The 72,089-nt window shown below is 43.5% G+C and overlaps 1 long non-coding RNA gene across 1 annotated transcript; it reads left to right on the forward strand.

Moving 5' to 3' along the window:
* The first annotated feature begins 27,825 nt into the window (after window positions 1–27,825).
* Window positions 27,826–43,721, forward strand: LOC115088834. Its single transcript, XR_003855922.1, has 3 exons — window positions 27,826–28,011; window positions 36,508–36,544; window positions 43,535–43,721. It is a non-coding gene; the product is annotated as an uncharacterized LOC115088834 (long non-coding RNA).
* The last annotated feature ends 28,368 nt before the right edge of the window (window positions 43,722–72,089 follow it).

Here is a 72,089-nt window from a genome sequence, read left to right on the forward strand (position 1 = left end):
ATGGAGAGGGAACAAGTGTCCGAGGACACATCAGGGTCAGGACAGGCAGCAGACTGGAGATACCAGGGGCAGGCCAGGAATCAAGGTGGGTGGTAAGCAAGCATAGTCAGGCAAGTATCAGGTCCAGGTGGCAGGTAAACGTGGTCAGGTCCAAGATGAAGGTCAGTCCCAGGAGAACAGGCCAAGGACCGGCAGAGAGACACTAGTCAAGACTAGCAAGATAAGGCTGGACAAGGCAAGGCTGGACAAGACAGACTGAAGAAGGCCCGGCTGAATGAGACAAGCTGTGTAAGGCAAGGCTGGATGAATCAGACCTGGACAAGAGAACGCAGGAATGCAAAAACTCAGGAACGCAGGGACGACATGTTGTGCACAAGGCAAGAGACCTGCTCCTGAGGCAGTGTTAGGTAGTCCAGATCACACTTAAATACTGAAGGCTTTTCTTGCCACTGTCCTTTTAAATACAGACCTATGGAGACCCCAGGAAAGAGCAGGATGATGACGGCATGCAGGTTGTATCAGAGTTGCGTCGGATGCTGGGGCCTGTTGGATTATGGTGGTGTCCCTGCTGCATTGAGAGGGTGCAGGAGGTGCTGGAGTGAGTTGGAGAAAGTGGATGGTTGGGATCTACCCACTGCCTCCCTGCCTTTCCCCCATCCACCCACAACAAAGCATCATGGCACCTGCTCCCTCCCTCCCTGCCCCTCCTAGTGATTCCAGAGCAATGCTGGAAAAACTGGGAGCAAGGCAGGGGGGGGGGTCCCTCACTCCCAGAATAGATAAAAAAAGGTATTGGCTGGGATGGGGAGGGAAAAGGGAGGGACAGGCGCCATGATTCTTCATTGTGGGTGGTGGAGGAGAAGGCAGGAAGGCAGCCAGAGTGTTTAACAATCACGCCTGGGGACCGGGGGCACTTTTTCAAGATTTAAAAAGGATTGGGGAATGGAGGTAGGAGACTATGGCCTGGAAAGACTGTATTATCACACTTTGGGTGGGGGGGGGGGAGAAGAGGTAGGAGATTGGCCACCTTCTAGTCTTATTTTGTAGGATCTTACTTATAAAGATATCCGGTTAAGTAGTGTGTAGCTTCTGAGTAGGTCTAACGTTTTTTGGTTAACCTAGCTGGATACACCCGATATCTGGCTGGGTTAGCTGGATATCTGAGCCCTCCCTGGAACACCCCCAAAATGTCCCTTTTTATCCAGCTAAATTATACTACTTGCCCAGCTATAAGTTAGATGGATGATTGGCTGAATATGACACATTTGCTATTTAGATGGATAACTTTTGAGTTATCTATCCATATGGCTTTTGAAAATTGACCTCTATATTTCTATGTTGGTATGCATTATGAGTTGTCTCTCCTGCTGAAACCCTGAGATCTGGTAGTCAGTAACCCAAGACAGACGACTGAGGCTTGTGAAACTGTTGTTGCTCCTCTTCTTTCCTTTGCTTTCTTCCTATTGCTTGCAATATTTTTCTGGTCACCATTTCTACTCCCTTGCGGTCAATTTGTTGCCACTTTTCTTTGACCTTTTTTTCTTTTGTGATGTTCTCTCTGTTGGTTCATGGGTTTTACCGCTTGAGCATGTCCTCACTGCAATCATCTTTTTTCGGTTCCCTTTTAAAGAATGGAAGAAAAGTCTCCGTGCAGTGCAATTTTTTTGTGTTCCTGCACCTCTGCTGCTTTCTTCTGTAGTCTTGACCATGCCTCTCCTTTTTTGTGAAGTCTGTAATTGATCTTCTTTTTTGGCAACTGGGATCTTTTGGCTCCTACATGCTGCCATTGTTCAGTTTCTTTCATGACAGCAATCTTGTATTTTAGCTCAGTGAAGATGTAGCACCAGCTCAACTGACCTGGGCTGCTGAAAACCTTTTGTTAGTGTTGGACTTGCCGTTTTTATTAGGAGAAGCAGGTACTCACAATGTCTGGGTATCTGATGCTCCTCTACCTCAGTCGTCACTAATGAGGGAGTCAGTGGTGTTGCAGATTGGATTTGAGAAACTGAAGACCTATATTCTCTGTCCTATGCTGCCAACGATACTGGGATCCGGCCACAGGAAAATTGTGTGCACTGTCTGATGCTGTCAATGATACCAGGTCACTGCTCCCCCATGTATTTATTTTTTTATTTATAACCCATTTACACAAGAGGCCCTAAGCAGCGTACAAAAAGCACACATACAATTTAGAAGCAACAATAAAAATACAACATGATAACCAAAACCATACATTCATATCAAGCCTGAATGAAAAAGAGCAATAGCTCACCAGCTCAGTAAATTTCAGTAGTCATGAGGAGCTAAAACACTTGTTGGAACAAGAATGTTTTTAATCTACTTTTGAATGATTTAGTACATTCTGCCAACCACAGTTCAGTCAGCAAAGAGTTCCAAAGCAATGATGCTATCACTGAGAACAGTCGCTCTCTGGCATTTACAAGCTGTGCATGCCAAATGGAGGGAATATCTAGAAAGCACCTTGGAGAAGACAAGAGAGACCTGGTAGGCTTATAAACATGAATTAATACATTGATCTAATTAATTGGATCAATGTATTAATTCATCCAATTAATACATTGATTGTTATCTAGGGATAACATCTTGTGGACCGAGAATGCAGTTTTATTTTTAATCCTTGACTGTGCGGGGAGCCATTGATGCTCAGCAAGGACAGGGATGATATCTTCTTTCATGTTTCGGTCAGAAATCAGGCGAGCTGCAGCATTCTGCGGCAAAAGAAGAGAATTCGTAGTGGAAACTGGGAGCCCCAAATATACTAAATTGCAGTAATCCAGCATTGAGAATATCATTGCCTGGACTATGGTATGAAAATCCACAGGATGTAATGAAGTTTTAAGATTACGTAATCTATAGCTTAGAAAATCCAGCTTTCACTACGGATTTAACTTGTAGGTACGCTGAACCACTGCTAATGAGTTGATTGATCCCCTGCTAAACACCAGCTTAGTGTTTGCCATCACCAGCAGCACGGTGGAAAGGAGCTGATACCTGGTGCATAGCAGCTGCACACTGCTAGTTCTGTTTTCATAGCTCTCTCATAGCTGGTTCTGTTTGCTTTGCCATGGGGAGGTGGGATTGATGGGCAACCAATGGTAGCAGCAGGAATCTTGCTTGGATGAGACTGATCTTGATGGTGACTGTGCAATTCCATAATCACAGGACCTGCTAGAAAAGGCTCTCGTTCTTCAATGTTAAATTCTAATGCTGCTACTGCTTGTTTTCCATGCTAGGAAATGTCTGCAATCTCTCTTATTTATTTATTTGATTAATATTCTTACAGAATTTTATTGGGCAGTCTTTGTTTATATGCCCTATCTACTTCCTCCTCCTCCTATTGTTCTCCTGCCAGACCTGGCAGAGAGCTCAAGCTTAAACTCCTAGCACACCTTCAGCTGTTGTTCAGATTCTAACAGCTGCCCAGCTATAAGGAAACCATCCTTTCTCATCTGTCCCCCATCCCTGCTGGAACGGTGGTCATCTTATGCAGCCTCAGTTCTTATTTAGGACAAGCCAAATTAATATGTGTTCCAATCATTGTCAACCAATGCGTTTTTCTGATGTGCACAGTGATTACAATTCTGTTTAAATGCAAGGGGCAATATAAGAAAACAAATTATGAGGATTATTAAGTGGTGTTTGTTTACATTAGCCAGTTTGCAAGTCAGGAGTCACTGGTTGCCTCCAAGTTCTGAAGGCAGGGCCATTAGAAATATGGTGATTGAGCAGATGTGGCGATTGCTTACACAACTGTTTCCGAGAGCTCTAACCATATTTTTATTGTTTGGTTTGCAGAGTGAAAGCAAGGCAAAGTACATGGCAGACCCCAGGTCAGTTCATTGTATGTCATTTGGTGGTCTCTTAGTTGTTGATTGCTTTCTCCATCACAAGGTCTTTGATTTTAATCGGATCATTGTGTGCACATATGGATATTCCTGGTGGCCTAACCAGTGAACATAATTAAAAGAAATGATTGGCTTTCACTTTAAGCAAACATCTGTTTTTACTTGAAACAAGATGACTTAGCTGGTTCAGAAAAATTCTTGTAACCCTGGATTCACATTTTCTTTTTAAAATATATATTTTCTCTGTTCGAGCAGCATGTTAATGTAAACACTATATATAACTGACAACCCAATTTTTAGAAGAATTTGGTGTTCTGAGCACAAGGGAAAACCACAGGAATTATTACATTTTTGATTTGATCCCTGTAAATCTGTTGCAGCAGTCACTCTGATTTAAACAATTATTCTGATTTATTTTCCAAATGGTATAATTTGCAGAAAATGCAACCATGTGAAAACATTTTTTGTATAGTGTATCTTGGCAGCCTTGTTTTGTTGTGATGTCATTCCTTTAGATTTCATGGAAACACTGAGGGAATAGAAGGAAAAAATAAGGAACTGACTTTGATGTGTGCTCAGAGACCAACAAAGGAGATTCAAATGTCCTTTTCCACAGTGAGCGCAAGCTTTATTTAAGTGACTTACTTTAATGAAACGGAATTATTTAATTTTGGAAGCTCGATCTACCAATTTTGTGCTGTGTGTTTGGATATCTAACAATAGTAGTGTCACAAGTTAACTTGAAACTTCTGTGTAAAATACTATGATAGATATGTATCACAATTTATGTTTATATATATAATATGTATGTATTATACAAAGCTGAACAAAGCTTTGGTTTGCTCCATCACAACTCACAATTAATATTTGCATTGCTGTATACTCATTTTCTACATTTTAGAGAACAAGATCAAGAATACATTTTTATTTCAGACTTGGCCTGTAGTAACCCATGACGATTTTGGTTGAAGGTATGAGGCTCCCTATACACCAATCTCTGAAAGGAGGAAAGCCTGTTGCAGTCAAGAAGGGTAATTTTCAAATGGACTTCTGGGGGTAAAGTAGTGAAGAAATGGCTCTTTAGAAAGTGCATGACCAATACTAATACTGTATGGGGCCGATTTTAAATTTTAAGTGCGGGGAGTACATTTGTGCGCACTAACCGGCGGGCACAAATGTACACCCGATTTTATAACATGCGCGCGCTGCCGCGTGCATGTTATAAAATCCAGAGTCAGCACGCAAGCGGGGCTGCTGGCGACGCGCGCAAAGTTACGCCTGCTTTCAGCAGGCGTAACTTTGCCGACAAAGGTAAGGGGGGGTCTAGATAGGGCCGGGGGGGTGGGTTAGGTAGGGGAAGGGAGGGGAAGGTGGGGGAGGGCGGAACATGCAGCTCGCGCTGGGCTCGGCGCGCGCAGGTTGCACAAATGTGCACCCCCTTGCGCACGCCGACCCCGGATTTTATAAGATACACGCGGCTACGCGCGTATCTTATAAAATCCAGCGTACTTTTGTTCGCGCCTGGTGCGCGAACAAAAGTACACGCTCGCGTATTTTTTTAAAATCTGCCCCTATGTTATACAAGTGAAAAGTACATGCATATTTTCACTTTCACATGCACAAAAACATACGTAGAAGAGGGGCGGTTTAAGGGCATTCTGGGTTGGGGTAAACACTTACATGTATAAGTTTCTATTTTAAAGGAAACTTGCATGAGTACATTTTCCAATGTATTTGTATATTTTTACAGTTGCTAATTATCTGGCATAAATAACATTAAACGTGTTTATTGTGTAGTACTGACTGGGTAGGAATCTATGTGAACTGGGTGAGTTCAGGCTAAAGAACCAGGAGGGTCTCGATGGTTCTTTATCATATACTCGCATATTTTTTTTAAATTGCCTAATTTATGTGCATAAATCAGGACTTATGCATATACATGCTACTTTACTTATGCACATAAAATCCAGGTGTAAATATTGTATATAAAACTTGGAAAACTACTTGTGTTCAATGCATTGATATGCATGGTTTGGGGGTCTAGCTGCCACTTAGCCTTGCTGCTCTACCCCTTATGCTACATCTTGGGGATCTTTCTGCCAGTAGGTCTGGCTGCCATACCCCAGACTTTATACACTGGGGATCTTACTCCAGATTCTACACCTTGTGATGTTCTTCTTATGGTGGATGGCTGCTTTACACCATTCCTAGTTTCATATGATCTTTATGCCACATTTTTAGCTTCTTTGTCTCTCTATCAGTGCCTGGGGTTTTTATGCCATCTTTGCCACTTCATTTCCTCTTCATGGTGCCTTAGGATGTTTATGTCACTCTTGGTTCCAATTTGTCATTCTCGAGCTGCATTTGAGGGTTCATGCCACTGTTATTAGTGCCCTCTTTTGTAGCCTTAAGGTGTTCTTGCTATTCTTGCTGCTGCTTTGCTCTTCTCAAAAGTGGATACTCATGCCACTTTTGGTGCCACTTTGCCATAGTCATGTTGCCTTGAAGTTCTGTTACTTCTTCTGCTGTTGTCTACCCACAAGTGTCATTAGAATTAATTCAAGCTCAAACTAGGATGCATTGCTTCCTCCATTGTCTTTAATGGGAAATGAAAAATCAAGTGGAACAAATAAACAATTTTTTTCTTTGAAATGAACCAGATGAATAGGGATGACCTACAAAAAAAAATAAATGAGTTGTTGCGTGCCCCGTCCGCGCTTGGCCCGAGCACGGGCCTGCTCACCTGCCCATCTCCTCTACAGGTCCCAAGTCGGCCTCTCCCGCGGCTGCAGCTAGCTCATTGAGGCCTCAGCGTCCTGCGGCGGCGGTTGCCGGGCCTTCCTCAGCACACCAGGCCTCACAGTGGGGCTCGGCATCCTCCGTGGCATAGTCCACGCCCCTAGGTGCGCACGCGTGGACCGCCTGGCCCCTTAAAGGGCCAGGGGCAGGTCCAAGCTCCACGGCGTGCCCTGATTTAGCACAGTATATCAGGAAGTTCCTGCCTGCACTTCCTTGCCTTGGCAATTGGGTCGACACCATGTGTACTAGTTTGCCTCAGTGTCTCATCGCTTGTTCCAGTCTTGTTCCAGTCTTGTTCCAGCATCCTCCTGTTCCAGCATCCTTCTGTTCCAGCGTCTGTGTGTTCCTGCATTCCCTCAGGTAGTACCTCTTGGACTGACTCTCTGGTACTGACCTCTGCCTGTTCTTGACTAAACTGATCGCTGCCCGGATACTGACCTCTGCCTGCTCTTGACTATGTTGATCGCTGCCCGGATTCTGACCTTTGCCTGCCTCCTTGACCACATCTGATCTCTGGAACCTGACTCCTGCTTTGGCTGACTACTCTCAGACTGTCCTTTGGAACTTGACCCCTCCTATCACTGACCACGCCTCCTTGAGCTTGACTCTGCTCCTAGTCTTGTCATCACAGACACTGTTCTGGCCTTCCTTGATTCCCCAAGCCTCCAGTCTTGATATCGACCACGCATCCTTGATCCTGGTGGGCACACCTCTATACTTCCTTTCTGGGAGACCCTGTGAGGCCCATCTAAGTCCAAGCGGCCCGGGTCCCCAAGGTCTCCACCCGGGGGGGACCTCGGGCTTCCAGTGGTGAAGCTCCAGCTAGCCTCTGTCTCTTCCTGTGCTCCGCCTCCTGGTGGCAGGTGCTTCCTGGGCCCGACCAGGGAGCTGCTTCTCACTGCCTCAGGACAAGGGTTCACCTCCAGATGCCACATGAGTTAAATACAATTTTTGCCTCTGCATGCCACTAGTAGTAGTTTTAAAGTGTGGAGTTTGTATTAAAAGTCAAAACAAAACTATATCAGATTACTGCCCGGGAAAAGGTACCAGAAAGATTTGTGCCTTCATTTTTCCAGCTGAAACAATGCACATAGTTTTAAAAATGCAAATCTACACATGCTGTTGCCTCCCCTCATTTGATGCAGCCCATTTTTATTTTTATTTATTGATTTATTTTTAAATTTGCAGTCTGCATATATCCTATGTTCTTAGCAGATAATAGGAGTAGCCTACTGGTTAGAGCAGTAGGCTTCGGACCAGGGTTCAAGTCCCACTGTTGCTCCTTGTACAAACTTAGGGGTAGATTTAAAAAAAATACGTGTGCATGTTCATGTGCATGCGCTACCCGGTGCGCACACATGGACATGCGCATATTATAAAATTCCGGGTCGGCACGCGCGAGGGGGGGTATAATTTAGCAAATTAACATGGCGACGCATCGGGGCTTTCCCCAGTTCCCTCCCAGTCCGCTCCAATTAAGGAGCGGACTGGGAGGGAACTTCCCAACCCCCTACCCTAACCTCCTTTCCCCTTCCTCTATCTTATCTTCCCCTTTATCCCTATCCTAGCCCCCCCATTTTTTTAACTCACCTTTTGCTCCTGTAAAGGAGCAGGAGCAAGTTGCGTGCGCCAGCACAGCAGCAAATTGCCACTGTACCAGGCCCCTCTAGCCCCGCCCTCTCCCCTGGACCGCTCCGCCCCCCCCAGACCACTCCCTTTTAAGGCCCCAGCACTTACACGTGCCCCGGGCTTTATGCGCGTGGCTGGGCCCGTTTGAAAATTGGCCCGGTGCTCGTAAGGCCTGGTCACACATGCCGGGGTTTTAAAATCCGGCCTTTAGGTTGTAAGCCCTCTGGGGATAGGGAAATGCCTACAGTAGCTGAATGTAATCCACTTTGAAGCACTGCAAAAAGCAGAATATAAAAATCTAAATAAAAACATAATTCAAGCACAATAAAAACTGTTACATTGACATATCAACAAAGTGAGACATTGCAGCTTGTTGTAAAATATGAGCAGTAGTTGTAAAACAATGCTATTGGAAGCAAAAATGTACCCACATGAGCTTTTGAGAAGAAATTGAACTTCTGCTGTCTTCAGAATTGATTTTTATAAGGGATCAAGTGAGGATGGTCTGGGAAGGAGTTGCAAAATAGAGGTGCAGCACTCGAAAAAGCCCTGTCTCTGCTCTTGCCAAGTTGTGCTTGACACACAGAGGGAAATTCCAATAGTTCCTTATTAGCAGATTGCAACAATTTTCCTGAATGGTAAATTCTTAACATGGGCGTTCAGCACCATGACATCAGATGTGTTCAGCATTTTATGAATAAGAGTTGCAACTTTGAATTTTATTCTCCACTGGATGGGAGTGACTTCAAAACTAGAGATGTGCTTCGTTTTTTTCTACCGGGTCGTTTTTCGGTTCGAATACTTCGTGGTATAATTCGGGTCTTCTCGTTTCGTTTTCGGTTCGTTTGCCCGAAAACGAAACGAGAAACCCGAAACCGGACCGAAAAACGAATCGGTAACGAAGCGAAAAAAAAAACCACCCCAAGCATTTAAAAACAATTTTAAGCATTTTCGTACATATATAACAACCACCCCCCCATCCCGATCCCTCCCCAAGACTTACAAAGATCCCTGGTGGTCCAGCGGAGTCCCGGCTTCCATTTGCCATGCCCTCCGTGCCCTAGTTCGTGCCAGTGCAAGCCGCGCGCCAAAATGGTGCCGAATAGCCCGAACGACCATGTCACAGGGGCTTTCGGCGCTATTGGTCAGCCCCTGTCACATGGCCATCGGCGCCATCTTGTGCTCCTATCATGTGACAGGAGCTGACCAATGGCGCCGAAAGCCTCTGTGACATAGTATGGGCAAAGGCTATCGGCGCCATTTTGGTTACTGGCAGCCGAAAACGAAATCGCTTTCGGACCCTTGCTGGACCCCCAGGGATTATTGGCAAGCCTTGGGGGGGTCAGGAGGGGGCTCCTGACCCCCCCAAGGCTTGCCAATAATCCCTGGGGGTCCAGCAAGGGTCCGAAAGTGATTTCGTTTTCGGCTGCCAGTAACCAAAATGGCGCCGATAGCCTTTGCCCATACTATGTCACAGAGGCTTTCGGCGCCATTGGTCAGCTCCTGTCACATGATAGGAGCACAAGATGGCGCCGATGGCCATGTGACAGGGGCTGACCAATAGCGCCGAAAGCCCCTGTGACATGGTCGTTCGGGCTATTCGGCACCATTTTGGCGCGCGGCTTGCACTGGCACGAACTAGGGCACGGAGGGCATGGCAAATGGAAGCCGGGACTCCGCTGGACCACCAGGGATCTTCTTAAGTCTTGGGGAGGGATCGGGGGGTGGTGTATTATAATTAATTTAAATTTGGGGTGGTTTTTAATAAAAAAAATAATAATTTTTGCCCCTCTCCCCAGGCAAACCCGAAAACGAATTTTCCCCCGAATTGCGGGGAAAATTTCGTTTCCGGTTTCGGGGGCTCCGAAATAACGGCGTTTATGTCGTGTTTCGGATACTCCGAAACAGAAACGAATTAGGAAATTTCGTTAAATTTCCTAAATAGGGCGAAAAACGAACCACATCTCTATTCAAAACTGAGTGACATCAGAGACTTGTGCCAGATAGAACATGTGCTGCCAAATTCTGTATGATCTGTAGAGGTCTAAGAGTGACATCAGGTAGACCAAATTATAAAGAATTACAATAGTCAAGGCCTGAGATGACTAAAGCCTGAAAAACTGACTGAAAATCATCAGCTGGAAGTAATGTCTTAGCATGCATATCTTGAAATTTTATTGACAGAAAAGTTGGGCAATATTCACAAAGCCCATTTCTGCTGATAAAACACTGCTTCACCCATGGAAATGGCTTTGAATCAGTGGTGATTTTTTGTTGGGTCAGGCTGGGTCAATGACCTGGAGCATTTTAGATCTGCCACTCTGCAAGCATTTTCAAAGCTTAGGAGGTAATTTTCAAAGGAGTTGTAGCAATTTTCAAAAGCCATTTACTTGAGTAAAGTGCACTTATGCGAGTAAATCCTATTGACAATTCAATGCCATATATTGTAGCCATTTTCAAAAGCCCACTTACTTATGTAAAGTGCATTTAAACATGTAAAACCCAGTTTTACACATGTAAGTGATTTTTAAAATCAGGCCCTTTTGGCTTGGCATTACTTCTGATCTCACAAGATTGGTAACCAAGAAGTGCTGTCATCCACCCACGAGTTTGAAAAATGCTCATAGTGCAGGTATGAGAAGGCTGGCAGAGCTTATCTCACCAGTCGCTAATAAAATAAAGGGCCATGTTCATTGCCTGACCTGAGCTGTGGCTCCAGGCAGTGCTCATACCGCCAGCCACTGAAGAAATCAAGCTGCCGCCCCTGCTCACGAAACTCACTAAAGTTGGGAAGCTGCTGCCTGCTCAACCTCTGCTCTAGCAGCTGAGCCTGGCTAGAAGATAGAAAGGGAAGGGGAATTCCTAAACCAAAAGCATACATTTGCTAAGAGCAAAACAAATTTAGCTTATGATGAAGTAAAGGCCATGAAACTATCTTTGCATTTAATTTTGAGTGAATGTTCAATGAATTTGTCCGTGTTATTAAAGGTCATAGGGCCTCATTTTCCAATATCGCATTGGTATCGCATGCGATACCAAAAAGGGGTGTACCTTATGCTAATAAGCATGTGTATCGCAAATTGTGATATCAGCTATGCGAAAGGCTGTTATCGCAAGTTGCACTATTAGCCCAATTTGGGCTACATTGCGGTTCACAATGTTTCCTGACAGGCCTGTTTCAGTAGGGGGGGGAGAGAGAGAGAGAGAGAGAGAGAGAGAGAGAGAGAGAGAGAAAGAGAGAGAGAGCACCTTACCATAGTCCCTCCTCCCTAGACAGGTATTTGTATCCCTATGGGAGGCCCACCTAGTAACTCGAGGTGAGGGTTAATTATTAGTGTAGGGGGTTAGGGGCCACTTTCACATTCAACATGAGACGTACGAACAGAACACCTAGCTTGTTGTTACCTGGGTAACAACAAGCTAGGTGGAGAGAACATCGCACAAATCTCATCTTGGAGTGAGTTTCCTCACTCCGTAGGTCATCAAATCTTCACAAGAGACCACTGTTCTGTTCGTACGTCTCATGTTGAATGTGAAAGTGGCCCCTAACCCCCTACACTAATACTTAACCTTCACCTTGAGTTACTAGGTGGGCCTCCCATAGGGATACTAATACCTGTCTAGGGAGGAGACACTATGGTAAGTCTCTCTCTCTCTCTCTCTCTCAGCCTACTGAAACAGGCCTGTTAGGAAACATCATTATAAACCTGTAAAGCAAATGAAAGAGGTGTAGTTATTGGCCACACTAACAGTGCAGCTGTTTGCAGCACACAGTAACTCCTTAGTAAATGAGGCCCATAGTGATGTAATATGTTTACTATCATTTTAGTATTTTATTGTTGTTAATTCTGTTTTTAAGTATCAAACTCTTATGTCTGTTTCAATGTACATCACCTTGAAGTTATGTTAGGCAGGTTTATAAACCAAATAAATAAATCAATATAAATAGTCTACCTGCAAAGATATATCTATAATATAAAGATATAGCTATAATATAAATATAATATCTTTCTATAATATAAAGATAAAGATATATATAAAGATAAATATATTATATATATTTATATATAATATAAATATAAAGATATATCTATAATATATAATATAATATATATCTATAATATAAAGATATACCTGCACAGATATATCTATAAATAGTCTACTTGCAAAGATATATCCACCTATGTATTAACTACAATTATTGAACCCAAAAAAATGTTCTTCTCTCCTCACCTTCCCCTCATATCCCTGCCCTCCTCCCGCCTACCCCAAATATATACTTTAACCACAACTCCTTGTTCTTATTCCTAGTTATTTAATTAAATTGTTCCTTCCAAAACTTGTTATATAATTCTGTATATCCTCCTAGGTCCAACTATACCCCTGTTTTATTGTATTTCCCTGCTGTTACATGTAAACCGATATGATGTCTCAGCGAATACCGGTATATAAAAACCTTAAATAAATAAATAAATAAATAAAATAACTGAAATAATATATAACTGAATATGATCAAGATTTATATTTTGGTCAAAAAAGCTACATAATTCTACAAAATGCATTATAGGAGCATAAGAAGTGTCATGCTGGGACATACCAATGGTTCCTCAAGCCTAGCATCCTATCTCCAATAATGGTCAGTCTGGCTCACTTGAAAGAGCCCAATAGATCCTAATAGAAAAGTGCTTGCCCTGTTGTTCATTCCAAGAAGTATGAAGTGGAGATACCTAATTATATCTGGCAAATAACTGTCTATGGACCTGTCCAAATCTTTTTTAAATTCAGCTATACTACTAGCCTTAATCACATTCAGGCCGATTCAATAAAAATTGTGGGAGAACAGACGCTCCGTGTTGAGCGCCCGCTCTCCCGACGCACACCCAGCCACCTCTCCTAGGCGCGCGTTCCAATATTTAAATGAGGTATTGAGCTAAAAGGAGGTGCTAGGGACAATTATGCACCCCTAGCACTTCCTTGGCCCAGGAGAGGTGACTTTGTCACCCGCTGACAGCGATCAATGGACGCCAGTAAAATTGGGTGTCCGTTTTTCTATCCTGGCCGGCCGGCACATTTTTTTTTAATTTTTTAATTTTATTTTATACCTCCAAATTTTATTTGGTTCCTCCAACTTAAGATTGCTAGGGTATTAAGTCGGAGGGTGTACAGAAAAGCAGTATTTTCTGCTATTAGTTTTCAGGGGGTTTGGCTGTACATTTTGAAGGCGCTAAACCCCCTTACAGTATATGGGGTTATAGATGCCATCGAAAACACACGGCCAAACAGGTGTAGAATAGTGCACACGACCAAGCGCACTTTACAGAATCGGCCTGTCATTCTGGCAGGAAATTTCATATCTTAGTTGTTCCTTGAGATAAAACATTACTTTTAAGTTTTTGATTTAATTCTGCTACAAATTAGTTTCAGTTAATGTTATCTAGTCCTAGTATTGTTTGATAGAGTAAACAACCGTTCCTTATTAATTTGCACTATACAGTTTGTGATTTTCGTACGGAAAATGGCGCCGGCAGGAGATCGAGTGCAGGAGGTCGTTCAGCGGCGGTCCGGAACCCCCGCTGAACGACCTCCTGCAGTCGATCTCCTGCCGGCGCCATTTTCTGTACGAAAACGATTCGCGGCAAGAAATCGCTCCCGGAACCCCGCTGGACTCCCAGGAAACTTTTGGCCAGCTTGGGGGGGCCTCCTGACCCCCACAAGACTTGCCAAAAGTCCAGCGGGGGTCCGGAACGACCTCCTCCGTCGAATCGTTTTTGTCTATGGCCGCCGCCATTTTGCGGCGGCCATTTTGAAAAATGGTGCCGGCTGAAGACAACACAATTCTATTGAGGGGGCCGTTCCGGACCGCTGCCGTTCTGGACCACCGCCGGATCCCCAGGTAATTTAAAGCATTGGGGGGGGGGGTTCGGGAGGGTGGGGGATTTAATTTAAAGGGTCGGGGGTGGGTTTTAGGGGGGTTTAGTGTGCCGGTTTTCCTGCCCTCCCCCTTCCCCCGATTTACGATTTTTTAACGATAAATCGGGGGAATTGGTATTGTATCGTGGCCCTAACGATTTTTTGACGATTTAAAATATATCGGACGATATTTTAAATCGTCAAAAAACGATTCACATCCCTAGTTGTTTCTTCTCCATGCTGAAGAGCCCAAATCAGCCTTTCCCGTAAGGGAGCAATTCCATTTCTTTTACCATTTTTTGTTGCCCTTCTCTGAACTTTTTCTAATTCTGCTATATCTTTTCTTAGATGTGGTGAGTATAACTGCACATGGTTTTCAAGGGACAGTCACATCATGGCTTGATACTAGGGGTGTGCATCCGTTTTCCACGTATTTGTGATCTGCAACGTATTTTGTCCTATCTGTTAAATACGTGGGGCGGTGAAACGCATCGCGACTCCCCACGTATTTAACATATTTTCTGTTTAATTTGGTGCGGCCAGCGGCGCGCACTTTTCTTCGCCCCCATTAGCTGCTTGTTACCTATGATTTTTGATTTGCACAAAATGGCGGTGCCCCTCCGGGAACCATGCCAACCTGTCTGACCCTTTCCTGTGAGTCACAGTGACTCACAGGAAAGGGTCGGACAGGTCAGCATGGATACCGGAATGCAGCGTATCCGCGCTGACATTTTCTGAGCTGCACTGAATGCAGCCAATAGCGCTGTCATTCAGTGCTCTCTCTATATTTTACTCATGAGCCAGCAGTATATAAACATCAGCACGAGGAGCCATGCAGTTATTTCCAGCGATGCTGTGGGGAGGTGGGCTGCTGGGTGGAAGAGGGAGGAGGCAGAACTAAGAGAGATAGGCTAGCTACTAGTAAAGGGAAAAAAAATATTCTTTGTTTTGCTGCAGTGCCAGGGTCAGCTACAGCTACTACTATTCCTGTTTCTTTCAAGCTGTTTATTTAATATTTTGGTCATCTCTGACTGAGAAGAGAAGCTGTGCTAGGTCAGCTAGCACTGACCACCATTTAGGGTGTTGGGCTGGCTTGGAGAGATATATTATTTTCAATTTCATCCATTTTTCTGGAGTGACAAAAATTCCTGCTTTTTAAATTCCAATTACTTAGTCTCTCAGTGCACTGGGCTTCACTGGGAAGTTTAACAGGCTGGGTCTGTACAGTCAAGTGCCCAGGCAGTGTGCCTCTTTTGTGCTTACAAGCTTCTGTGTACACGTCACACACATTAGTGCACAGCCAGGCACCGTGACAGTGGGCAGTGGGCATTTTAAACAGACTGAACCTTATTATTGAGTGGGTCTGTGCAGTCAAGTGCCCAGGGAGTCTACCTCTTTTGTGCTTACAAGCAAGCAGCTTCTGTGTACATGCCACACACATTAGTGCACAGCCAGGCACCGTGACAATGGGCAGTGGGCATTTTAAACAGACTGAACCTTATTATTGAGTGGGTCTGTGCAGTCAAGTGCCCAGGGAGTCTGCTTCTTTTGTGCTTACAAGCAAGCAGCTTCTGTGTACACGCCACACACATTAGTGCACAGCCAGGCACCGTGACAGTGGGCAGTGGGCATTTTAAACAGACTGAACCTTATTATTGAGTGGGTCTGTGCAGTCAAGTGCCCAGGGAGTGTTCCTCTTTTGTGCTTACAAGCAAGCAGCTTCTGTGTACATGCCACATACATTAGTGCACAGCCAGGCACCATGACAGTGGGCAGTGTTACTACTCAGTGACATTAAATCCATAATGTCAGGGAAAGAGAGATGTAATCGAGTGATTGGGACTGGCAGAGGAGGCACCTCAAAAGACACTAGGGCAACACCACCAGTACAGCTAAAAAGGCAACTGTCGCAATCTAAACTCTTTGTAGGGATGGCAGTTCCATGCCAAAAAAAATGAAATCCGACCATGATACATCGCCATCGCCACCACTTGTTTCTGGCCCTGTAGTTTTGGAGGAGAGGGAATGGAAGGCAGAGTCATCCCCGACAAAATGTAGACACCCAAAAGCAGCAGGGGGACAGAAGTCTCGACTAACACTTAGCGTTCACAAGGTAGCGCAGTCACTGTTTGCTTCTGATTCAGATGAAGAATCTTCTTGTGTGGGATTCTCATCAGAAACGGAAGAAGTAATAGCTGACGAATCTTCGGTAGAATCAGTTAGTCCTGTCTTAGCCTCCACAAATGTGCAGCAGAGGAGAGATGACAGTGATATCGAGGAGGAAGAAGAGCAGTCAATACAGGCACAGAGGGTGACTGATGCCCCCTCTGGCATTGCTTCTCAGGGTGCACCCACTACCTCAACTCGAGTGCCAGCATCCACCCCCAAGGTGTTAGAGAGGGGAGGTTCACGAAAGACATCTCCGATCTGGAAACACTTTAAAGTGACGGAAGACCCGCGTTATGCTCGGTGTAATTACTGTGCCAGGGATATTAGCAGAGGCAAGCAAATGGGACATCTATCTAATTTTGGCATGAACCATCATATGAAGAGGCAACACCCAACAAGATTACTGCCATCTGGGGATGGTGGCAGTTCCAGTCGGGGGACCCCTTCCAACCAGTGTGCAGTGGTAGGAAAGCAGCAGAGTCAGCCCACGCCCTCATCCCCTTCTAGCAGTCAGGTGGCAGGCCAGCAACCCCCTGACATGTGGCAGAAGCGACAATACATCATGGAGGAAATGGGGTGGAGTGCGGTAACGCTATCCCGGGGTAGGAGGCAGGCAGCCTCAAAAGTTGTAACCAGGAGCATTGGGGAAATGATTGCCCTTGATGACCAGCCCTTGCAGCTAGTGCAGAATGTGGGTTTCAAGCGTTTTTTGAAGGTCTTACTTCCAAATTACAAAATTCCGTGTAGAACCACATTTAGTAGAAAGGTCATCCCCAGCCTGTACAAGCAGTGTAGCAGTCGCATGCAAGCACTGCTAACTAAGACAGACGGAAGAGTGCATTTCACCTGCGATATCTGGACCGCCATGAATGCTGCACACTCTTACCTCTCTGACAGCACACTGGTGGGACATGGCTGAGGCAGGGGCAGCCAGCAGCTCTATTACTGAAGAAGTATCAGGGTGGAGGTGGGCTTTACTGCACACCCACCTGACGGACCAGGACCATACCGCAGCTAATATTCTAGCATGCATCAGAAAGATGCTGGAGGGCTGGCAACTACACCAGCGAGACAGGAAAATGCAGGCAGGGTTCTTTGTCACAGACAATGGTGCTAACATGGTTAAGGCAATAACCGATGGGCGGTTTAAGAACATCCGATGTTTTGCACACACTCTGAACCTGGTAGTGAAGTCAGCTCTGGGCTTGGAGTCCAATGACAAGGAGAATGAATACCTGCATAGGTTAATTCAGAAGTGCAGGAACATAGCAGCACACTTCCACAGAAGTGTCAAGGTGGGGCAGGTTCTCCGACAAAAGCAGACTGATTTGGCTATGCCTCACAAGCGTCTCATTCAAGACATTGCCACCCGGTGGAATTCCACCTTTATGATGCTGGAGAGGTTACTGGATCTGCAGACACCCTTTCATGAACTTTCTGGTACAACATAGATGTGCAGAATCCCCTAGGGCATCATGATTGGTTAATCATGAGTCAGCTGGTAAAAATCCTGCAGCCCTTCAAGGATGTCACGGAGGAGCTGAGTTCCAGAAGTGCCACCTTGGCTGACATCATCTCTATAGTTAATTTCCTGGATGAACATTTGGAAGCCTTTAAACAGGAAAAGGGAATGACTGCTGAGGTGCTGCAGTATCTGGACGTTTTGCAGCAGCAGGTGAAAGACAGATTAAGGCCTTTAACAAACGACCGCACATACATGCTCGCCTCTGTCTAAGATCCCCGTGTGAAAGGTAAACTCGCCCTACAGACCAATTGTCTGTCATTTGTGAAGGAGCTGCTGTTAGAAAAGGTCCGTGAACAGGAGCGCCATAGGTGGAGACAGATTAGGCTTGAAGCAGAGGTGGAAACAGCAGGCACGTCAGAGAGTTGTGCTGCTAGCCCAAGCAGGAGCAGCACTGTGTCAGCGACAGATAGTACCTCTTCCTCCACGTCAGAACGCCGAAGGCATGTTGGCCATAAAGATTCATCAGTTGTTCAACGGGCGAGAGAGAAAGCAGCTGCATTGAGTGACTCTGAGCCCGCCCAAGCACAGGAGGAGACAGCAGCACAGCTGTCAGTGACACGGTATCTCTCAGAGCCGATAGAGAAAATGCAGACAGATCCGCTGGCATATTGGGCACACAAGTCCACTGTCTGGCCACACCTAGCCAAAGTGGCTCAGCGATATCTGTCATGTCCACCAACCAGTGTGCCCCGTGAACATGTCTATTCAATGACAGGGGATATCATGAGCCCTCTCCGCTCAAGGCTTGCAGCAGAGTTGATGGAAATGCTAGTGTTTTTGAAAGTAAACCTGCCTTTGCTTGGGTTTCCAAATTTTCCCTGTGAATGGCAAGATGAATAAAAGCAATTCAAAGCCTTGCAGCAGCTCCAATTGCCTCCTATGCTCCAGATAATATAAGCACTGCAGCACATGTACCTGACATGAATCGCTGTGCCTGACCGTCAACTGTCCAGGCATTGTGTTCCTATAAGTGTTTGACCTCGACTGCTGTCCTGTTCATCCAGGCCTTGTGTTCGTACAAGTGTTTGACCTCGATTGCTGTGCCTGTTCATCCAGGCCTTGTGTTCCTACAAGTGTTTGAACTCGACTGCTTTGCCTGTCAGTACAGGCCTTGTGTGCGTACAAGTGTTTAACCTCGACTGCTTTGCCTGTCAGTCCAGGCCTTGTGTTCCTACAAGTGTTTGACCTCGACTGCTGTGCCTGTTCATCCAGGCCTTGTGTTCATACAAGTGTTTGACCTCAATTGCTGTGCCTGTTCATCCAGGCCTTGTGTTCCTACAAGTGTTTGACCTCGACTGCTTTGCCTGTCAGTCCAGGCCTTGTGTTCGTACAAGTGTTTGACCTCGATTGCTTTGCCTGTTCATCCAGGCCTTGTGTTCCTACAAGTGTTTGAACTCGACTGCTTTGCCTGTCAGTACAGGCCTTGTGTTCGTACAAGTGTTTAACCTCGACTGTTTGCCTGTCAGTCCAGGCCTTGTGTTCGTACAAGTGTTTGACCTCGATTGCTGTGCCTGTTCATCCAGGCCTTGTGTTCCTACAAGTGTTTGACCTCGACTGCTTTGCCTGTCAGTACAGGCCTTGTATTCGTACAAGTGTTTGACTGCTTTACCTGTCAGTTCAGGCCTTGTGTTCCTACAAGTGTTTGACCTCGACTGCTGTGCCTGTTCATCCAGGCCTTGTGTTCGTACAAGTGTTTGACCTCAATTGCTGTGCCTGTTCATCCAGGCCTTGTGTTCCTACAAGTGTTTGACCTCGACTGCTTTGCCTGTCAGTCCAGGCCTTGTGTTCATAAAGTGTTTGACATCGATTGCTGTGCCTGTTCATCCAGGCCTTGTGTTCATACAAGTGTTTGACCTCAATTGCTGTGCCTGTTCATCCAGGCCTTGTGTTCCTACAAGTGTTTGACCTCGACTGCTTTGCCTGTCAGTCCAGGCCTTGTGTTCGTACAAGTGTTTGACCTCGATTGCTTTGCCTGTTCATCCAGGCCTTGTGTTCCTACAAGTGTTTGAACTCGACTGCTTTGCCTGTCAGTACAGGCCTTGTGTTCGTACAAGTGTTTAACCTCGACTGTTTGCCTGTCAGTCCAGGCCTTGTGTTCCTACAAGTGTTTGACCTCGACTGCTGTGCCTGTTCATCCAGGCCTTGTGTTCATACGTTTGACCTCGACTGCTTTACCTGTCAGTCCAGGCCTTGTGTTCGTACAAGTGTTTGACCTCGATTGCTTTGCCTGTCAGTCCAGGCCTTGTGTTCGTACAAGTGTTTGACCTCGATTGCTGTGCCTGTTCTTCCAGGCCTTGTGTTCCTACAAGTTTTTGACCACGACTGCTTTGCCTGTCAGTCCAGGCCTTGTGTTCGTACAAGTGTTTGACCTCGATTGCTTTGCCTGTCAGTCCAGGCCTTGTGTTCGTACAAGTGTTTGACCTCGATTGCTGTGCCTGTTCATCCAGGCCTTGTGTTCCTACAAGTGTTTGACCTCGACTGCTTTGCCTGTCAGTACAGGCCTTGTATTCGTACAAGTGTTTGACTGCTTTACCTGTCAGTTCAGGCCTTGTGTTCCTACAAGTGTTTGACCTCGACTGCTGTGCCTGTTCATCCAGGCCTTGTGTTCGTACAAGTGTTTGACCTCAATTGCTGTGCCTGTTCATCCAGGCCTTGTGTTCCTACAAGTGTTTGACCTCGACTGCTTTGCCTGTCAGTCCAGGCCTTGTGTTCATAAAGTGTTTGACATCGATTGCTGTGCCTGTTCATCCAGGCCTTGTGTTCCTACAAGTGTTTGACCGCGACTGCTTTGCCTGTCAGTCCAGGCCTTGTGTTCCTACAAGTGTTTGACCTCGACTGCTGTGCCTGTTCATCCAGGCCTTGTGTTCGTACAAGTGTTTGACCTCAATTGCTGTGCCTGATCATCCAGGCCTTGTGTTCCTACAAGTGTTTGACCTCGATTGCTTTGCCTGTCAGTCCAGGCCTTGTGTTCGTACAAGTGTTTGACCTCGATTGCTGTGCCTGTTCATCCAGGCCTTGTGTTCCTACAAGTGTTTATCCTCGATTGCTGTGCCTGTTCATCCAGGCCTTGTGTTCCTACAAGTGCTTGACCTCGACTGCTGTGCCTGTTCATCCAGGCCTTGTGTTCCTACAAGTGTTTATCCTCGATTGCTGTGCCTGTTCATCCAGGCCTTGTGTTCCTACAAGTGTTTGACCTAGACTGCTTTGCCTGTCAGTCAAGGCCTTGTGTTCGTACAAGTGTTTGACCTCGATTGCTTTGCCTGTCAGTCCAGGCCTTGTGTTCATACAAGTGTTTGACCTCGATTGCTGTGCCTGTTCATTCAGGCCTTGTGTTCCTACAAGTGTTTGATCTCGACTGCTTTGCCTGTCAGTCCAGGCCTTGTGTTCCTACAAGTGTTTGACCTCGACTGCTGTGCCTGTTCATCCAGGCCTTGTGTTCCTACAAGTGTTTGACCTCGACTGCTGTGCCTGTTCATCCAGGCCTTGTGTTCCTACAAGTGTTTATCCTCGACTGCTGTGCCTGTTCATCCAGGCCTTGTGTTCCTACAAGTGTTTGACCTCGATTGCTATGCCTGTTCATCCAGGCCTTGTGTTCCTACAAGTGTTTGACCTCAACTGCTTTGCCTGTCAGTCCAGGCCTTGTGTTCCTACAAGTGTTTGACCTCGACTGCTTTGCCTGTCAGTCCAGGCCTTGTGTTTCTACAAGTGTTTGACCTCGACTGCTGTGCCTGTTCATCCAGGCCTTGTGTTCGTACAAGTGTTTCACCTCGTCTGCTTTGCCTGTCAGTCCAGGCCTTGTGTTCGTACAAGTGTTTAACCTCGATTGCTGTGCCTGTCCATCCAGGCCTTGTGTCCTACAAGGGTTTCACTTAGATTGTATGCCCTCTGGGGATAGGGAAATACCTACAGTACCTGAGTGTAATCAACTATGAAGTGCTGGAAACGTTTGAAAATAAGAATATAAATAAATTAAGAAAAAAACATTACTATCCCTGTCCATTCAGGCCTTATGTCCCTAGGTGGGATTGACCTCTGTCCTTGACTGCTTTGCCTGTCAGTCCGGGCCTTGTGTTCCTACAAGAGTTTGACCTCGATTGCTGTGCCTGTTCATCCAGGCCTTGTGTTCCTACAAGTGTTTGACCTCGACTGCTGTGCCTGTTCATCCAGGCCTTGTGTTCCTAGGTGGGATTGACCTCTGTCCTCGACTGCTGTGCCTGTTCATCCAGGCCTTCTGTCCCTAGGTGGGATTAACCTCTGTCCTCGAGTGCTGTGCCTGTCAGTCCGGGCCTTGTGTTCCTACAAGTGTTTGACCTTGATTGCTGTGCCTGTTCATCCAGGCCTTGTGTCCCTAGGTGGGATTGACCTCTGTCCCCGACTGCTGTGCCTGTTCATCCAGGCCTTGTGTCCTTAGCTGGGATTGTCCTCTGTCCTCGACTGCTTTGCCTGTCAGTCTGGGCCTTGTGTTCCTACAAGTGTTTGACTTTGATTGCTGTGCCTGTTCCTCCAGGCCTTGTGTCCCTAGGTGGGATTGACCTCTGTCCTCGACTGCTTTGCCTGTCAGTCCGGGCCTTGTGTTCCTACAAGTGTTTGACTTCAATTGCTGTGCCTGTTCATCCAGGCCTTGTGTCCCTAGGTAGGATTGACCTCTGTCCTCGACTGCTTTGCCTGTTTATCCAGGCCTTGTGTCCCTAGGTGGGATTGACCTCTGTCGCCGACTGCTTTGCCTGTTCATCCAGGCCTTGTGTCCCTAGGTGGGATTGACCTCTGTCCTCGACTGCTTTGCCTGTCAGTCCAAGCCTTGTGTTCCTACAAGTGTTTGACTTCGATTGCTGTGCCTGTTCATCCAGGCCTTATGTCCCTAGGTGGGATTGACCTCTATCCTCGACTGCTTTGCCTGACAGTCCGGGCCTTGTGTTCCTACAATTGTTTGACTTCGATTGCTGTGCCTGTTCATCCAGGCCTTGTGTCCCTAGGTGGGATTGACCTCTGTCCTCGACTGCTTTGCCTGTTCATCCAGGCCTTGTGTCCCTAGGTGGGATTGACCTCTGTCCTTGACTGCTTTGCCTGTCAGTCAGGGCCTTGTGTTCCTACAAGTGTTTGACCTCGATTGCTCTGCCTGTTCATCCAGGCCTTATGTCCCTCGACCTCTAACGACCTCTAACGACCTCTAACGCTGTGCCTGTCTGTCCAGCTTGGAGCTAGGATATAGTTTTCATGACCTTCATAATATGGGCCATTTTCCCAAGCTGTTTCTTTGTTGCTACATTAATGTTTCTAGTGCTATAGAAAACTGGTGGTAGTTGTACTCTAGTTCATCCTCTGTGTTCCCATTGTTTACAGAGGCACTGTACGGTACAAAGTCAACATAAGTTGATATTGCAGATTTGGACTTGAGTAGCAGTATTCTTATTTCTGAGAGCTCTTCAAGTTCCTTTGTCATCAGCTGAAGTGCGTAAGTACAGTCGGTATTCACTAGACGTCAACAGAATTCACTTGACGCCAACGGAAACACCCATTTTCAAAACAAAATGTGAAAACCAACTAAATTTCATCAGATTTTCAATCATTTTGCTTTAAGAATGAAATGAAATGAAATAAGAACTTTCATCTCATTTCCTATTTCATTTCTCCCAAAAGCCTATCCCTAGTATTCATAATTCAATTACCTTAAAGAAATTAAAGCATCTATCAAAACTGAGAGTATATCTTACATTTATGCATCTCATAGGTGGCCAAAGCATGAATGGAAGAAAGGCAAGTATGCTTTACACTAAATGGTATTTTTCTATAGATAGCAGGATAAATTAGCTATGCCATGAAGGTAACATCATCTGGCAGCACCGAACAGACTCATCTCTTCTAGCTAGTAAAGCTAAAAGCTCTATTGAATGAGCATATGCAGGAATTCCCAGGTGGATCTTTCCTCATGAGCTTCCTCAATCAATATCAGAGCTAATCCTAGCCGGGAAGTCAACTCTGCAGTGAGGCGGGTAGGTATTTAGCATAGCTAATTCATCCTGCTATTAAAAACACTATTTACAGTACGCAAAATTGCTTTTCCATCAATAAGCAGGCTGAATTAGCTATGACATTTGGGGAGTCCTATGCACAGCATTTACTGAGTGAGCAACTTGGAATCCATCCATTGAGAGTAAATTATTGTGAGAACAGGTTAGGCAAAACTGTCCAAATTTACGGTCAGCTCTTGAGAGATTGTCCAGACAGTAATGGGATGTAAAGGTGTGAACTGATTGCTGTTTGTGTTTGATTGTGCAGTGTTTGTCAGAGTGCCTGCCTGGGTTAGGTTTTTGTTTTCCCTTTCCTTCCTCCTTCTGGGTAATGCATGTCTGATGATGGCTAGCAGTCTATGAGTGAATGGGCTCTCACTGTAGGAGTCCGATTACATGTTTAAAATCTGGGAAAACTTTCAGTTCTTCCTTGCATATAGCTGGGGGGTGACCTTGGCTATTTGTGATAAGGCAACTATTTTTTTTCCTGGCAGTCTTTGTAGTTTGATCTCATGCTACCCTTTTCTTAAGGGATAATGGCAGCTTGGATGGCCTCTGTTATCTGTATTTCTCCTCGCCCTGTCTCTTTCCCACATTAAAAGGGGGAGAGAGAGGGATATGTTATGAGAGCTAGCGCCTGCAGTGAGCGCATGCGTAACTCACACCAGCTATGCTGTGAAGTGCCAGCCATGCCTGCAACCAGATATCCAACAAAGCAGGAGGGCATGCTATCTAAAAAAGCCGTGAGGGCAACAAAATGGAATAGACGCCAAAGAATGTCCGATTAGAAACTTTTATTTATGGAGACGTGTTCTTTTTTGAGGTGAGCCCGACTCAGGCCGAGTTTCGCCCCCACATTGGGGCTGCCTCAAGGGCTAAAATACACAAATAACAAATATAACTCAACAATACAGGACAAACAAAATCATATTATGAAATCATAATGATTCATGAATCCATGTATAATGGTAACATATATAATGAAACAGACTTTCTGGGGTCACATACAATGAATAGAACATTATGAAGCAGTTGAAAAGAACAAAATTACTTTGCTGTCTGATTTTACCTGTATGTAGTAAATCTTTTAATGTATATGAGTACAATCTCATAACAAATGTTTTCTGATGGTCTGTAAAAGTGTGCATAAAAAATTAAGATTTATGTAAGTATACAATTAAGAATAATAATAACATTAAAAATAAAAAATGCCAAAATACTTTAAAACTTAAAAGCTGGATCACATAAAAATATATTACTATGGGGCTGATGCGGTAGGTGGTGGATCACAGGGTATTCGCATGCACTGTTATTGTGAAAAACAATTTTATATCCCGTGATGTATCTTTATAGCAGAAGAGCAGTGAGACGCTAAAAGCTATTTATAAGGAATGAAACAAGTTGTTTTAAACTAAATCCTGCGGCGATGCAGAAGCACGACCCTCACCATTATTCACAATTCCCTGCACAACCACAATCACTCCTGGCTTGAGGATGCTCTTCAATTTCGCTCCTCCAATCGTCCTATTAGAACCGCACTTTCAGGAACCCTCTACACCCCTTCCCTTAAATGTGCTCACCACACTTCCACCAGAGAAAGAGCCCTATCCATTGCAGACTCCTCCCTCTGGAACACTATGCCACTTGACTAGAACCATGCATTCGGAAATTCAAAACAGGGGTTAAAACATGGCTCTTTAAAATGGCCTACCCTGACTCGGATCCTACGTAGTCCCCCTGCTCCCTTTATTCCTTCAGAGAAAGAGCACTTGTCATTAACGTACTCATAGCCTTCTCCTTTCTTCCTTTAATTATATTCAGTTTTGTCTCCCATTTCTCTGCACCTCCTTATATATCGGCATATAAGTATAAATGGGAGTATATCCTTATATACCCCCACTTATTCCCCTAATCCCCTTTCCCCCTTCCCCTGTCCTTAAACCCTACCTTTTTCCCTATAGTAACCCTTTTATACCCCTTTATTTACCCCCTCCGCTATCTTTTAAACCTTACTTTTCCCTATAGCAACTCTGCTAGTCTATATATAGTTTCCTTTCTGAATGCATAATTTGTAATGTCATATATAGTGTCTGCTGTATGTACTAGTTAAAGATAATGTATATTATTGTATATAATACTTTTTGTTATTATTGTATATAATACTTTTTGGAGTGTATAATTTATATAAGGTTATCCACAGTGTATAAGGTTATACACAGTCCTTACTGAGTGTATATTTTCCAATGCTACTTATTGGGGCAGATTTTAAAAAACTACGCCCGCACATACTTTTGTTCGAGTGACCGGCCCAAACAAAAGTATGCCGGATTTTAATAGATACGTGCGTAGCCACGCGTATCTTTTAAAATCCGGGGTCAGCGTGCGCAAGGCTGCTCAAAATCGGCAGCCTGCGGGAGCCGAGCCGCGCAGCCTGCCTCCATTCCCTCCGAGGCCGCTCCGAAATCGGAGCGGCCTCGGAGGGAACTTTCCTTCCACCCCCCCCCCCGCACCTTCCCCTCCCTTCCCCTACCTATCCCACCCCCCCAGCCCTATCTAAACCCGCCCTACCTTTGTTCAAAAAGTTACGCCTGCCCGAGGCAGACATAACTTGCGTGCCCCGGGCCAGCTGCCGGCTCACCATGTTCCGGTTCGGGGGCTGGGCCGGAGGCCGCAGCCATGCCCCTGGGCTGGAACCTCGCCTGCGGCCCCGCCCACGGCCCCAACCCCGATGACTTGTCGCTATAACACGCCCCCAACACGCCCCCCCCCCCCCCCCCCAGGAAAGCCCCGGGACTTACGCACATCCCGGGGCTTTGCGCATGCCGGCAGCCTATGCAACATAGGCTTGGCGCGCGCAGGCGGAGCTTGGGGCAGGTTTTCAGGGGGTACGCGCGTATCTTACGTGCGTACCCCTTTGAAAATCTGCCCCATTCTGTTCTTCTGTTGTTTTCCATCAGGTACTGTTCCTTTTCTCCTCTTCCTGTTTTTCCCTCTCTTCTCTCGCCCCTTCTCTCTTACTATCTGCTCCCTCTCCCCTCACCCTGGTTTTCTGTAATTTCCTCCTTCAGTTATATTGTAAACCAGCATGATATACCCATGAATGCCGATATATAAAAGCTAAAATAAATAAATAAATAATCTCCATAAATAAAAGTTTCTAATCAGACATCCTTTGCTGTCTAATCCATTTTGCTGCATACAGATTTCAGCAGGAAAAAAAAGGAGAAGATGAAGGTGGAGGGGCTCTGTTCCTGTGTATGTATGATGTGCAATTACCACTTCTTATGTCCATACAATACCACTGGATTAGTGATTAACTATATTTCTGTTTGTAGGAATTGTGAGTGTTATGGTGCTTGTTTGTGCAGAAGATTAATTGGCTTTGTGACTCTTATTATTGCAGTTATGTGTGTAATGGATGTGTTGATTTATATGAATTGTGCCTGTGTGTGAATGAGAAACAATGTTTGAAAGGGGTAAAAATTCAAAGGAAGGCAGGAAAGTAATGGTGCAGGGAAATGCTAGAACTCGAAACAGTATTATTCAGTTACATCTGGGGGTATCTTTGATACACAGAAAATTGGAGAGTGGTTTAATAAAATACTGGGACTCATGGCTTGGCCAACAGGGTTTTCCTTTGATGTTGATAAGATCACTAAAGTTATGCGAGATTTATCTCTTTATGACAAGAAGGGAAACTGTTCTGTCGCTAGTGCATGATTCAAATGTTTTTGGAGAAAGTTTGAAATGAAAGCAAGAGTCACAGATCAAGTCATTCCAGCAAGAACAACAGAATCTGTGAAAAAGGATTCTGTCCCTGCTTAATCTTTACCACCCCCTTCTCCTACATCCAAAGCTCCACTTGAGCAAGAGCCCCTTTTCCTCCTCCTCTTTCTTCCCCATATTTAGAGTCTTACCACCACATGATAGATACTCTAGTTACACTGAACCAAGGGTAATGTTATAGTAGCTTCGCTTAGGTTAAAAACTCAGCTGAGCCCTCAACATCCAGAGGAAGCTGTTACATATGAAGAGAGAGAGTCCTTGACAGCTACAGAGATCGATTCCATTCAGGAGAGACTGCCAAAACTGGACATTCAGGGTGGTAAGTAATATGCTGATGTACTCCATAAAGAGGAGTGGGTGGGAGATCTTACATTGATGAAGTTCTGCGAATCCTTAGATCACATTTGACTGATGAATAATTTGAATACTGGGTTACTGCAATTAATCTTGAAGAGAAAATGAGACGTGCAAAATATTCTCATTTCTTAGCGTGTAGACAGATGGACTCAGGACCAGTGGGTTTATGCTCCCCTGCCAGCAGATGGAGACAGAGCAAGCTGATGTCACAGTATATTTAACCCTGCAGTGATCCCAGCCTGTCAGTATTCTCCGTCTCCAGCAGATTTTGGACGTACATCTCCCTATGGAGATTGCTTCAAGCTTTTTGAAAGGAGAAATTTGAAATTCTAAATTCAGAAAAAGAAATCCCTGCTCTCCTGTGGTGATACCTAAATGTCCTCCCCCAGTTGAGAATTCTTGAGGCGATTTCCATGGTCCCTCAGAGGTGTGCATTCGTCCAGTAGCTGAGTTTCCTGGCATGGACTTAGCTACTAGTTCAGCTGAAAGGCAGCGGGTGCATGAGGCCAAGAGTGGTTGTGTCGGAAGATGCCCTCTTCCCCCACAGCTGGAGACTGTCTCTGTATTCAGCCAGTAAGCGCTGAGCTCAGCTAAGGTTTAAAAAAAAAAGGAAAAAATTTTACCTGAATCAGAGTCAGCTAGAGGGGATTTCAGGACTTCCTCTAGTCTCCATTCTCAGTGTGCCATACCGATATTCGTTTCTGCTCTCATTGGAGTTGGGGAACTGGGCAGCTTGGCGGGTTGAGCAGCCCCTGGTGGGCTAGGCCCCACACTTAGGCCTTTTTCTTGCACGCCACATAGTAGGTCATGATGGCCGTTTTTGCGAGCTCTTGTACATGTTCTGCTGCCCTTTATAGGCTGTTGGTGTGCGCAGTGTGTTGGCCCTGTGCACTTATTGTCTGCTTTGTTTTTGGGTGCACTTTTTATGCGAACAAACCTTTTTACATGCTTAACTTGGCACAAAGGTTGTGCATGCATCTTGCTGTTATTACGACTAAGAAGGGACAGGCATTGAAAAGATCTTATAAAAGTATTGCTTATGAGATATTCAGGGAATAACAATTACTTTGAGGGAATAAATTAAAAAAATATGCACTATATGGGATTTAGGGGTAGATTTGCAAAGATGCGTAAGATACGTGCGTAACCCGAGAAAATCTGCCCCTGTGCGCGCCGAGCCTATTTTGCATAGGTTCAGCGGCATGCGCAAGCCCCGGGAAGCGCGTATGTCCCGGGGCTTTGAAAAAAGGGGCAGGAAGGGGACGGGTCCAGGGGCATGGCGGTGGTCCAGGGCAGGTCAGGGGGTGGTTCGACGGCGGTCCGGGGGCGGTCCCGAGTCCTCCAGCATAGCGGCCTGTGCTGGGGATGGCGGGCAGGCGTAACTACTGAGGCAAAGGTAGGGGGGGATCTAGTTAGGGCTGGGGAGTGGGTTAGATAGGGGAAGGAAGAGGAAGTGGGGGGGGGGGAGTGGTAGAAATCGGAGCAGCCTCGGAGGGAACGGAGCCAACCTGTGTGGCTCGGCGCGCACAAGTTGCACAATTGTGCACCCCCTTGCGCGCGCCGATCCTGGATTTTATAACATGTGCGCGGATGCCAAGGATATGTATGAGAGCAGGGTAGAAATGACACCATTTACGGAAGAAAGTGTGTGCAGTGAGCAAAACTGAAAGTGGACAAAGCCATGTGGTTGGATGGGATGTACCCCAGGTTCCTAAGGGAGCTCAGAGATGTTCTGGATTGTCCTCTGAAGGACCTGTTCAATAAATCCTTTGGCAATAGAGTGAAGGCTGGAAACTACAAGCTGCCTAGCCTTAGATCTGTAATGTGGAAAATTGAGGGAAACTACTGAAAGAAGGGATAGTGGACTATCTACAATATAATGGATTGCAGAATCCAAGGCAGTTTGGTTTTACCACAAGTAGAGCATGTCAAACAAATCTCATTTACTCGTGGATGCATTAAGCTGCAATATTTTCTCATAGGAGGGGTCCCACTATTGATGGGAGGAATCTTACTGTGACAGTGGTGCCCTTCCACCAAAAACATTGTGGCTGTATGGTGCATTCTTTTGTCATGCAGACAAACCCAGCAGGGCAAAAGAATGTGCCTTTAGGCCCTTTAATTTGATGGTGGCCCTATCCTCAAGGGACCACCATCATCTTAAAGGGTCCCTGGCCCAAAAATAAAATTTTTGCCAAATGGGGAGGTTGAGCAGGGTCAGAGCTGACATCCATCTCAATTTGAGGTTTCCACTCAAGGTGGCCCTGACTCCCCCAAAAGTATAAAAATTAAAAAATGAACCTGTGTGGTGTGGGCACTGGCCTCCCCACCTCCCCCAGTCCATTACATAAAAATGTAGACCAGGTCCCTGTCTCCCTTCCCATACCCCCTCACCCCCAGTCCATCAAATTAAAATGTATACCAGGCCCTGGACCCCCCAGAGCTAAACATAAAAATGAGGGTCCCGACCCCTTTCCCATACCCACCCACCACCCTAAGAGCTAAAAAACAGTAAAGTGGGTCCCGGCCCCCTTCCTGTACACACTCCCACCCCCAAGTCCAAATTAGGGTCCAGGCCTTGGCCCCTCTGCAGTCCAACAAATAAAAATGAAGACCAGGCCCTGGCTCCCCCTTCCCATACCCACCACCCTTCCTGAAATGTTAAATTGAAAAACAGGGTCCCAGATCCTGCCCCCCTTCCTCCATCCCGACCACCTTTCTGCACCCCCCCTCCCCAAAACCTATTGCATCCTGTATTGGGGCCAAGTGCACCCTTGCACCCAGCCCGTTTGGTGCTATTTTCCAAAATGGCGCTGACCTGAACTTTCCCTATCCATTTGAATGGAGTAAGGTCCAGGGACTAGGGGCCACTTGCTACAGGGCAAGTTAGATGGGTTATTTTGGTCATTTTCTGCTTCATTAACTAATATGTTATATTAGTATGTGGAACCTAAAGGATTGGGCATTCTGGCTGCAGACTCTGAAAATGGAGAAACAGAGGAGCTCTCTGTGCCTGCAAAATATTATCTGATATGTTGTAGTATTTGAAAAAAAGAAAACACCTGTGCTTTATTAAATCAATAGCTCTTGTTCACTTCATAACATCTGCTTTTGTTTCCAAGTAAAGAAGCACTGGATAATTAAGAATAATTCATCATAATAAAATTTACAGATATGTACATTAGAATGAAAAATAAACATGTATAGAAATGTATTCATATGGTAGTAATTCAACTGAAGATGCCTAAATACTATATATGGCTAGGGATTCCCAAAGCTACTAAAATGGATATACTCTTTTTTTAAAGTACTAAAAATATGCCTTGTCTGGCTGGAAGTTGTATGTGTGCACCTGCTGCAAAGACATCCTGGCTCTCACAGGATGAGCTTGATTTCTGGAAGCCAGAGTGGCAGACCTGGAGGAGCTGAGGCTGACAGAGAGGTATATTTAGAGGAGACCTTTTGGGACATAGTAGAGTGGTTCCCACTCTAGTCTAGCAGCCTTTGTGCTGTTTTAGAGGGGCAAAGTCTCCTGGTAGGAGACTATCACCTTGATGTCACAATGAACCTGTAACTAGAATCTGCCCTCCAAGTGATGCTTTGTCCTATCTCAGCAAGGATATGACTCCAGGGGTATGTGGCCAGGAAGGAAGGGTTAGGATGGCTGATCATTAGGAAAGTGAGCATGAAGATCACTTGGTAATTTGCCTGCCTGACCTCACCTACCACCTAGATGAGATTTTAGAGAATTCTGGAGAAGAGCAGCTGTCAATGTACAGCTGTCAATGTACATGCAGGACAGAATTCCTGAAGGCTAAATTTAGGCTCTTAAAGGAATAAGAAACCAAACTGGTTCTCTAAGGAAGTGACTGAAAAAATAAAGGCTAAAAGAACAGCGTTCAAGAAGTATAAAGGATCCCAAAAAAAAGGAACACAGAGAATAATATCTGCTAAAACTGAGGGAGACAAAGAAAGAATTAAGGAAAGCAAAAGGTCAAGCAGAAGAAAGGATGGCCAAAGAGGAAAAGCGAGGAGACAAAACATTTTTCAGATATATCAGTGAAAGAAGGGAGGTAAGAAATGGTATAGTGAAATTGTAAGGTGACAAGGAGCAATGTGAGGAGAGTAACGAAGAAATGGCAGAAGTATTAAACAAATATTTCAGTTCAGTATTTACTAAAGAAGATCGTGGAGAAGGCCTGTTGCTGATTATCAAGACCGTAGCTGGGGATGGAGTAGATGAAACTCTGCTTACAGAGGAGTTTCACATTCAGCTTATCTGGAAGGAGCAAGGCAAACTGAAAGTGGACAAGGCCATGGGGTTCAGATGAGATACACCCCAGGATACTGAGAGACCTCAGGGATGTGCTAGTGGGTTTGCTGAAGGATCTGTTTAATAGATCCCTGGAAACGGAAATGCTGCTGTGGGATTTGGAAAAGAGCGGTGGTGGTCCCACTTCATAAGAGTGGTAGCAGAGAGGGAAAATTAATGGAGACTCTGCTGAAGGAAAGGATAGTGAACTACCTACAATCCGGTGGGTTGCTGGACCCAAGGAAGCATGGATTCACCAAAGGAAGGTCCTATCAGACAAATCTGACTGATTTTTTTGATTGGGCGACTAGAGAATTGGATTGAGGAAAAGCACTAGATGTGATCTATTTGGATTTCAACAAAGCTTTTGATATGGTCCTACATAAGAGGCTTGTGAATAAAACAAAAAATTTGGGAGTGAGCGTCAAGGTGGTGGTGTGGATTACAAACTGGTTGACTGATAGGAGTCAGAAAGTAATGGTAAATGGAAGAGAGAACTGTGTTAAGTGGAGTTCCACAGGGATCAGTGTTGGGACCGTTCTGTTCAATATCTTTGTGAATGACATTGCGAAAGGGATAGAAGGTAAAGTTTGCCTATTTGTGGATGATACTAAGATCTGCAATAAAGTGGAGATGCCTGAATGAGCAGAAAAAAATGAAAAATAATTTAAGAAAGCTGGAAGAGTGGTCAAAGATTTAGCAGCTGAGATTCAATGCAAGAAGTGCAGTCATTCATCTGGGGTGTGGCAATCCAAAAGAGCTGTATGTGATGGTTGATGTGAGACTGATGTGCATGGACCAGGAGAGAAATCTTGGGGTAATAGTGTCTGGAGTCTGAAGATAGTGAAACAATGTGACAAGGAGACAGCTAAAGCCAGAAGAATGCTGGGCTGCATAGAGAGAAGAATAATCAGTAAGAAAAAGGAAGTAATAATGCCCTTGTACATGTCCTTGATGAGGCCTCATTTGGAGTACTGTGTTCAGTTCTGGAGTCTGTTTCTGAAAGGGGAATAAAGACAGGATGGAGTCCAGAAAAGATCGACCAAAATGGTGTGGGGTCTATATCAGAAGACTATGAGTAGATGCTGAAGGATCTGAATATGTATACCTTGGAAGAGAGGAGGTGCTGGGGAGATATGATACAGACCTTCACATACCTGAAAGGTTTTAATGATGCACAGTCCGCAAACATTTTCTGTTGGAAAGAAACCAGTAGCATTAGAGGTCATGAAATGAAACTTCAGGGAGGACATTTCAGAACCAACATCAGGAAATATTTCTTCATGGAGAGGGTGGTGGATCCCTAGAATGCCCTTCTGGAGGAGGTGGAGAAGAAAAAAAGAGTGAAAGAAATCAAAGGGGCATGATGGGATAACACTGTGGATCCCTAAAAGCCAGAGGATGGAAATGAAGAAAAGGGTACATGGGGATAACCTGCTGTTGCGGCAGTTACTACCCTTAGCCAATAAGCCTAAATGCTGTTAATGCGACTCCATCAGTGTTCTCTGCTTCAATGGCAGGGGAAAAGGGGAATGGGACTCAGACAGCAACCAACGAGGGCTGGGGAAACAAATAAGCATGGCAGTAATTTGTTGGTGCAGTAGTTACTACTCTTAACCCATAGGCCTGCATACTGTAAATGCAACTCCATTATTGCTCTCTGCTTCAACAGCAAGGGGTAACAGGGAATTGGATTTAGACAGTAACCAATGAGGGCCCTGATTTTTATGGTTTTGGAAACTAAGCATGCGGGTAACCTGCAGACTAGATGGACCATTTGGTCCTTTTCTGCCATCATTTCTATATTTCTATGAAGGTGAATTTTCAAAGGCTTATTCAAGTAAAAAAGCCATATGTTGCCCGATCTTGCATAATGCATATTTTAAAAAGGGGCTACATACACGTGTATATGTGCGTTTGCAAACAAAAGTACAGGTACAAAAAAGGGAAGTGCTAGGGGTGTGTCAGGGTGGAGCTTGCACATATGCACAAATGCATATATGGGCACTGACTGAAAACCCCTTTTACTAACTAGTCATTTGAGATCAGCCAAAGTTGATCATTTAGTAGTTAACAATATAGGAGTCCATATTCAGTAGGATGTTTAGTGGACAACTTATCCAGCTAACGTTAGCTGGATTTCTTGTCCCGGATTTTCAGTGGGATAAAGGTCTAGTAACCGCCGCAATAAGCAAGCTACTCCCATGCTTATTTGTTTACCCAGCCTGTGCAATTCAGTCTTATTGGTTGTTGTCTGAATATAAATCCTCTTTTCTTCATTCTCCCTTGCCATTGAAGCAGTGAGCTGCACTGGATATGTATTCCAAGTGAAGTATCAGGCTTAACTGATTCGAGGTAGTAACCGCCATAACAAGCAAGCTACACCAATGCTTATTTGTTTACCCAGCCTGTGCAATTCAGTCTTGTTGGTTGTTGTCTGAATATAAATCCTCTTTTCTTCATTCTCCGCTGCTGTTAAAGCAGAGAGCTATGCTGGACATGCATTGAAAGTGAAGTATCAGGCTTATTTGGTTTGGGGTAGTAACCGCCGCAACAAGCAAGCTACTCCCCCACTTTTTTGTGAATGCATCTTCTCCCCCGCTTTTTTCTGAATGCAAATCCTTTTTTCCACATTTCCTCTTGCCGTTGAAGCATAGAACAATGTTGGAGTTGCATTAACCGTGTATATGTTTATTGAATAAGGTATTAATCTCCATGTAGTAGCTGTCATTCCCGCAAGCCACCCCCAAGCCTCTTCTCTTCATTTACATCCTCTAGACTTTATGGATACACAGTGTTTATCCCATGCCCCTTTGAAATCCTTCACAGTTTTTGTCTTCACCACTTCCTCCGGAACGGCGTTCCAGGCATCCAGGCATCCACCACCCTCTCCGTGAAGAAATACTTCCTGACTTTGGTTCTGAGTCTTCCTTCCTGGAGCTTCAAATCGTGACCCCTGGTTCTGCTGATTTTTTTCCAACAGAAAAGGTTTGTTGTCTTTGGATCATTAAAACCTTTCCAGTCTGTATCATATCACCTCTGCACCTCCTTTCCTCCAGGGTATACATATTTAGATTCTTCAATCTCTCCTCATAAATCATTCGATGAAGACCATCCACCTTTTTGGTCGCCCTTCTCTGGACTGCCTCCATCCTGTCTCTGTCCCTTCAGAGATACGGTCTCCAGAACTGAGCACAGTACTCCAAGTGAGGCCTCACCAAGGACCTGTACAAGGGGACAATCGCTTCCCTTTTCTTACTCAATATTCCTCTCTCTATGCAGCCCACATCCTTCTGGCTTTAGCTATCGCCTTGTCATATTGTTTTGCTGACTTCAGATCGTTAGACACTATCACCCCAAGGTCTCTCTCCTGCTCCATGCACATCAGCCCTTCACTCCCCATTGAATACAGTTCTTTCGGATTTCCACACCCCATATGCATGACTCTGCACTTCTTGGCATTGAATCTCAGCTGCCATATCTTCGACCACTCTTCCAGCTTCCTTAAATCCCGTCTCATTCTCTCCATTCCTTCCGGTGTGTCCACACTGTTGCAGATCTTAGTGTCATCCGCAAAAAGACAAACCTTACCTTCTATCCCGTCCACAATGTCGCTTACAAAGATATTGAACAGTAGCGGTCCCAACACCGATCCTTGCGGCACTCCGCTTAACACCGTTCTCTCTTCAGAGAGAGCTCCATTTACCATCACACATCGTCTTCCGTCCATCAACCAGTTTGCAATCCAGGCCACCACCTCGGCACTCACTCCTAAGCTTCTCATTTTATTCACCAGCCTCCTGTGCGGGACCGTATCAAAAGCTTTGCTGAAATCCAAGTAGATGACATCGAGCGCTCTTCCTCGATCCAAATCCCTAGTCGCCCAGTCAAAAAAGTCAATCAGATTTGTCTGACAGGATCTTCCCCTGGTCAATCCATGCTGCCTCAGGTTCTTGAGGCCTGGTTTTGGCCTCTGTTGGAAACAGGATGCTGGGCTTGATGGACCCTTTGTCTGACTCAGCATGGCAATTTCTTATGTTCTTATCCCTGGACTCAGGAATACCTAAATTAAACAAGTACTTTGTTTAACACTTTATTCATATATTAGATTGTCTTTTATTTAAATCCGTTTTCTTTCTTTTTTAGATTCCTGTGCCAGAACTCAAGTTCCACTTACTTACAGGTAAGTTGCTTTGAGTTTCCCTAAATATGTTTACCAACATTATTGCATTCTTTTGTTATACTATGGCACTTTAACTCTGATCAGAATTATTGTAAATGTGAGGTGTAAACTAGTGAGCTCACATCTTTCATTGGGTGCTGTTTACATTTTTGGTTTTGAAACACGGATCCTGAAGACTCTTTCATCAAGATAAAGCATGTCCTGTTTCTCACCCTCTTGATTATCATAGTTTCACTGGCTCCCTAATCTTAAATAAGTAATTAGAAGCTACCTACTCTTACCCTGAAAAAAACATTTTCCACAAATCTTGGTGTGTGCCTGCCTCATTCTCAGAATACCTTATAATGTAACTGAATTCTAGCTAGAAAGAAAAAAAATAAAGCTCTGTCTCTTAGTAATTCATCTATTTGTCAGATGAAGCTACTACTCAGATATTTTCACTCTCAGTTCTACTCGCAAATGCACAAAAACTCACAGGGAGTTTTCTGTGAACACAGATAGAAGTTTTGAACCTCTGATAGTGGTTGAATTCTGCTATCTATAATCCCCAGCAAGATCGCTTTTTTCCTTCTGCTCCATCTTTCTATCACCATGGCTCAATCAAACTGAAAACCTGCACATAGCTTTCCTCTTCTATCCCTACAACAGTTTGCACTAAGGATTATCCTGTTTTATGACCACTCTCCCACCTTACGCTTTCTTCACAGCCACAGCTCCTAATTGTAGCTTTCCTCTCTCACATATCTTTTCCCTTTCTCACACATTTTTTAACAAGTCTCACACATATATAGAGACACCATCTGTGTCTCTCAATGTGTTTTTATTTATATTTACTTAAGGAAACTTCTCAGAGTAGCTTTCACATTATAAGCTCATTTTCACACTGCCACTCTCAGTTCACAAAGCTCTTCCTCAAAGCACCTCCCATCAGCTCTTATTTTCCCTTTTAAATTCTTTCTTCCCCTAATTTCTTTTTATTTTCTGTTTCATTTTTTATTTAACTCCAGCCTTTCCCCCAGTTTTCGCAGACCATTTTGCCTCTCATGTCTGAACTGCTGCAAACCACCACTTCACCCATCCATTCGCTCCTTTTTTTTTTCCTTTTTTTTTATTACACAAACATTGGGGCCAATGCAATACAGTGTGCTGAGCCCAGCATACTGTATAACCCGCAGTTGGACATGGGTCGTAGAGGCGCTAACTAATCCCATTATGCAATAAGGGAATTAGCACCTCTAAAACGCACGACCAATGCGGAGTGAAAGTAATAGTACTCATTACATGCAAATAATGTGAAGGAGGCTATTAGCTATTCACTCCCTATGCAAAAGAAAAATGTGCATCTGAGACGCACATTTTAGCGATCAGAAATTAACGCCTGCCTGGAGCTGAGCGCTACTAAAACTAGTACAGAAAAGCAGAAAAAACTGCTTTTCTGTACTGCCTCCTACTTAAAATCCTTGGATATTAAGTGGGAGGAACAACTCTTTAAAAAAATAATGAAAAAAAATAGTTTAAAAAAAGTGGTGACAGGGATTTGGAAAATGGACACTGGTTAATTCAGCGTCCATTCTCCGAACCTGACTACCGGCACCAGAAGGAGTATATAAATCAATATTAACGTGTTGGGCACTTAATATTAATTTATTCACTCCTTCACTTATTGTCCTTTGGTCCTTTTCACTGACATTTGTCAGTGAAGGGACCAATCCCCTTTCAAGACAACATTCTGAAAGGTGATTGGTCCTTTCACTGGCAAGAGACAGTAAAAGGACCAATCTGCAATAAGTGAAGGAGTGAATATATTAATATTAAGTGCCCGGCTCTTTAATACTGACTTATACACTCCTTCTGGTGCCGGTAGTCAGGTTGGGAGAATGGACATTTAATTTATCAGCATCCATTTTCCTAACCCCTGCTTGTGCGCTGGTTAGGAAAACGGGACGCTGATAAATTCAGCATCTGTTTTCTTAACCGGCGGACAGCCACTGACAGCGGTCCTCTCTCCGGCTTGCACTATCAAGGAGGCGCTAGGGGAGCACAATCGCCCCTAGCGCCTCCTCGACAGCGCAAGCCCTAATTTAAATATTGCATCGCCCCCCAGGAGAGGTGCCTGGGGGCGTGTTATGAAAGTGGGCGCTGAATACACAGCACCTGCTTTCAGCACAAGTTTTTTGCATCAGCCCCATTATTTGTACATCATACAGTGACCCATTTTTTTAACCCATTTTACGTTTACTCTCATAGTCATCTGTTTTCCAGTTCACAAACTTCTCTGGGAGCTCACTGCCCTCTCAAGCTTATGAATTCCCTCCTGCTAAAGGTGTGAGATCCTGTTTCTTTCTCTTCTTTTCTCCTGTACTTATTTTTGTAACGCACCAGCCCCTCAGCTTCTTGCCTTGCCTCTGTTTCTGGCTTAGCCCTCATCCTGCAGCACTGGTATTCTTCACCTTTACTGAGGATAGGCACTTCTGGGTTCAGAAATCTTTTATTTTTAGGAATACGTTGTCATGAATATGATAATGGATATGGACTGTAAACATCACAGCGGGTAAAACATGCTTCACGCCCCAAGCTGCTACAGCTGCAGCACCACATAACTAAAAGCAAGACCTGTAGGACATGCATGCAACAATGGTTATAAAAATTAAAAAAAAATGGAAATCTCCAAAAGCCTGGTTCAAAGTGCATAGCTTAGTACGAGGTACAGAGTTGTTTTTCTATAAAATTACACACTGAAGTTGAAATATTTAGTCTAAAAAAAACCCTATAAGCTCTATTTCAACAATTCAGCAATTGTAAAGTAATAATAGGAAACCATGAACCATTCTTAATCTGGTAATACTAATCTCCCCCACCAGAGATTCACCCTTACCCCTCTTCTTTTCAATCTCCTTTTAAACCCCTTTGAAATAATACTCTTCAGGCTTAACTTTTGTTTTGGCAGTAGAGGCCAAATTTGTATTTATATCCACACTTTTATAAAACATGAACAAATACATATTAAATATAAACAAAAAACTCCCACCAGCTGGTGGCCTTAATTACTACTTATTAACACTTCTTCATCCTGCCATAAATATCTAGAAGTCCTAGTGGGAAACACAGGTGCTCATGAAGCACTTTCCATCAGGCAGTCTGTGCAGGGGACCAAGGAAACAAAATGTTTGGGCAGCAGACATGACAGTTATTTGGATTATTACAAAGTTTTGTGGTTAGATATGGAAAGGGAGGGGTGCAGGGTATGAACAAAGAGAGGTGTTTTACCTGCTTATGGCAAGATTCAAATGAGAAAGGTGACAAAAACTGTCCTGGACAAGGAGAACTATCTTACAAGTGGTCATAGCTTATGGCTAGTAACTGGGATATAACTGGACACACTGGATGGGGTAGTTGGTCTTTTCACTCTGTCATCTACTATATGTTTATGTAAGTTAAATCAAGAGTTAAAAAGTTAAAAATTGCTTTTCTATGCTCCCCTGTTTAAAGGGACTGGAAGAAATTGTTGCAACCTGTATTGGCAGCAGGTACCAGGAGCCAATGTTTTTTATTCTCATTATCCCAAAGCAGCTCTTTGGGGGGTGGGGGCTCAGAGACTTAAAACCAGCAATGGAAGCAGTTTGATAGTTTTCATTTACTGTTGAGATAGAGTTTTTAGACTTTTTGCACTAGCTATTTCAGCTCCAATGTGAAATTGTAAAGAGCAAAAACTCTGTAACTTGTACTAGGTTGTGTGCTAGATCAGTTGTCTTTCTTGAACCATGCTTTCAAGGCTATCCATTTTTTTACCTTTACAAATGTCATTGTCTGTATACCCCACAGGTCTAACTTTCTGTTATGTTTTATCTGCAGCTACAGAAACTTAAGGCATTATGCATATTTTACTCTGTGTGTTTTTTACTATTCATGGTACTATCAGATTGGTGAAAGTTGTTTTCTAAAATAAAGTTTTGCAATCATAATATATATTACAGATACATTAGCTGCTAGAAGTGGATACCAAAAGACCATGATTCAATATTAAAGCATTTAGAAAAATGAAATATACTTCACTGAAGTATAAACTTTGATTTAATAACTTAAAATCATGTTACCAAAATATGGTGGTTGCATGTTTATTATGGAGCTGTTTTGTTTGCTTTTTTTTTTGTTACAAAATGATTAGAAAAAATGGTTAAACAATTTGCTATATAATACTTTAAAATAACCACACAAAAATGTATTCTTTGGTATTGTATGCACATACAGTTACCTTCCTTGATGCAGATTAATGGAGTCGTCAAAACATGTACATATCAAGTTTATGTATTTCAAAATTATTTGTGTATAATGGTCTTTTGTGTGTTAATACTTTGTTGAATTTTCTTTTGATACTTTTGTCACTTTATCACTTTTTATTAAAGAAGTGTATTCTTAAAAGTCAATTTCATAATTACAATAGATAAAAAAATTATTAGCTCAGTTTTGAATAATGTCATTTTTGACCTATTAAATGTATTTTTGCTTAGGGGGCTTGCCTGATACTGCAATTAATAGCTGGCGGTATAACTTGGCTGTGCTTTGCTCCTCTCCCCAAACCTCTCGTGTTCTTCAATCCCCTCCCTCTGTTGCAGCTTCTTACATCCTTTTTGATGTTGGCTCCCCTAGAACTAGTCAGTAAATACTGTAGATTAGAGGGTTGTATGTGATTGGCTGGTTGGAAAACAACAAAATCAAATGAGAGGGAATAAAGAAGAAGTGGGGGGGGGGGAAAGAAGTGTATGATCAAGTTTGGGTCAAAAGAAGTGAAGTGTAGGAGGGTGGTTCACCTTTCTCTGCAAGATGTGTGCCTCTGGGATCTTTTCTTGTCTGAGCTTGCATGTTTCAATTTACAGCTTCGGTGAATATGGACCAAGTAGGAGAGTCTCGGTTTCCCCTGGCCTTGAGCTGGTCCTCTGAGGTGCTGTTATCAATTTGGAAAATAAAGGAGCTCCCATCCCCTCTGATAACTGTCAAAGATCTTACTGGTTCTCTCAGAGGTTTATATGTTATGGATAAATGGGGCTTTTTCATCTTCAGACTGGTAATAGCCAGTGGCGTCAGTCTTCTAAAAAGTGGCAATGTCATTAATACAGTAGGGACTAATGCTTGAATGGGTTTCTCACATTCTTTGTCTATGGGAAAACTGGTTAATATGTCGGCCCCTAAACTTGGCTAGGGTTGATAGAGTTGACTGGGCTGTTAAGGCCACATAAACATGGTCATGAAGTAACATAGTAAATGTTGTCAAAGACCAAGTGATCCATCCAGTTTGCCCAGCAAGGTGTTCAGGGTTGTAACTGCCATTCTGTGCAATTTATCCCTCCAATCCGTAGAAGTTATCCCCATGCTTTCTTGCTCAGGGTTGTTAGTGCAATGGTTTCAGTCCTCCTCAATACCTCTGTACTCTAATGTAGCTAAAGTTTTTGAATTGTGTATAACTACTCACCTATGCACTTCATTGTTTAACTTTATATCAAAAATAATTGTAATTTTGTATTTTTAAACTGGAATTCAAATGAAGCTGAGGCCTTTTATTATTCTAAGAAATTGTTTCATTAATCTTATTGAGTACAAGTTTTATTAGGGGGAAGAGAGTCATAGTCAGCATGCCTTAGTATGGTTTCCATCAGTTTTAGTCTCACATGCTATTATTCAAGATATGATTATCTACCACTTCAGTTTTTTTTAAGTAATATAATATTAATGCCTCCAATGTATAGTGTTTTTACTTTGAATTTAAAATAGCAAGTCAATTTTGGGTTGATTACAATGGCAAATTCTATCTTTTATTAAACCAACAAGAATTAGCCACACATGTATGTGAGCTTTCGAGATTATATAGTTCACTTTTCAGATATAATATCAGAGCTCAAGGAAACAAGGATTTTACAGTATACCTTGCCAAAGTATCTTAGAACAGGAGAAGAGAACCGGAAAATGAAATGACAACAGTTCGAAGAGTCAAGAACATTGGACTAGATTAATTCAAATTTGTGACTTAAAAATTCTCCAGCTGAAAAATATTTGCTAACTTTGGCAAATATAAATAATTGATTCCTATATTTAAAAAGACATTACCCAGAGGTGTTGCATATCTTAGAAAAGCCAAATAAACCACCTTTATATGGATTTTTAGACTGACCTCTATGCTCAAGCATGTAACACATTATCAGTTTCTTTACAATAGGTATGAATCTTAGTATCCTTTTTTTTTGGATATGCAGAGTCACATTCCTGACACCTTCAGAAACTGGAATCGAGTAGATCAAACTCATACCATGATGTCAGTTTAAGAAAGGGCTAGAAACCCAAAATGATTGACCACACATTAATCACTACTGTCTCATTTAAATATTATGGGCCAGATTTTCAAAAGGTTACGCGCACTGGGCCTATTTTAAAAAGGCTCGGCGACACACGTAAAGCCCCGGGACACGTGTAAGTCCCAGGGCTTTACAAAAGGGGAGGTCCAGGGTCAGGGTGGGAAGTCCGGGGGTGGGGCAAGGCATGACCAGAGGCCTTCGCACAGCTGCTGGGCCAGGGATTGTGCGCCGGCAGTTGGCCGGTGCGCGCAACTTACTTCAGCCCCAGGGCTGAAGTAAGTTTTAAAACAAAAAAAAGAAGTCATCAAAGGTAGGGGGGAAAGGGCGGGGGAGGTAGGGGAAGGGAAAGGAAGGTGGGGTGGGGGGTAGGAAAGTTCCCTTTGAGGTTGCTCCGATTTCAGAGCAGCCTGGGAGGGAATGGGGGAAGGCAGCGCGGCTCTGAGTGGGTTCGGCACACGCAAGGTGCACAATTGTGCATCCCTTTGCGCGTGTCAACCCTGGATTTTATAACATGCGCGCACATGTTATAAAATTGGGCATACATGTGTGCGCACCGGGTAGCGTGAACACATGTAGGCCCGTGCGCTCCTTTTTAAAATCTACTTATTCCATGCTTTTTTAAATTTCATTATTGTTTTTGTCCTAGATGGTCCCTAATTGTGAAGACGTGACAAGAAAGCCAGAAATCAACTGGGGTCTGTGGTATCGCACCAGGGCCTTGCAGATTTACCTACTGTTGTATTCTATGTTTTTATCACATTATCTTTAATTTCCTTCTGCCTATGTCAGTAAGTTTTTTTCCATCAGGAAATAAAGAACTATGATTTTTTTTCCCTTTAGTTTTCTTATTGAGACTTATGCTGAATTGGTGTTATGTGTTTCAGAAGATCCTTAAAATATACAGTTATATGTGAGCAAGCATTTTTGGGTTCTAGCTCATAGTTCAAATTGACAATAAGCTATGAGCATGCTCAGATGTCTTCATTTACCCAGTTTATTTGACGTTTCCAAGATATACAATGCCTCTGAGGCACGTGTTTTAAACATATGGTATGATAATTTTTTTATTTGCCAAAGTTAGTAAATATTTTGTCAGCTGGAAATTGTTTAAAATCCCATTTTTGGATTAAGTCATTCCAATATTTCTGACACATCCATCAACTAAACTAACTGAATTCATTCTCAATTTCACTTCTCTTGAAGTTGCTTGCAGTGTCAGTTTCTACTCTGTGAAATTTTAGGAAGTTATGGTAGATGGGAGTCAAGAAAGGGTTAGATGTATGTGAAAGAAAATATAAGGAACTCATGTCTGAAATCTTGCTGTGCATGTTGCCTTGCCCTCATTGCATTATGAGCATAATTGCAAATTAAGGAGGACCATTGTCTTTATAAATAATACATCTCAGCATTCCACTGACAAGAAGCTTCAGATTGCATGCAAACCCTACCAGTGTAGGATGCACTGATATCTATACATAGTACAATAAAAGCGGAAAATAAATAATCACAAAACTAATAATCAATAATGAATAACAGCACAGGAAGGACAGGGAGACAAGGAACCCCATAGTAATCCAGGACCACAAACAATCCAGGACCACAAACTTCTACATGAAATGGAACTCAAGCTTAAATAATTCAAAGAAGTTGGAGATGACATTCCACTATCAACAACTATTATGTTCTCTGCCCTTCCTTCTAAACAATATATTCTGGTGACCATTGACCCATATGCTATCTGAACTGATTTGAAATGTGAAAGACTGTTAGCATTGTATCATCTTCAAAGTCCTTGTGGTCGGCTAGTAGGCTATGAAATAACAACTATGGCCATTCTTGCCGTGGTGGTGACAAGAATGGTAAAATTTGGTTCTTCCCACAAAACAGCAGAAACAAATAAACATTTTTCAGCAATTTATGTTTAAATACATTTTTCATTTGTAATCCATTACTGCCATACACAAAAAAAAGATTTTTTTTTAAATTAAAGGCAATCAAAGGGACAAGCCAAAAAAACTCAATTTATACTCTTGACTGTATGTCCTGACAATCACTTGCCCTCATTATCCAAATTTTTCCTTTTTTTAGTGAAAAATGTGATTTGAAATTACTCATAAAAAACTTTTCAGTGTCCCAAAACAACATCTATATCATGAATTTAATTTCATTGTCCCAATGACCGCATCAGAAAAAGTTCATCCAATAATACTTATCTTCTTGTCTAAAGAAAGATGACTTTTTTTTTTTTGCATCAAATTTAGATAAACTGCAAAGATCCAGACATCAATGTAATCCATTTATTGTTAACCATCAATGTTTTTTGGCTGACGCTCCACATTGTGAACCCTCTGGGGACAGAGAAATACCTATTGTACCTGAATGTAATCCAACTTGAAGTAGCTGAAAGGTGGAATATAATATCTAAATATATACAATTAAATTAAAGATAAAATAAGATAAATGAAGTATATGTACCTTGTCTTCTCTGCCACAATGGCCTTTCTCAAATTGGTTGAAGATGACTTGGCAGTTGCTGAATAAATTGAAGTGCTAGGCAAGGGTTTTAGTACCCTGCTTTCCCTTTTGGACTTGCTTGCTCACAGACTCAAAAGGGTAATGTGGCACTCCCCCCTACTCTAGCCTCTCCTTTGCAATGGCTGTAGAAGAGGGTGAAGTGTCATAGGATAAAGCAGTCATGGCAGGACCCTGTGTATGTGCACATTACGTACCACTTGCTGAATGAGGAAATGAAAGTATTGCCAGTTTTGATAAGCCCCTTTACTATCACTAAGCAGTGTAAGCATTACACACATGCAATTAATTGCACTAATCAATCTCAAATCTCAACAAGATTACAGTGGGCTCTGGTAGAATTGAACCTGTGATGCAGAGACACACACTGTATCAGGTGCAACAAGTACAAAAAGCCCTCTCTGTAGTAAATACTGAAGAAGCTCTTGAGAAAGTGATTGAAGTGATATCTGAAAAGAAAGAAGAAACCCAATGCATAAAGAAATTCCAGATCCGTAACCAAAGGAAAAAGGTCATTGTGCTGGATGAATCTGTCATCAAAAGCACTAATCCTTTCCTTTGCACAAATGCAAAGGGGAAGGGTGAAGAGGACAACAAAACTCAACTAAATTCACAAAAGGAGTCCAGGAACAGCAGTAACCTAAACAAGGAAAGCTGGAAAGCTATGAGCACAAATGCTCGTAGTTTGGGCAATAAAATCCCAGATCTGCAAGCCCTAATGATAGAGGCAGACTTAGACATTGTTGCTATCACAGAGACATGGTTCACGGAATCTCACGATAGGGATACGGCAATACCAGGCTATAACTTATTAAGGAAGGACAGAGAGGATAAGAAAGGGAGAGGAGTTGCTCTTTATATCAGAAACAATATCCAAGCAACTGAGCTGCAAGGAAGATGGGGCAATGAAGAAGCACTATGTACTGACCTAAAAAAAGATGGGACATCCATTTTTATCGGAGTGGTTTACAGGCCTCCAAACCAAAAGGAAGAGCTGGACAGAGATCTGGTTGAAGACATCCAAAAGATAGGAAAGAAGGGAGAAGTGGTGATCGTTTGAGACTTTAATATGCCAGATGTAGACTGGAGAATCCCATCTGCAGAATCTAATAATAGTAGAGAAATAGTGGATGCCCTGCAAGTAGCTTTGTTCAAACAAATGGTAATGGAACCCACCAGAGGAGGAGCTATACTCGACTTAGTGCTCACTAATGGAGATAATGTCTCTGATGTCCAGGTGGGTGCCCACATCAGCACCAGTGATCATCAAACGGTATGGTTTAATATCACAAGAAGGATATGGAAAAGATGAACAAAGACCCGAGTTTTGCAGTTCAAAAACACGGACTTTGATGAAATGGGGAAGTACCTGGAGGAAGAATTAAAAGGCTGGGAGAACGAGAGAGATGTGGATCAACAATGGACCAATCTAAAAGGAGCAATTACCAAGGCAACTAATCTATATGTTAGAAAAGTAAAGAAAAGCAAAAGAAAAATGAAACCTATCTGGTTCTCAAAGGAGGTGGCTGACAAAATAATAAAGATCCCAAAGGGAGGAGCACAAAGAAGAATATCTGGTAGAACTGAGGGAGATGAAGAAATTAATCAAGACGGCAAAAAGTCAAGCGGAAGAGAGGATTGCCAAGGAGGTAAAGAGAGGTGACAAAACATTTTTCAGATACATCAGTGAAAAGAGAAAAGTTCAAAGTGGTATAGCGAAATTGAAATATGGAAAGGATCAATGTGTGGAGAGAGACGAAGAAATGGCAGAAATATTAAACGAATACTTCAGTTCTGTGTTCACTAAAGAGGACCCTGGAGAAGGACCGTCGCTAGTTAACAAGAAAATGGAGGGGAGTGGAGTAGATGTAACTCCATTTACAGTAGAAAATGTATGGGAAGAGCTGGAGAAACTGAAAGTGGACAAAGCCATGGGGCCTGATGAAGTTCATCCCAGGATACTGAGGGAGCTCAGAGATGTGCTGGTGGGTCCGCTGTGTGACCTGTTCAACAGATCCCTTGAAACGGGAGTGGTGCTGAGTGATTGGAGAAGAGCATTGGTGGTCCCGCTTCACAAGAGTGGGAACAGAGAAGAGCCTGGTAACTACAGACCAGTTAGCCTCACTTCGATGGTGGGAAAAGTAATGGAGTCAATGTTGAAAGAGAGAATAGTGAACTATCTACAGTCGGGAGAATTGATGGACCAGAGGCAGCTTGGATTCACCAGGGGAAGATCCTGTCAGACAAATCTGATAGACTTTTTTGACTGGGTAACCAAGGAACTGGATCAAGGAAGAGCACTTGATGTCAGCTACTTGGATTTCAGCAAAGCTTTTGATACGGTCCCGCACAGGAGACTGGTGAATAAAATGAGAAGCTTAGGAATGAGTGCCGAGGTGGTGGCCTGGATTGCAAACTGGTTGACAGACAGAAGACAATGTGTGATGGTAAATGGAACTCTCTCTGAAGAGAGAGCGGTTTTAAGCGGTGTACCGCAAGGATCCGTGTTGGGACCGGTCCTGTTCAATATCTTTGTGAGCGACATTACGGAGGGGATAGAAGGTAAGCTTTGTCTTTTTGCGGATGACACTAAGATCTGCAACAGAGTGGACACGCCGGAAGGAGTGGAGAGAATGAGATGGGATTTAAGGAAGCTGGAAGAGTGGTCGAAGATATGACAACTGAGATTCAATGCCAAGAAGTGCAGAGTCATGCATATGGGGAGTGGAAATTCGAATGAACTGTATTCGATGGGGGAAGAAAGGCTGATGTGCACGGAGCAGCAGAGAGACCTTGGGGTGTTAGTGTCTAATGATCTGAAGTCGGCGAAACAATGTGACAAGGCGATAGCTAAAGCCAGAAAAATGCTGGGCTGCATAGAGAGAGGGATATCGAGTAGGAAAAGGGAAGTGATTATCCCCTTGTACAGGTCCTTGGTGAGGCCTCACCTGGAGTACTGTGTTCAGTTCTGGAGACCGTATCTCCGAAGAGACAGAGACAAGATGGAGGCTGTCCAGAGAAGGGCGACCAAAAGGGTGAATGGTCTTCATCGAATGACTTATGAGGAGAGATTGAAGAATCTAAATATGTACACCCTGGAGGAAAGGAGGAGCAGAGGTGACATGATACAGACTTTCAGATACTTGAAAGGTTTTAATGATCTAAAGACAACGACAAACCTTTTCCATCGGAAAAAAAATCAGCAGAACCAGAGGTCACGATTTGAAGCTCCAGGGAGGAAGACTCAGAACCAATGTCAGGAAGTATTTCTTCATGGAGAGGGTGGTGGATGCCTGGAATGCCCTTCCGGAGGAAGTGGTGAAGACCAGATCTGTGAAGGACTTCAAAGGGGCGTGGGATAAACACTGTGGATCCATAAAGTCTAGAGGACACGAATGAAGAGTGGGTGGCTCACAAGAATGACGGTTACTGCCTGGAGATAATACCCTTATTCAATAAACATACACACGGTTAATGCGACTCCAACATTGCTCTAAGCTTCAACGGCAAGAGGAAACGTGGAAAAAGATTTGCATTCACAAAAAGCAGGGAGTAGCTGGCTTGTTACAGCGGTTACTACCCCAAACCAAATAAGTCTGGTACGTCACTTTCAATGCATATCCAGCATAGCTCTCTGCTTCAATGGCAGGGGAGAATAACTGATATATCACGCATATCCAGCATAGCTCTCTGCTTCAACGGCAGGGGAAAGAGTCTCATAGTTTACTTTCAATGCATATCCAGCATAACTCTCCACTTCTACGGCAGGGGAGCAAGTCACATACTTCACTTTCAATGCATATTCAGCATAACTCTCTGCTTCAACGGCAGGGGAGAAAGTCAGATACTTCACTTTCAATGCATAAGCAGCATAACTCTCTGCTTCTACGGCAGGGGAGAAAGTCAGATACTTCACTTTCAATGCATATTCAGCATAACTCTCTGCTTCAACGGCAGGGGAGAAAGTCAGATACTTCACTTTCAATGCATCTCCAGCATAACTCTCTGCTTCAACGGCAGGGGGAATGAAGAAAAGTAGATCTATATACAGATAACAACCAACAAGGTCTGAATTATTTAGTCTGGTTAAACAAATAAGCATGGGTATAGCTTGCTTATTGCGGCGGTTACTACCCCTAACTAATTAAGCTAGATATTTCACTTAGAGGCACTTCCAACACTGCTCTCTACATTAATGGTGGGGCTGGAAGGGAAATAGAATCAAAAGGTTACTAACAGATAAGAATGAGAAAAAAAAAAGTGCAAAACTTGCTGGGCAGACTGGATGGGCCATTTGATCTTCTTCTGCCATCATTTCTATGTTTCTATGTTTCTATAATCATATTAGGCTGGTGATGTTATAGAAATCTCTTTTGAGGTCCTCCCATTGATGTCTTTGATGGGGATACTGAATAAGCATCCCAAATCATCTGTGCAGGGCTGTTAGTACCTCTTATGGGGAGATCTGGAGAAAGTGCTTTTCTCCATTCCACCAACTATTGCCACTGCGATTTGAAAAGATGCAGAGACAAATAATGTAGAAAGCTCAACAATGTTGGGTTTGTGGCATAGTGTGGACTCTTACTCCTCCCACGGGGAGGGGCCCCGTGGGGAACCACAGCGATAGGCTAGACTCAGAGAGCAGACACTGGAGATGAAAAGCTTTATTGTTCTGCTGTAGATAAATGGTAATTGTGCAGGAAGAAATGGCACTGAAGTCCAGCAAGGTGTCAATATTTTATTTATTTATTTTATTTATTTAAAGGATTTATATACCGGAGGTTCCTGTATAATATACATATCACCCCGGTTTACAATGAACAGTAAATATCGCTTCAAGTTAGAGGCTTACAATGAACATGGTTAATCCAAATAACAGGGAAATATATATAATAATGTTAACAATTAAGAAGTAATAATAAATAGATAAATAATAGATAAATAATAGATAAATAAATAGATAAATAAATAAATAAATAGATAATAGATAAATAATAATAGATAAATAATAGATAAATAAATAAATAATAAATAGATAATATGCTCAGACAGTCTCAGATGTAGAAGTCTCTCCCAGATGTACAAGATTGGTAGTGTTCCGCAGAGTGGGATAAGCCGAATCTGGTGGGTGGAAATGGAGAGCTGGAACATAGAGGTACTCACTGAAGAGTAGTGCAGGAATCCTCCTGGTAGATGATGAAGGTGAGACCCGAGGTCCGTGGTGCAGGATACTCTGAGCTGGGCAGGCCCTCGAGGATCGAGTACCTAGGAGAGCAGATAAACCTGAAACGAGAAGAGAGACCCCTGAGTAGTGGTTGTCTGAGTTAGTAGTAGAAACCCCGAAGGGTAGTTGAAAGCGAGAGGCCCCCGAGGAGCAGGTGCCCAGAGCTTTTTCAGGAGTGAGATACCCTGGAGGGTAGCGAGGAATCTAAGCGTGCGGCGTAGAAGCGGTCAGAGTAGCTAAACCGAAGTACTTGCTAACTCGTTTGTTAGGAGCGGAGCAGAGCCTTAAATACCCGGGTATTGACATCATGCGATGGGGACGCCCCTGAGGTGTAGATAAGTGTAAGCAGCATGCGCGCGCATGCCCTAGAAGGCCACGGGAAGGAGCATGACGGACAGGGATGCCCATGATGAGTTGGAGACACCGAAGATTTCGGCATTCGGCACCGGAGGCAGCCATCTTACCCATGGAGGATGAGAAGGGTAAAAATGAGGTGATACAGAACGGTCCCAGCCATCTGCGACCAACGGACGCAACAAACAATTTGACATGACCAGATAGACATACTTAGGAACTCTCTGGATTTGGCCCAGAGACTCCAGAATTCTAATGGAATTGCCAGGTCTCCAGATCAATATCTGAAAACTCAGGGTGTTGCTGCAAAAGCAGGCCCTGGAAAAAAAAAAAGTTGTCTAGCCCATGTACCAAAGAGCAGTGGGGAGATGGGAGGGGGAAGGAAGAGGAGGAATGCTAGTGTCAAAGACCCCTCCCCCCTCTTCCTGGCAGAAGAAGAAACAGGGACTGCATAGGCCCCATAAAGGAAAGGAATGGAAAGGCAATAGACTGGCCCCGCAGGGCAGCAGGAGCAGCAGAAGGAGGAGATTCCTGGCCTAGAGCAGCAAAAGAAGGAGGAGATCCAGCAGACCTTGGCTGTTGTCACTGCAGCGGCCTGCACCGAAATCCTGCCAGCCCTGACACCTGAGGGCTCAACCTAAGGGGAACAAGGGCTGGTATAAGTTAAACTCCAGCTGAGCCTCTGCCAAAGCTACTTCTGCCAGCCAATGATGGGGACCTGCAGGGAGTTGTTTTTTTGTATCATTTTTTTTACATCGTTTTTTGCTTGATTTCAGTTTTAAAACAGTTTTTTGTTTTTTTTTTTTGGTTTTCCCTAATTTCGTGGTTAATGTGCACTAAGCTCTAACTGGTATAGTGCACATTAACATGAAACTTAAAAAACCCTGAAGGTTTGGTGTTTTTTTTCTTTCATTTCGTGGTCCCAAAGAAATAAAATGAAATAGACAATTGTCTATTTTATTTTAAATGAATGCACAACCCTACTTTTTATCCAAGGAACAAATGCTAATGATACAGCAAATGACAGCTAAGCTTGTATATTATTTCATTGGGAAAAAAATGCAATATAAATCATCTGACAAGATCAAATTGTAATGAAAAGAAATTCTTACACAATGGACTAAATAAGAAATCAAGATCAAACACAGATGGGTGATAAAAAACAATAAATCTCACAGCAAGTTTATTTTTTTAATGTAGAGGCTATGATATGGTCCGTAACATAAGAGACTTATCTTTGTTCATTGATTTAGACCTTATACTTCCTGATTAAGGTTCCAGCCCAGTGATTTATCTTTCAGCTAATCCTTTTTCAGCTAACAGAACTATGTGCCCAAAGAAAGATACTTATCACAGATATGTTCCTAATTGTCAGCTGGTTCAATTTCAGAAGACCTACAGGCAAAGAAGTGTCAGCTGACAATTAGGAGAAACAGTAAGAAGGCCTTATAGTTATGTAGTGTTCATGCTTTATTTCTCCCTGTCCAGGGAGATTATGTCCTCATTTTTTCTTAATTGTTTTGGCAAACAGTCAGGTCTGGCTAGTGTTTTGTCTTTTCCAACAGCTTGGCCACACGAAAGTCTATTCAAGATTCTGGCTTTAGAAAGGTGTTGCTCTGATTTGGACTTTGGATGAAAGAAAAAAAAATGCAGTTAAAAACTAGCAAAAACATGAAAGGTGGATTTCAGAAAGCAGAAGATTCCAAAAATAAACTCAAATACTTTCACAATGAAGGTCTTACTATCCTTAAAAGGAATTAGGAACAATTTTCAGATTTGAGATAAATTACATTTTTAAGCAGATTTTATAGCTCTAAAAGAATCTCTAAAAATGTTTGCTTAATAGCAAATTATAGACTACTAGTGAAATCTGCTTTGGGAAAAAATCTGGTTAATCCGGCCTTATTTCACTTTTCTGCAAATGAATTTGAAATTCATTCTATTTGCATTTCACACTTTGGGGTGAATTTTCAAAACATTTACGAATGCAAAGTTAGTATATGCGCGCATGTTATAAAATAGCCTAGGCGTGCGTATATGTTTGTCTGATTTTAAGCTTGTGCGCTACCTTGCAGCCTAAGCCAAATTTGAGTCGTGTAAATGAGTCGCATCCACACCATGACCATTTTCTCCGGTTTGTCCACCAGTTATCCTAGTGTAGAGCTAGGTCCTCCAAACCTCCCTGGTTCTTTAGCCTGCACTCCCCCCAGTTACACCAGACCCCTTAAAACCCATTACATGTGCGCGTGCTACCCAGCACGTACACATGGACGCGTAATTTTATAACATGCGTGCGCTGACGCATGCATGTTATAAAATTTCAGGTCGGTGCGTGCAAGGGAGGTTAAATTTTGTAAATACGTGTGGCGACGCACCGGGGCCTTTCCCAGTCCTTTCCCAGTCCGCTACAATTAAAGAATGGACTGGGAGGGAACTTCCCAACCCCCTACCCTATCCTGCCCTTCCCCTTCCCTATCCTGCCCTGCCCCTATCCCTATCCTAACTACCCCTAATTTTTGTATTTTATCTTTTATTCCTGCCAAATTGCCACTGTACCGTGCGCCTCTAGCCCTGTCCCACCCCCCCCCCCAACCCGGACCACCCTGTGCATAGCAGCACCTTCTCTAGCCCCTGCCCATGCCTCCGGCCTGCCCCTTTCAGGAAGGCCCGCGCTTATGCGCGTACTGGCCTTTACGCACATGGCTGAGCCTTTTTGAAAATAGGCTTGGTGCGTGCTAGGCCCAGCCACGCGCATAAAGGCCAGATTTTATGTGTGTAACCTTTTGAAAATTCGCCCTTAATTGTATGTATAATAAAACAACATACAAAATCAAACATAACAAATTTAGGTATAATCAACAAAATTTTTATGTTCAATTTAAATCCTCCATCCTGCAAGATCAAAAGCTAAGATCTTACAGTATCACTAAAACCTATATTTTAAAATCATAACTTAAACAATAGTTAAATACCTCAGGATATTTTGTCATAAAACCATGCTTTTGATTTCTTCCTGATTCTCTTATAGTTTTTAACCCACAAATCATAAAGAATTATATTCCAGATTTATGATACAAAACAGACAAATGCTCTATTACTGGCTATAGATAGTCTAGATCAGTGGTCCCCAAACCTGTCCTGGAGGGCCACCAGCCAGTCGGGTTTTTGGGATATCCACAATGAATATGCATGAGGGAAAATTTGCATGTTATGGAGGCAGTGCATGCAAATTTTCTCTCATGCATATTCATTGAAGATATCTCAAAAACACGACTGGCTGGTGGTCTTCCAGGACAGGTTTGGGGACCACTGATCTAGATAGAGCCAGGATGGAAAGGATAGTAGCAATTGTTGTGACAATCTCAACATCCTTGTTGGCACCTAACATGTAAAGAAGTTGACAAATTACTTGGACTCACCTTGATATAAACATTTAAAAATCACTTTGGCTCTGACTGGAATCCAGCGTAAGTTATATATAATTGGTGCCACAGACTCTCTTCTTTTCCACCACTAACAGCTTTGCTGCTGTATTCTGAATTAATTGGAGGTGTCAAAGACTTGAAACTGGCAACTCAGTAATCAATTAAATTTGTAACCATAGAATCTATTTTTGAAGCCAAATTACTTCGAAGTAGGACTGAAGTTGTTAAATCTGATGCTTCAACAATCAGTCAATCTGGAGTCCAATTTCATCCCAAGGCTAGTAAATGTAACCCTTAAACTGAGTACTGAACCTAACCTAAGGGGCTGTATCTAACCCTCCTACTAATCCACAAAGCCTCCACTTTCCCTGGATTAAGTCTAAGTCTATGGTCATTCAGCCATTTTCAGACAGCTTTCAAGCATAGATTTAAGTTTGCCATTGCATCAACTGATTGCTGTCAATGTAGGTGATCAGCAGTAGGTCATCAGCAAAAATATGGCATGCAATGCCATATCTGTGGATGACTTCCACTAGAGGAGCCAAATAGACATTAAAGAAAAGTGGCAATAATATCAAGCTCTGCAGTTCCTTGTTCTTGAGTTCTCCCTGTTAAAAATGAGGTAAATCAATCAATAACAATTCTTCTGAACTAAATCTCCATCAGATGTTTAAAAGCAGTCCATGATCAAGGGTATCAAAGACGATGGACATGTCAAATAGAACTAAAAATAAATCCCTTCTTCTGCATCACTGGCCACTGCAATGCAACAAGTACTGACCCAATCCCTCTCCTGGTGTTTATAGGACTCACAGTGGCTCGAAGCAAACCTCCTGGCCCTTTTATGGAGCATATCTCTGCCCCCAAAGCACTGCTTTGAACTGAGTAAGCCACTCCCTTAACTCCTCCTGCATTCCCCCAAAGCTTCAAAGGGCAATGACCCCTCTCCCATACCCAAGAGCTTGACGATTCTGATAAATCTCCATAGGATTCGCTTCATGGATGATTTATTTGAATTGATCACGAATTATTGATTTATATTACCTTAAATGTTATAAAAATTACGATAAGTCTGAAATGTGTATTTACATGTTTTTATGGGTAATGTGTGTTGAATGTATGAGGAGGAGTGGGTGAGCTAGATAGATTTTAATTGTCTAGATAGATGTTCAATATGTGGTGACATAAATAAAATGTTGAAAAAGTTATTATAAAAAAATAAGCTCTTCTTTTTTGTGTGATTGAACTATTGTGTTAAAGTAGATTTGGTGAATTTTTCCCTTTGTGTCATTATACCGATGGTCCCAAGCAACAGCAGGCCTCATCACTGTCAACTCTTGGGCAGTGGGGAATCTCTATCCTGTACACCTTTATGACTCGTGCACAGCCTGTATGAGCTTTTCACAGAGGCCACTTTCTGGGATGACACGGTCCTGAAGCAGGCTGCAAGTAGACAGAGCTTAATAATCATGAGCTGGGTTGTGGACAAGTGATGCAGTTCCAGTTAGCAGTAGAACCTATCCCCTATAATTAGCATGATCAAAGTGTCACCTAATCTATGTATTCAAAATGTATGCAGCTACATAAGGCAGATTCACTGTGTGGCAGGCTCACTATCTAGTTACCAATAAATCTTCTACAGATAAGTGGGTAAGTAGGCCTCCAGCTAGAAAAAACAGAACATCAAATAGGGATCCTGGCAGGCCTCCTGCCATCATCCGCCCCCAGGTATCATCAACCCGCTGGCCAGGACCCTTCCCCAATCCCATTTATTTAGTGAACATGAAAGGACCTATCATGACACCACCATTTGCCCTCCCTGCATCCCCAAAAGAAGTTGATATCCTCAAACACCCCCCCCCCCCCAACACCACTATCTCCCTGCAGCTGAAGCTCTACCAACCAGGCACATCCCTTAATACCAATACAAATAAGCCCTCTCCAGGTACTTGGTAGGAGAGTCTCAGGTGCCGGGGTAGGGGGGAGGGGGGAGGGTACACTATAGGCAGATATGTACTCATCCAGCAAAGTGGCACAGCATATATAAGCTCTGATGCTGCCAATTTATACACTCTCCTCTCGACTGAAAGAATCAATGCTGTCAGGCCAAGGTGGAAAATTTGGTTAAAATGCGTGAGGCCATTTCCTCCTCGCCTACACATTACCACAGTTATAACATCCATCATAAAGAGTGGAAGCACAGGATTATTTGTAACCAAAGTCAGTTGTGCTAATTGGGTGCACACACTGTGCATGCTTTGATATGTGCATTGGTGTACTACGGAAGATGGTACACAAATAGGTGGTGAAATCCAAACTACAAAGTGGATGCAGTATAGTAGGGTGGCTAATGTAACCCCAATATTTAAAAAGGGCTCCAGGGGTGATCCGGGAAACTACAGACCGATTAGCCTGACTTCAGTGCCAGGAAAAATAGTGGAAAGTGTTCTAAATGTCAAAATCACAGAACATATAAAGACATGGTTTAATGGAACAAAGTCAGCATGGCTTTACCCAAGGCAAGTCTTGCCTCACAAATTGCTTCACTGTTTTGAAGGAGTTAATAAACATGTAGATAAAGGTGAACTGGTAGATGTAGTCTATTTGAATTTTCAGAAGGCATTTGACAAAGTTCCTCATGAAAAGCTTCTAGGAAAAGTAAAAAGTCATGGGATAGGTGGCTATGTCCTTTCATGGATTACAAACTGGGTAAAAGACAGGAAATAGAGAGTAGGATTTAATGGGCAATTTTCTCGTGGAAGGGAGTGGGCAGTGGAGTGCCTCAGGGATCTATATTGGTACCCGTACTTTTCAATATATTAATAAATGATCTGGAAAGAAATTCGACGAGTGAGGTAATCAAATTTGCAGATGATACAAACTTGTTCAGAGTAGTTAAATCACAAGCAGATTGTGATAAATTGCAGGAAGACCTTGTGAGACTGGAAGATTGGGCATCCAAATGGCAGATGAAATTTAATGTAGATAAGTGCAAGGTGATGCATATAGGGAAAAATAACCCATGCTATAATTACACGATGTTGGGTTCCATATTAGGTGCTACAACCCAAGAAAGATCTAGGCGTCATAGTGGATAACACATTGAAATTGTTGGTTCAGTGTGCTACGGCAGTCAAAAAGCATAGAATGTTGGGAATTATTAGAAAGGGAATGGTGAATAAAACGGAAAATGTCACAATGCCTCTCTATCACTCCATGGTGAGACTGCACCTTGAATACTGTGTACAATTCTGGTTGCCGCATCTCAAAAAAGATATAGTTGCGATGGAAAAGGTACAGAGAAGGGCGACCAAAATGATAGCTCCCCTATGATGAAAGACTAAAGAGGTTAGGACTTTTTAGCTTGGAGAAGAGATGGCTGAGGGGAGATATGATAGAGGTGTTTAAAATCACAAGAGGTCTAGAACGGGTAAATGTGAATCGGTTATTTACTCTTTCGGATAATAGAAAGACCAGGGGGCACTCCATGAAGTTAGCATGTGACACATTTAAAACTAATTGGAGAAAGTTCTTTTTCACTCAAGCACAATTAAACTCTGGAATTTGTTGCCAGAGGATGTGGTTAGTGCATTTAGTGTACCTGTGTTTAAAAAAGGATTGGATAAGCTCTTGGAGGAGAAGTCCATTACCTGCTATTAATTAAGTTGACTTAGAAAATAGCCACTGCTATTACTAGGAACAGTAACATGGAATAGAATTAGTTTTTGGGTACTTGCCAGGTTCTTATGGCCTGGATTGGCCACAGTTGGAAACAGGATGCTGGGCTAGATGGACCCTTGGTCTGACCCAGTATGCCATGTTCTTATGTTCTTATGAAGCAAAACTTAAATCCACCAGTTTATGCTGTTCTCAAGAAGTTTTGTTATAGATGTATGATAAGGCAGAGTTCAATGATAAAGAAATACATTAGCAGTCCCCCAACACGGACCGCGCTTCAACAAACTGCATCGGGAGGGACCAGAACAAATAGTTGTAGACACAGAATTTAGTAATAAAGCATTTTCAGGGATGATGGAACTCCAGCAGGGCCTATGACATACACATGGACTTGCATTGCACTAAAGAAGATAACAACAAGCCCCACATCACCCCCAGCCACAGATATAGACAGAGGCTAATACAGCATGTAACTGACGCAGACACATACAGACACATACATCAGAACTTGGGACATTGTTGATTACATACTACCTCCAGAATTTTGTTTACCTATTGAGGCCCAAATATGCTGTTCCTGGCCTGTTCATCATCAACCATCAATGATGTCTGTGCCAAGCTTGTTCCTATCTGCTATTGAGGTAGTCAGAGTCATAGTTTCTCAGAGAAGATAGTCTAACCTGGCAGTCTGACACTCATCTGTCAGAACCATATACGCTCACTGATTTTGTCCTTGTTACAGACATGGGCCCCTCCAAGCCTCAGTGTCCCATATGCTTGTCTTTCTACATAAACACTGCAGAATACATCATGACTACCACATGATACCTCTGGGAGCAGTTGGCTTATACATTTTGCACTGTGCTAGGCTTCAAAAAGAGGATTGATGTTGACTCCTGAGGGTATCAGCTGACAGCACCTTCTCTAGCCTTACTGCTATGCACAGAGCTGATGAGTGAGAGTCTATCAGCACACATGCTTTGCTCTCATCATTCACAAAGTCCAAAAAGCTCAAACACCACATGACACACATCCTCTAGGACAACTACTATGCTATATTGGCCACAAGTAATGGGAGCCATGCAGACAGGTAAGGACCTCACACCTAATAAGACCTGAAAGTTCATTAAACTGCTTGGATAATGACTATTCTGCAAGCTTGTCTCCCCTGGAGTCTACAGCCTATGTACTTAAGGGTGGCCACAGATAAGATAAGGACTGCAACTGCTACTAGCAAATGGAACTAACATATTACTCTGCCAATTTTCTATGTACCTACATAAAGCTGGACAGGCAAAAGCCCTTGCTGCGCCCTGTCATCTCAATATCTTCCAGTGACTACTTGTTATTAGCTTCTAACCCAGTTTTGCCTTGAGTTCAATGAGGTGAACCTTTTGTTATGTGACATGTGGGTGCTGTTAAAGTCATCACTACAAAAACCCTGACCTATTCATTTCAGAGGTGACTTTCAACAACATGTTGAAGGCATGACACCATCCTATTCCCAATCCAGCCTTCAGATTGTCAGATCAAGATCCTTGTATAGCCTCCCCAAGCAGCTAACATAACCAACCTGGCAGCCCAAGTGCCAAGGCCCTCACCATCTGTACATGAGAGTTGACAGTTTGCTTATCTAGGGATAGCAGGGCCCAGCTCTGCATGGTCATATGCAACCCCTATAAGATATGTTAGCTTGCAATGACCTGTGAGAAGTTCAGAATTGCCACAATATATGACATGTGCTTCCCAAAAGGATGTAAGCGAAGGTCTGCTAGATGAGCACTCTGATTTCTGCACAGCTTCAGAAACAGCCAAGGCAGTGCTGACACCTGTGACTTTGCAGGTCCATGTGTCACTATGCATCTGATATATATGTGGTTATCTTCAGATGCACATGGATGTCAGCTAGGGAATTTACTGTAACATGTCGAGTCTGTAATTGATGGTCGTAAGTGTCAAATTGTAGCTTCAGGCTGTGTCTTTAAGCAGTTGAGCCATTTGTGATTTCTATGACTTCTAAAGCACTTGGCTCTATGTCATAGGCCCTGATGGAGTTCCATCATACCTATGCAACTATCTCGCCGACATGTGAAAGCTATGACAGGGTCCAAGATGTAGCCGAGGCAAGCAAGAAGGTGCAAGGTATAGCAAGCCAGGTACACTGTATTGGCAGTCCTACACAAAAGCTATGGTAAGACATGACTCTTTTGGACTGACAATCACTATGAATACATTAGGTCAACCAAATCTCTTTGGTGTTATATTTATTTAGTGTCTACTTTGTCTACTTCTGTCTATTGCACTTATTGCTCCATTATTATAATGTTGCCTTACTAGGCCTAAGTGGTTTCTGTTATACACTGACGCAGGCAAAAGACCTGTGAGTAAAAGAAAAATGGAGATGAGACCAGCTTGAAACACTCTGCTGGGATCTCTTCCATGGAAGGGGAAGGAGTAGATGAGGACTAATAGGCAAAGTAGAGTTGAAGAATGCTTTGCGAATGCTGGCTGCCTGTCTGTGTGGTCTCCCCAGCTTCTGTGGGGGGACATGGTGGATCCTCAGGTAGATCTTGAATGATGTCTACTGGGATACCAATCCATATTGCCAGATTATAGAATACACAGCAGAGAAGCACTATCTCAGCGACTCTGGGTGGGGCATACATTAAAGCTCCCCTTTTGTCCAAACAAAATCTACTTTTGAGATCTCTGAAGGTGCATTCTGTTATACAGTGGGTAGAACATAAGGCCTCTTTGTACCTCGTCTCTGCCAGCATGTTGGGAATAGTGACAGGTGTGACAAGCCAGGTCCTGCAACCATATCCCAAATCTCCTGTGGCAAAGAGAGAATAGCTGCATCACTCATACCACCATGACTTTCTCATATCGCTGCCAACCCACAGCATGATATTACACACTAGAAGTTAAGCTCTAGCTTGACATGAGCATTAAAGGACTATTTCCAAGCCCCAAGTACATGCCGCCTTTTACTGTGACACTATATGAACATTATGGTACTTTCTTAGGCTGTGTCAGATATTCCTGAATGGAAAACTGCATCTGGGGGTCTTACAAAATGTATCCATGACACACAACCAAGCTATCACTACCCGTTTCTAGCACTTCTCTACTACTAAAGCTCTACATCACATCTGCCACACATTTATTTGCCTCATGAGATGATTGTGCATGTCTCTGTATGTTCTGCAGTATGTCCTCCAGAGATACACATTTGTCTGGCATGACACAATGACTATGATAGGGCCAAAACGCACAGCCCCCAGCTTTTATTCAATCTATGTACCCCTGTGATGGTCAAGACAAATCGTGGCTGACATCCTGGATGACAGAGCACTAACAGAGCATACCTGATCTGGGAGTGCCTACACTATGGACCCAAAAAGGTTTCAGCTGACAAGTGACATTTCAACAGCTCCAAAAGGGAGGATTTGAACAGCCACTTGCTTTGAGGAAAGTGCATTGTTTGGGTATGCAACATTAGCTGGCCTCTCCAGCATGCAGAGAGAAAGCTGGGCCCTGGCACTAAGGCTTGTAGATCTAACTGTGCATGCCACTTGTCATGTATCCAATGCAGTCTCATCCCTGATATCCCCCCAAGTCAGTGCCATTTGCTGTAAATACATAGCCAGAGAGGAACTATAGAATGAAGCATCACTCTTACCTACGAGCCAACCATCACCATAGAGGCTGTCTTCAAAATTTTCAGACTGGCCCGATTGCTTAAGTATAAAGAAATCATGTGCAGCTCCTGGGTACCTGGTGACCACATCGAGGATGTGCATTTGAGCATCACAGTCCACTTGCACATTGATGGACTGGAAGAGCTTTCTGTTGCAATAGATCTCCTCCTTGCAACGGGGTGAGATGATGTCTGCGTGAATGCAGTTGATAGCTCCCAGAACATTTGGAAAGTTAGCAATGGCATAAAACTCTCTCTTCAAGTCCAGCAAGTCCTACCTTTCATGATTAATGTGGCCATGTACAGCTGTTATGATCTGGCTCAGATAGTAGGAAAAAAAGGTTTGTGACATTCCCTTGACGACCCTGACTGTTGTTTGGAAGGAATCAGATGCTATGAAATGCAGGGCACACAATAGTTTGCTGAGGCCTGGTATAGCATGGGACCTCTCCGTGACTGGATCCAGATACCTTCTGAGTTCTTGATATAGGTTCATGATAGCCTGATAGCTGAGGCAATATCTTGTATAACTTGTTCCTACAGCATTCCAAGTAATGTGGTTCGTGGCTGAAATATGTGCTCCCTGTGCCACCTGCATGTTCTCCTATATGGCAATCCCTGCTGTGGACCAGGGCACCCATCAGTGGGGCTTGCATCTCTGTCTCCTGTGTGGGTACTTCCCTAGGAGGTGGTTGAACCTGTCTTGCATGTTGTTGTAGTTACAACATAAGAACATAAGAAATTGCCATACTGGGTCAGACCAAGGGTCCATCAAGCCCAGCATCCTGTTTCCAACAGTGGCCAATCCAGGCTACAAGTACCTGGCAAGTACCCAAAAACTAAGTATATAGAAACATAGAAATGATGGCAGAAGAAGACCAAACGGCCCATCCAGTCAGCCCAGCAAGTTTCACACTTTTTTTTTTCTCATACTTATCTGTTACTCTTGGCTCTTAGTAACCTTTTGGTTCTATTTCCCTTCCACCCCCACCATTAATGTAGAGAGCAGTGTTGGAACTGCATCTAAGTGAAATATCTAGCTTAACTGCCGCAATAAGCAAGCTACACCCATGCTTATTTGTTTACCCAGAGTATGTAATTCAGTCCTTGTTGGTTGTTGTCTATATATAGATCCACTTTTCTTCATTCCCCCTGCCGTTGAAGCAGAGAGCTATGCTGGATATGCATGAAGTATCAGACTTTCTCCCCTGCCATTGAAGCAGAGAGCTATTCTGGATATGCGTGAAGTATTAGTATTTCTCCCCTGCCGTTGAAGCAGAGAGCTAAGCTGGATATGCATTGAAAGTGAAGTATCAAGCTTATTTGGTTTGGGGTAGTAACCGCTGTAAAAAGGAAGCTACTCCCCACTTTTTTGTGAATGCAAATCCTTATTTCCACATTTCTTCTTGCCGTTGAAGCTTAGAGCAATGTTGGTCGTATTAACCGTGTGTATGTTTATTGAATAAGGGTATTATCTCCAGGTAGTAGCCGTCATTCCTGTGAGCCACCCACTCTTCAATCATGTCCTCTAGACTTTATGGATCCACAGTGTTTATCCCACGCCCTTTTGAAGTCCTTCACAGTTCTGGTCTTCACCACTTCCTCCGGAAGGGCATTCCAGGCATTCACCACCCTCTCCGTGAAGATATACTTCCTGACATTGGTTCTGAGTCTTCCTCCCTGGAGCTTCAAATCGTGAGCCCTGGTTCTGCTGATTTTTTTCTAACGGAAAAGGTTTGTCGTTGTCTTTGGATCATTAAAACTTTTCAAGTATCTGAAAGTCTGTATCATATCACCTCTGCTCCTCCTTTCCTCCAGGGTGTACATATTTAAATTCTTCAATCTCTCCTCATAAGTCATTCGATGAAGACCATCCACCTTTTTGGTCACCCTTCTCTGGACCGCCTCCATCTTGTTTCTGTCTCTTTGGAGATACGGTCTCCAGAACTGAACACAGTACTCCAGGTGAGGCCTCACCATGGACCCATATAAGGGGATAATCACTTCCCTTTTCTTACTTGATATTCCTCTCTCTATGCAGCCCTGCATTGTTCTGGCTTTAGCTATTGCCATGCTACTGATGCTAGTAGTAGCAGTGTATATTTTCTAAGTCAATTTGTTTAATAGCAGGTAATGGACTTCTCCAAGAACTTATCCAAACCTTTTTTAAATCCAGCTACACTAACTGCACTAACCACATCCCCTGGCAACAAATTCCAGAGCTTAATTGTGCGTTGAGTGAAAGAATTTTCTCGGATTAGTTTTAAATGTGCTACATGCTAACTTCATGGAGTGCCCCCTAGTCCTTCTATTATCCAAAAGAGTAAATAACCGATTCACATTTATCCATTCTAGACCTCTCATGATTTTAAAGACTTCTAGCATATCCCCCCTCAGCTATCTCTTCTCCAAGCTGAACAGCTCTAACCTCTTTAGTCTTTCCTCATAGGAGAGCTGTTCCATCCACTTTATCATTTTGAGCAACCTGAAGCAGCCAGTTTCCCACTACTAGTACACTTCCCCCTAATATTGTAGCTTTAGCAAGACAGGGCAGGTAAGAAAAAGTGTTTTTATTGGGCTAGGGGCTGTGTAGGTGTGCCTGAAAGAAGGTCTCATTTTATCACTTATGATAATATCTGCAATAATACCCGCGTTCCATGCTAACGACTGCTGTTGCAAGATAAAACCTTTTTTCCCCTCTACCACAAAAAAAGGTGTTGTTATTTCCCGCATTAAATCCCACATTATTGTGCATTATTTAAGTGTGAAATGCAGTAGGAGTCCCTCATTTGCATAATTTCTAGCTTTTGCATACTCCTAATATTTGCATGCTATCACACGACACGATAAACATCATGTCTAGCAGGCGTTTGACCCCATTTATCGCACCATAAGTCCCTAACGCAGCTTGATGATTGACCCAATAAATTAGCTGGCTAACTTTGATATTTGGAGTTAGCTGAATACCTTAGCCAGCTAAGTCGGGTCAGGCCAAAGAGCTGGCCAAGTTAGCTAGCTAACTTTAAGATAGCCTGCTATATTCAATAGTGCAGCTGCACTATTGACTATATCTCCAAAGTTTGTCAGATTGGTTTATCTGGCTAACTTTGCTATCCAAACAGTGACTGAATATGGACCTTTGAGTGAAGTGACCACATTTGCAGATTACACAAAAATTATTTTGAGTAGTTAAAATAGCAGTGGATTGTAGAGAACTGCAGAAGGTCTGGGTGAGACTCAGAGATTGGGCATCTAAAATGCAGATGCAATTTTATGTAGACAAATGCAAATTAATGCACGTAAGGAAAAATAATGCTAACCAGATGTACTCAATTATAAATTCTGTGTTAAGAGTCACCATGCAGGAAAAGTCCACAGATTCCTTATGGACAATACCTTAATCTTCAGTGCAGTGTGCAGTGGCAGTCAAAAAGACAAATAGAATGTTAAGAATTATTTGGAAAGGAATAGAAAACAAAACTGAGAATATCATTATGCCTTTGTATAGATACACAGTGCACCTGTACCTTGAGTACTATGTGCAGTTCTGGTCATCCCCTCTCAAAAAAGACATAGTGGACATAGAAAAGGTACAAAAATAATTAAGGGGATGGAACAGCTCCCCTATGGAGGATAGCTAAACAGAATAGGGCTTTTTAGCTTAGAAAAAAAGCCAACTGACAGGGGATATGATTGACATTTATAAAATCATGAGTGGGATGGAATGGATAAATAGGGAACAATTATTTGCCCTTTCAAAGAACACCAGGACTAAGGGGCACTCCATGAAATGAGCAACTAACGGAAGTATTTATCCACTCAGCACACAATAAAGCTACGGAATCTGAAGACTGTTGCTATAGGTTGTGATCTAGGCAACTAACATAGTGGGATTCAAAAGAGGATTGGATAAGTTCCTGAAGGAAAAGTTCTTGAACAGTTATTAGCCAGGTAGACTTGGAAAACCTAGTGCTTATCCTGGGAGTAAGATACAAGAAATAGATCAATTATTGGGGATCTGCTTGGTACTTATAATCTGGTGTTATATGCTGCCGACCATGAGGTGCTGCTAAGTGGTGACATTCCAGACCTCAAGGTCCTGAATCCAGCATGATTCCTGGCAACCTGATCATCTGATGCATCCTGCAGCTCTGTCTTCAGGGCCTCACTAACTCAGCAGTTTTATAGGCCCAGTGAACAGGATTTCCTGTGAGCATACCCTAATGACATCATCACTGCTTTCTTATAAAAGAAGCTCAGCCCTCCCAGTCGATGCCTGAGCCACAGGCTTTAGTTCTATGTGTTCCTGTTTGCTGCTGTTCTTGTTGCTGCTTTCACCTGTGACCCAGGCTGACCCTTGACTTTGCCTTATCTACTGCCTGTCCTGATTTCTTGCTTGCCTCTTGCCTGTGTTTGAACGTTGCCTGCCCTGATATCAGCCTGCCCCTAATGTTGCATAAACTCTGCTTGCCTCGACCCTGCCTGTCTGACTACGCTTTTGGCTCTTCATTCTGTTCTGATGCCTTGGTCCTGATTGTCAGTTGCTGTGTGTCCACCTTTAGTCCATGACACTTGGACTGGTCACTGTCAGAGACAGGATGCTGAGCTTTATAGATCTTGGTCCTACCCAGCATGGCACTTCTTATGTTTTTATCCAGATAACTTTCCCATTCTCTGTCTTACTCAGTATAGACCACCGTGTGACCATTCTTTTTATATGTTCTTGGGAAAGTTTTCACCCCATTTCCAAGCATACTGTATGTTTTTGTAAGTAGAAGCTGCACACAGCATAATTCAAATTTGTCACACTATTATAAATAAAATGCAGACTCGATAATAAAAAAAAAATGTTTTTCTCATGGTTCTGGGTCATTTGTATAAAATACAAATGATTCCTGCAGCAATTTTCTAATGAAAAGTTTCCTAAGATATTGACAACTGTTCTGAATAAAAACATAATTACATCTCTTTATGGTGCAGTTAAATGTTTGTGTTGTGTGCTTTTACATTAGCTACTGGAAAATCACAAATTATTTATAGTCTAATCTCTAATGAGGTAATTTGCATGATTTTTCAACTCATTAGTGATTTTGCATAATTTTTGCAGACAGCTTCACAATCAAAAAATAGCATACACAAAAACAGAAAACAGTGCATGCTAAAATTTGCAAACGCAATAACGAGTGCTATTTGCCAATTTTCCACATGCTAGCACATTTGCAAAGCTATTCATGGCTTACTATTGGCCTCTAACAGAAATAAATGGAATTAATAGGACCTTCCAAAATGGCAGCATGAGAGGCTGGCTGGGCATCTTATGCTGCTGTTGTTGATTTATTATCTTAAAAAATGTTTTCTTTATTTGTTCATTATGGGGGGAAAAGGAAAGGGAGAATATGGGGTTTATCCATCTGAGCCCTCCACAGCTTCCCTTGTTCAGGAAATCTTGAATGAGTTTGTCAACCATATACCTGGGGGGTAGGGGAGGGGTAGAGAATGGGAAACCTGCATCTTGAGAAGCAGAAGGAGTGGCTGTCCAGTTCACGCTTAATATTACTCAGCCCTTCCAATTGGGAGTCCCCGCATGGGTGGAATACGGCACAGACTGGTGACATGGTTGCTAGTTTGTCTGTGAAGGGAACTGCAAAGTTGCTGCTGTTTCTAGTGAAACTGCTGCCATTGAAGACCAAATTTGGCTTATTGGCCAAGTCGTGACATTCCAGACCAAACCAGATAGAGTTTTTAACCATGAGGGAGGGGAAGATCACTCTCCTGCAGTGAGACTGCAGGAGACCTCAGTGAGTAAGCCTTTTTTTCATCCACAAAGTAGCCAATCAGGTTGCAGCTGAAATCCAGCTTAATTCAGCTGGCAAATATTTAGTCAGCTTAAGTGAGAAGCCTAGCAGAGCTTTGCAAATCTGCCCCACAGTGATTTAAGTAGATTATTTATGACAGCTAGAGAATATTTTGTTGCTTAGTGATTTTAGGGGCTGAAAACCAAGATGAACAACACAAGACACTCAGTGCAATGAATAGTAACATAGAAAGGTAATTAACCTACTTTATTAAGCATATAAATCAAGGCTAATCACAGTTCCTTTCAAGTTATGCATGAACGTTGACTTGTTTGCAAGACCACAGGGTAATGCTAAACTCCAGTAACTCCGTTTGGATTAACATTTAACAGTCATACTTTTGTAATAGAAAAAAGAAATAATGATGTCAAAAGAACTACTGTTCCTGAAATTGTAAAGGAAACTTATGTGGTATAATTGTTTCAGGAGCATAAGAAGTAACTCATTCAGACAGTGCTGGCTTTAATTTTGAGCAAAAAGTTACTAAATTATGTCAATGCTCTTGTAAGAGGATGCTAAATTCAAATCTTGTTGCTGCAGTAATGACTGTGGACTACTTCAATGTTGGTTTTACAATTTGTGGGTAACGTTTGGGAAAGGCAGTTGTCCAAATATGTATTTTTGGTGTATGTAATAACATAAAACCAGAGAGTGAGTTTCAGCCTTAAAGCTATGTTATGGAACTAATATATACTGCTAAGTTCAAGAAAGATGCATATTTTTGTGGGGAAGCTTGCTGCAAAGTTGACAACTTCAAAACCGGGAAAGCTACTGTTGGAATTAAATACAAGTATTTGTTTCAAACCCATTTGGTGACATGAATTACTTAAATCTCAAAACCGAAACATATGGCATCATTGTTTTGAGCTTGATTCACCCAAAATCAGGACATGGAACATTTTTTGGCAGGAACAATACTTGTGAAGGTCTTCAAATAAGAAATATGCTTTCTATCTTTTCCAAAAAATGCCATGCCTGGGTCAGCCTGGTGGTTCAGAGATAGTGCTGTGTGTTAACATAGGAAGACCTCGGTGTAGAATCCCAGGCCTAGACTCTGCTCCCCAGGTTGCTCTGGACTGGTGATGATGTGAAGGCAATGTTCAGAGCCACTGGGAGGGAAGGGAATCCCGATTGTTGCACAACGCCGACACTTCATAGTTGAATTCAGGGTTCAAGATTGCTAGGTTCCAGAGGGAATTTTTTGTGTGGCCTCCAGCTCAGCACTATTGTTACAATGAGACTTGTTTATTGTGGAAGTTAAATATATCTCAAAAAGTGTGGTTAACTTCCTTTAAGTTTAGCACCAGCCTAATGTGTCATCTAGTGCTTTTGGTCTTTCCCTCTGGTGATATTTAAAGGGATATGAAGGCCTGAGTTTGAAAGATTTCCTGTAATGCCTGTTGGAAGTGTGGATCTTTGTTACTAAGAGGAGGTTGGTGCCACCTAATGAGAAAGCTTACTAGGTCCATCCTGTCAGCTGGCAGAGATGTCCTGTGAAGGGACGGACTGAAGATCTGCCTATACCAGCCCCGTTCCCTGCAGGTTGAATCCTTGGGTTCCAGGGGCTGGCAGGACTTAGGTGGGACCCTAGGGTAATCCAATGATGTGAATCCAGATGAGTGCAGATCAGGGCAGGCAGCAGTCAGCAGAGACTGTAGACAGGCCAGACGTTGGGGTAGGTGGCAGATAGCATGAACGAGGAGCAGGCCAAATGTCAAGGCAGGCAGCATGTAAGCAATGTTGGGTCCGAAGCAAGTGTTCAGGTCCAGGCAGCAGTCAGGAGAGGTCCAAACCAAGCTGGGGGTCAAAGCCAAAGAATCAAGCCAAGGGAACTAGGACAAGCAAGACAAGACTACAGAGAGGCCAGCAGTCAGACATGGAACAGACAGGGAAGGGACTGGGCAAGGACTAGGGAAGGATGGCAGGAACAAGGCAAGGGTAGAAACAAAGCAAGAATGTGCAAGAGTAGTAACATGCACTTGGATAACAAGGACACCAGGAGGCCTGTTTCTGAGGCATCTCTGGGGTGTCTAGAGCAGCCTTTAGAAGAGAGAATTACTGACATCATCTCAGGGTGATGTGGGACAATTCTGCCATGGCCCCTTTAAGTAACAGGGTGTGCCGTGTGCATGTGCCTACAGCAGATGCCGGAGGGGTCAGGATCATGGTGTCAATGACAAGATGTATCGCTCTCAGCAGGGTCAGCTGGGAGCTGTTCTTCTGCCGTGCAATGGGTCTGGTAAGTGCAGTGAGAGCCGTGAGTTATGACACTTCCCCCTTCTAAAATCGCCTCTCAAACCTGAATTCCCTGTGGCTCCTCCTCTCCGGCATTCCCCAATAAAGTGTAAATTTGTAAGCCCCACCCTTCCACCCTTCCCTTTCCAGTGCACAACCCTTCCCCACACACAGAATATTGAAAAAAAAACATCTTCCCCCTCTTTGCCACTATTTGCCCCGTTGCTGCTGGTGCCATAATCCAAAATGGTGCTGGATGACCCAAAGATTCCTTTTGTACTTCAACTCAGAAGAGGTTTAAAAAAAAGTAGTTCCTACAGCTAGCTAGTTCTCATACAGATACAACTACATGGGGAGTAAGTGAAAGTACATGTATGTTTGCTCCTCATATAAATGTGTAACCCCGCAGAGGCGGCTCAAGGCAACCTGCTGCCTAGGGCGAGGAACGAGATGTCGCCCCTCTCCCCTGACACCCAAAAGGCATACACTTACAAAAATTCACATGGGGGAAAAGGTAATGAAGTCAGATGGGAGGGGGCAGGAAAGAAAGGCAAACACCCTTCTCCCTCAGATTGACATGAATTAGCGGTGGTGGGCACACTTCTCTCCCCCTGACCTCTGCACTCTCCACCATTCCCTTCTGCACACCACCACCACAGTACTAGCCTTAGAAATATAGAAATACACATTTTCTAGATATAGAAATGCTGTATCTCAGAATAAAGACATTTTTCATTTTCTATCAAATAATGTGTCCCTCGATTATACATCATCAGCAGAACTGAGCCAAAAAATCTCCAAGTGAAATTTCAAATTTCAAGTAGTAGAGCACATCCCTTGGCATGCCATTAACTGTATCTGGCAATCTGGCTATAAGATTGTTGCACTGGAGGTGGACCCTTGGCCTGGTGCAGGATTGGTAAGGCCCGCCAGTCGGACCCGGAGAGTGCCTGCCACCAGGAGGTGGAGCACAAGAGGAGATAGAGGCTAGCTGGAGCTTCATCAATAGCAACTCAGGGTTCCCTCAGGTTGAGCCCTTAGTTACCCAGGCCGCCTGGTCTTAGGTGGGCCTCGCAGGATCTCCTAGAGAGGAAGTGCAGAAGAGTGCCTTCCATGAACAAGAGTGCATGGTCAATGTCCAAACCAGAATGTCCAGAGGTCACAGGAGGCCAGAATAGAGAGTCTGAATGGATAGCGAGGATCAAGGCCAGAGTAATAGTTCAGAATGGTCAGCTGAAGCAAGGGTCAGTACCTGTAGTCAATCTAGAAGTAGTCAGGTCAGGCAGAGGTCACATTCCAGGCAGATATCAGGAGTAGTCAGTGTTCAGGCAGAGGCCGGTTCCAGGCAGCGATCAAGAATAGGAGCAAGCAATGTTCAGTACCGTGAGATCAGTCCAAAGGGTACTACCAGGGATGGAGAGACGAAGGAACAGGAGTTGCTGGAACAGGAGACACAGGAGACGCTGGAACAAGAGACACTGGAGCAAGAGACACTGGATCAGAAGATGCTGGATCAGAAGATGCTGGAAGGCAAATTAAACATACCGGAGTATACAACCCGATTGTCAAGGCACCGTTCAGGGGAATAGGCCTTGCCTTATATAGTGGGACAGTGTGAGGTCATCAGGGAGTGCCGGGTTCGGGTTTCCCATGCTTGGCCCTTTAAATAGGGTGATGTCGGCCGCGCGCACACCTAGGAGCGGGGCTGAGGAGCAGGAAAACCAGAGCCCCTACAGGGGAGCTGGGGATGCTGAGAACTCGCTGCGGCAGCAGAGGTAAGCCCGGAGCGTGTAGATGGACGGGAGAGGTGAGCAGGACCAGCCACGGAGCAGATGCAGTCGGGACGTGCAACAGAACCCTCCCTTCTAGGCCTCCCCCTTACCAGCCTGGGCTTGTCAGTATGGATCCTGTTGAAATCCTCGAGGAGGTTCTTGTCGTATATGTGGTGGGAGGACTCCCAGGAGTTCTCTTCCAGACTGAAGCCCTCCCATGACAGGAGGTATTCCCAATGGCCTCTCTTTCGCCGGATGTCCAAAACCTCCTTAGCTTGGAGACGTCCTCAGGTTCAGTGGTGAGCCATGATGCAGTGGGAGGCCTGCGAGAAGGCCAGTTCAAGACTAGAAGTTTCAATAGGGAAACATGGAATGTGTTGTGGATTCCCATGGAAGTAGGCAGCTGTTGCTGATAAGTAACTGCTC

This window comes from Rhinatrema bivittatum, chromosome 3 (assembly GCF_901001135.1).
Source record: "Rhinatrema bivittatum chromosome 3, aRhiBiv1.1, whole genome shotgun sequence".
Lineage (NCBI taxonomy): Eukaryota > Metazoa > Chordata > Amphibia > Gymnophiona > Rhinatrematidae > Rhinatrema > Rhinatrema bivittatum.